Source organism: Cavia porcellus, unplaced genomic scaffold (genome assembly GCF_034190915.1).
Source record: "Cavia porcellus strain 051 isolate PalLab524CR breed Dunkin Hartley unplaced genomic scaffold, mCavPor4.1 scaffold_32, whole genome shotgun sequence".
Lineage (NCBI taxonomy): Eukaryota > Metazoa > Chordata > Mammalia > Rodentia > Caviidae > Cavia > Cavia porcellus.
The window spans coordinates 21,463,177-21,534,222 of NW_026947515.1; the positions used below are offsets into that span (position 1 = coordinate 21,463,177).

General features: G+C 47.5%; 1 protein-coding gene across 1 annotated transcript; it reads left to right on the forward strand.

Moving 5' to 3' along the window:
- Nucleotides 1-813: 813 nt before the first annotated feature.
- Map2k3 (mitogen-activated protein kinase kinase 3) lies at nucleotides 814-27,203 on the forward strand. Its single transcript, XM_003465955.5, has 12 exons — nucleotides 814-1,050; nucleotides 15,100-15,166; nucleotides 15,508-15,556; nucleotides 16,402-16,515; nucleotides 16,757-16,876; nucleotides 18,054-18,170; nucleotides 18,947-18,998; nucleotides 20,377-20,504; nucleotides 20,851-20,928; nucleotides 24,590-24,729; nucleotides 25,562-25,607; nucleotides 26,138-27,203. The coding sequence occupies exons 1-12, from the start codon at nucleotides 1,002-1,004 to the stop codon at nucleotides 26,219-26,221; spliced, it is 1,044 nt and encodes a 347-aa protein (XP_003466003.2). The 5' UTR covers nucleotides 814-1,001; the 3' UTR covers nucleotides 26,222-27,203.
- Nucleotides 27,204-71,046: the final 43,843 nt, after the last annotated feature.

The window sequence follows — 71,046 nt, forward strand, 5'->3', positions numbered from 1 at the left end:
ATGCATTGACTTATCACTAGACACCAGCGGGTTCACCCTTGCGTTCCCGCCCTGGCACGGTGCCCGGCACGCGCTGGCGCTCTCGCAGATGCTTGCTGATATAAGACATAGATGTGTGTACACTGGGCAAGGTGCTAAATTCTTTACAGCAGTCGATCAACAAGCATTTATCCACCTCCCGCCATCGCCTGGCTCCTGTTCTCATCAGCTGTGCGGGGTGGGGTGGGGCAGAGCTGTTATCGCCGCTCACACACAGGCGGAAACGGAGGCTCAGGGAGTCACCGACTTGCCCAAGGTCACCGGGACTACAATGTTGCCAAGTCAGACCTGAACCCGGGTCTCAGGAGTGCACTTTTAACCCTGCCGCAGCATCCGTCCAGTGGGGTACCCTCGGGATCTCAGGGTTTTCCCAGATGACGCACAGACTAGTCCACGCGGGGCGCCTGCAGGGGACCGCGGCGGGGGCGATCCAGTGGGGCCAACGGAGGCATACGAGGGCCCAGGCCGGTGCTTGACAGGCGGGAGGCGGGCGAGGTGACTTCTAGGGAGGGGGTGGAGCTTGCGTTTGGACGGGCAGGCGAAGGGAAGTGGTTCTGGTTGAGGAGGGGCAGAACCTGACTGGGTTTGGGTTTTCTGAGTGGCCGGCGGGCTTGATAGACGGTGGGCGGGGCTGGACCTGAGTTCCTGGGCGGCAAGGCTTGTGCTTGACAGGCAGGCCCTGGCCGGCGTCTGATAGGCGGGGGACGGGCCCTGGAGACGGGAAGGCCAATTAGCGCGCTTGGGCGGAGCCTGCGTCGGCGCCGACGGTCCGGGCCCCCGCGGCGCTGCACAGTCTAGGTCTGGCACCGCCTGTTGCGGGCGCGTTCCTGTCTCCGCCGCTGCCGCCTCTGCTCTTTTTCCGCGTCTGGGCTGTCCGCCCGCAGCCATGAGCACGCTCGGCCCCGGTGGAGCCTGCTGCCCTCTAGATTAGCCGCCGCCGCCTCCTGAGATCCGCCTGCAGCATGGAGTCGCCTGCTTCGAGCCAGCCCTCCAGCATGCCCCAGTCCAAAGGTAGGCGCGCAGCTGGCACCGCGGCCTGACCCCTGCGCCCAGCCGAATCGGGTCAGGCTGTGAACACCGACCTCCGTGTGGTCCCATTCTATCTTTTGTCAGGACTAGAAAGCAGTACTCCAGCTCAGAACCCATTCGTTTGGGCCCCGGCCCGGCCCCAGACGTGATCTTTACCTAAACCTCCTACTTAGTTAGGCCTTGGAACTGTACCCGTGCCGTGACTCCCAGACTGGAACCTCGTTCTGCTCTCCTCACCCTGGGTCCCCAGGTCCCCAGGTTCTCAGGTTAGGAATCTCACCTTGCTCCCCTCATTGAGGCCTTGTGGTGGTAGTCTGGGCAGAAACTCAGTTGGTCCCAGGTGTGCTCGTTCTTACTCTGCTCTTATTCTTGCGTGGGTCATTGGGCTGCACCAGCACCTCCGCCAGCCCAACGGGGCTGTATCCAGCTGGGATTTAACTCTTAGTCTCCATTTGGGCCACACAGATGTTACTGTTGTTGGGAATTTCCCCGTGTCGATAGTGCGGGTGCCCTGACTACACCTCAATTCAGAACTCCCTCTTCTCCCCTCTCACAGTTCTTTGTATTTCTACACTAGACTTACCCGGCTGGCCTGCACTCCGTCCTGCAGCCCTGTCTGTATGGCCACTGGGCTTCTCATCCTTCCCCAGCGCAACCCCCTCCTTTGGGCTCCTTGAGTTGCAAACTGCTCTCTGCACTTAGGGAGCTCATTCCCTGTTGTGCCACCGACTCTTCTGGGTGGACCCCCATTCGCAGCAGCCTGTCCCTGCTGCCCAAGGCCTGGGCTGGCTGCCAGACCAGGGTGCTGGCTGTGCAAGGGGGTTGCTCTAGTCTTCAAGTAATTGGCCTTCCTGGAAATTTTTGTGAGGTGGCAGTGGTGGCTGGGGCAGCCGCAGCAGCAGGATTTGTCACGCGGAAGGGGGAGGACGAGACTTGGAGGGCAAAAGGGGGATTTTTTCAGGAAGAGGAAAGGAGATTTTTTTGGCAAGTTGGAGTCTCAGTAAGCTAAGTTGTGAGAGTCCCAGACCGGACATAGCTGTAATGAATGGGCTGACTCGGCTCTCTCAACCTGCTGCTGTCTCACCCGGCCAAGCCTCTTGATGTCTCTTGAGTTCAGTTTCATTATCTATAAAGTGAACATCAGAAATGTGACGTAAGGTCATGACTGCAGAAATGCTTTAAGCAAGTGGGTGAGATTGTAAAGAACTCAGCACACACTTAGCACATAGTAGGTGCAGAGGAAGGAGCAGCCACTGCAAACCTTGTTATTGTTGCCACTTTCCTTGCTGGAAAGGCCTCAGCCAGGTGAGGTCAGGGCCTTATCTTTGGATTGCAGCAGAGAGGGCAGAAGGTACCAGCAGACACTCAGAGGGTTCATAAGGAAGGGGGCCCTCCTGGAGGAGCTCAGACCTGGAGAAACCCAGGGGTCCTGGGGAAGATGTGGGCCCTTCCTGGCCCCTGCTCCTGGCGGCTGTCGTGGCTGTGGGCTGAGGCGGGTGGGCAGAGTAATTATGTCTTACATAAGTGGGAGGCTGGATCCCTGACCATTGCCTAACCACTGTGAGTAACTTCGGAGGCACTCGCTGGGGAGGTGGCGGGGAGGGACTTGCCATCCTCAGACCTCGTGGGACTTGGGAACCGGGAAATCAGACGCTTTTGGAAATCAGACACTTTGCTTGGGAGAGCTAGGGAAGGGTTGGGAGCAGCATTTGTTTTTTGGAGGCATCTCTTCCAGGCAGGAGATGCCTCATCAGAACAAAAGTTGCAGTTGTGTTAGTGATGGGAGAGGGGGGTCATGGTGATAGGAAAAGGTGCTGTGGAATGGAGGGTAGTGCGACTGACCCCCATGTGCAGTATGACTTGAAGCCTGACATTGCTGTCCCTGGGCCTCTCTGCAGACAGTCATGATAGACTTCCCGCTTGTGGAGTCAGATAACAGATGATGCTGGGTGCATTGGCTGGAGGTCAGGGTCTTCCCTGACCCTGGGGGACCCTGTAGCCTTTTTAGGATCTGGAGAAGAATGTGAAGGGGAGCCACAATATCCTGTCACCAAAAATCTTAAGAGCTACCACATGTCAGGTTTTTTTCCATGTGCCGCTCACATCGGTTCCTGACAGGTAAGAAGGCCACCATATGCCTTGACAAGACCACATAACTGTGGAGGTAGGGCCTCATCATATTGGTCCCCACAGTATCCTCCCAGTGCTCTCTTGTCCCCTTCTTGCACAGGGTGCCTGAGCTGAGCTGTAGGATGCCCCATCCCTTCCCTGCATGACACCAGTGCCTGGTGGTGTCTCCTCAAGGCCAGCCAAACCTAGAGTGTGGACCAAGGCGGAAGTGCCACCTCTTGTGTGTACAGACTCTATAGCTGTCATATTGCACGGTCATAGCAATCCCATCCATTGGAAAGCTAAGGTCTCCTGGAGAGTGACTGAAATGAATCTACAGAGCAGGGTCCTCACCAGTGCCCTCCCTGTTCTGGGCACTGAGCCCCAGCTTAGAGTTCTTCTCCACCTTGTCAAAGGAATTTGAACAAAGCAGGGAGTGGCTGGCACAAGACCTTACTGAAGCTTTACCTTTGAGCTTCCTGCCTGGCAGCAGCTGTCTAACCTGTCCCCGTGTCACAGGCCTGGGGAGTTTTCCCTGAGTGCATGAGGTCTGCTTCCTTGCATCCGATGCCAAGGGCAACTGGTGTTGGGGACAATGTGCAGGGGCACACGTGGTCAGCAGGGTCTCATTCTGCAAGCTGCATTTGTCCTTGTGTCATGTTGCTGCCCCTGCTGTCTGGGAATGCCACTGCTGGGCACTGCATAGTTGATCTTAGCATGGCTGCTCTGGCTGTCCAGTAAAGCTGCAGGGAGCATTGTCTCAACCTGGGCCTCCTGCTGTAGTTGCAGGTCTCCTCCTGTGCCGGCTATTGGAAAGATTGGAGGGTGGCACCTCTGGGACTTCCCCCACCCCTGGTGTGACGCACAGGAAACTCTCTATCAGCCAGCCTGTGGCTCAGGCCCTGGAGGGAGCAAAGTTCTCAGCCGGCCATGTGGGGAGCTGGCTGGGGCAGCCAGGCTTCCGGTGGGTGAGTCAGCGGGCACTAGGTGCTGACTCACCCACCGTGCATGCCAGCCAGCTACAAACAGCTTAAAGGGGCAATGCCCATCGGCCTCATGGCTGAGAGGGGGCTTTAGTCCTGCTCCTGCAGGATGGCTACCGGAAGTAGCCCGTCTTCAACCCAGGCTGGGCTGGAACCCTGGGGCAGGCCTCCTGTGTCAGTCCAGGAACTTCCTCTATTAGGCAGAGGGCCCTGTTTGTTCTTCCTCATCAAACAGGAGCAGTGGTAGTGGTTGTTTACTGCCCTTGTGCCAGGGGATTCCTTAGGCTCAGATGTGCAGCTGGGGGCTCCGAGGTGGCCAGAAGCAGAGGCAGTACAGGGTCAGCCAGGTCAGCCCAGGAGGGACTTGGGCCCCAGTGTCTGGTGGCCAGTGATGTGAAGAGGTTAAGAACTCAGGCTCTGAAGTCTCACTGCTTGGGGTCAGATCTCAGCTGTACTGCTTTTGCAGTACCAGACAAGTTGCACCCGGTATATCTCTGTATTCTGTTTCAGTCTCCTGAGTATGGCCCAGCTTTTAGAGAAGAAGCCTCAGTTTCCTCATCTGCAGAATGGGAAGGGAACACAGTGCAGGAATCCCTCCTCAGGGCAGGAAGTGGGGGTGCAGCCTTGGCTCTGGTGCTATAGGTCTGGGTTTGAATCCTGGCTCCTCTGCTTCTTCCTTACCTGGCCAAGTATAATGTGCCCTCTCTGACAGTCAGTCTTCTTTTCTGGGCAGTAGGAGTAAACAGCCCTCCAGAGTGGTGGTGAGATCAGAGATAGTGCTTGTCAAGTGAATGGCATCTATCATTATTTTGTTATTGTTTTGGTTGTGGCTGCTGTTCATGGGTAGGGGATGAATAAACAGGACTGGGCTTCTGAAGATGTGTTTGTTGGCTTCATGACATAAGGCTTTTCTGGCCATAGGATCCTTTAATGCTGGCTAGAGTTTATCAGGCTTTAGGATTGCTTACCCTTCTGGTCTTAAAGAGCTTTGCACCTCTCACCTCCCCCACCTCTTACTTTGATATCCAGCATTAAAGAGATGAGTGAGGGCAGATCTGGGAGGTGTAGGGCAGGAATCGGACACAGCCTCCTGGACCAGCCGCTCAGCTGGTGGAACTTCTTCAGTGCCACGTATGGTGCTGACCCGTGGGAGGAGTAATGTGTGTCCTGGACATTCTTGCGCCTTCTCGCCATGTCCCTGCTGTCCCTCATTGCAGTCACCACTTGTTCAGTGGTTCCTGTAATGTTTCTTCCCTGCCAATGGCCTGGAAAAGATGCAGCTCAAGACAGGGCCAGGCAGAGGGAGTCGCAAGCTGCTGACCCCTGTGTGTGAGCCCATGACCAAGCCTGTGTCCTGCCCTGTGATCCCTCCTTGTCCTGTGCCATTCCTACAGGTGAGCCTGCCGTCCTCTCTCGTCTTAAAATTGTAATGGTATTTGTGATTGTATATTTAAATTGCAAATTTACTCTCAAACATGAGAAAGACACCTAGAATGTACCTCTGTATTTTTTTTTTTTAAGGTTAAATGAATTCAGTGTGCACAGTCCTCAGCTCAGCTATGAAAATCCACCATGACCGTGGCTCTCAGACTCTGGGTCTGCCTCTCCCGTCCTCTTCCTCCTCCTTCACAGTCATCCTAATAGTTGTCTTTATTATTTTAAAAATTGAACTTCATTGTGTATGTGCCTGTTTAGTTCATTGTCCTATAGAATTCCTAAGCTGGTGTCCATGCTGAGGTCCACAGTGCAGCTGTGTCTTCCAGTCAAGCTGTGTGGCCTCAATTTCTTCGTCTGCACAGTGGGGATGGTACTGGAACCTAAATTGCAGGGCTGTCATGAGGGTTCAGTGTGTCGATCACTGGAGTGCTGAGTGGCGGTCAGCCGAGGGTGAGTGTGGTTGTGGCTGCTATTGGATTAAGTGAATTTTTCCCACCTGGCCTTCAAGTAGGGCAATGCTCAGTCTGTGAGATGGTGTTAGTGGGCCTGACTTCCCTCACCTGCATCAGTGTGCTAATGTCACCACACTGGAGTCTTGTCCTGAGGATGACATGAGCCAGAAGGTGCAAAGTGACAGGCCAGGCTTCTTGGGTCAGGGCTGTGTAGGGCCTTGAATGTTCCGTGAAAAGGTTTGGGCATAATCAGAAAGTGAATGGGGCCCAAGGACCATCATCAGCACCCAGTAAGTGGGTGCTTTGTGGTGACTGGTGCTGCTCAGTGTGGCTGGAGACGTGTCCCAGACTGCTCTGGTGTGAGGCTGGAGAGACCCTGTCTTGCCTTTTCCCTGTCTGACTTGGCTTGGCCTTCTAGTGGACCTGATAGTCACTTGCTGGCATTGCCCATCCCACCCAGGTGACTTTCAGGTAACAGGGCTGGCTGTGGATCCAGTTTTCCCTTGACCTCTTACTGACTTCCCCAGCCTCAGTGTCCTCCTCTGAATGAGAGGGAATAAGCAGCAGCCACCTTGGGCTGGGGATATAACTCAGCAACATAGTGCCGGCCTGGCACCTGCAAGATCGTGAGTTCGATATCTTGTACCGAAAAGAAAAGAAAAGAAGCCACCTCTTGGGGCTGCTGCTAAGGATGAGAAACAATGATATCTGTCAAGTCCAGGGACACTTTAGATGCCTCTCAGTGCCGAGTGTCATAGTTTTGTCACTGAGACAAAATACCCAACACAAAGGAGTAGTTTATTTTGGCTCATGGTTTTCAGGCCATCGTCCCCTGGCTCTAAGACGGATGGCATGGCAGAGGGACATAGTGGAGGAAATACGATTTACATCATGGCAGCCAGGAAGCAGACTGTGAAGGAAGGAGCTGGGAAGGGAGAAACCCTTCCAGGTCACTCCTCCAAAGATCTGCCTCTTCTGGACCAGCGTCACCCAGAGTTAAACACAGAAAGTGCAGGAAATCTGTCCACCACCACCTAACAGCAATCAGCTATGAGCACTTAGGATTCAGTCACCTCCCTAAAGCCCTGCCTATGAGTGCCCGAGACTTTTGGGGGAACATCTAGGTTTGAACCATAATACCAAGCTTGAAGTCATGTTTTGGTGTTTTTATCACCAAGAATATCTTTTTAGGTCTCTTTCCCTATCCTATGATTTGTAAGACTTTGCTAAGTAGTAATGAGAATGAAAGTAGGGGCTGGGATGTACAGCTCAGTGGTAGAGTGCTTGCCGAGCATTGCAAGTTCCTGGGTTGCATTCCCAACACTGCAGTAAAATAAAATAAAATAAAGTAAAATAAAATAAAATAAAAGCACAGAGGGCACTAGATGTGGATTCATATACTCATCTGCCCAAACAGCAGCTCAGCTGGCCTGGATGGCCTGGCTGCTTTCCTTGTGCCAGGTGGAGTCCTCCAGGAGCCTCACCTGTAACTTGAGCACAGAGCCTTCAGAAGTCCTGGAAAGGGTCCATGCCAGTCTTGGTCTCTTGAAACCTGGCGCACTGGGACCTGTCCCATAGTCAGGGCCAGGGTCAAGGAGGTCATCGACCAGGACCATTGTTTTTCAAAGTAGCAAGGTTTTATACTTCTTTTTCTTTTCTTTTTTGCTTGGTACATTTTAGATATACATAATGATAGCATGCATCATGGGGAATTTGTACCTGTGCACGATATAGCTTGCTTCTTTTTTATTTTCCTATTTCCCTCTCCTTCTTCAACCCCTCTTTTCCCCCTTATTTACAGAAGCTTTGTTTCTATTTTTTCCTTCTGTTCTTTTTTCTTCTCTTTCTTCCTTTCTGCCTCCTTATTGTTGTAGTCAGGGGTTGTAGTCATAGAACAATTGGAATCAGGACACAGAATTTATAATATTTATTTTATGATAGTCACCCGGAGTTAAACACAAAATGTGTAGGAAATCTGTCCACAACACTGAACACTCAGAATATTCAGCGTTGGGCCTGGATCCCACAGCAGGGTCCCACATGAGTCCAAATGAAGACCTAAAGCCCATGACAATGCCTCCCGTGAGTCCAACTGGAGGTCTAGAGCCCAGGAGAAGGACTCATGCCCGTTTGTTTTGTGGATCTGTGCTGGGAAGGCCCAAAGGTCAGCAGTGGAAGCCAGAAAGTCTATGCCAGCAAGGTGAAGGAGCTGTGCTGGTAGGTTGAGGGTTCTACGCTGGAACTGAGAGGTCACGCTCAAAATAAGAACCAGGGCTGCCCTGAAAAGTAGCACAGCCATCCTCAGCGACATGGAGGTCTGGAGCTCCTCTGACAATGAGAACAGTTGAGTACATGCCAGCAAGCCAGCATGATGAGTTTGTCCTGGAGATTAAGCGGCACACGTCTTCCCCATCCTCCCCTCCGGAGCCAGGAAGTGATGCTCAATGTAAGGACCAGAGCTCCCCCAAAACGAACCACAGCCACTCTCATCAAGGTCCCGAGCTTCTCCGATGACACTTCTCCGGTCGAACTCACACTGGGGAAGCTAGTCATGATGAGCTCTTCCAGGAGAATCAACAGCTCAAAACAGCAACATGTAGAAAAACCCGCAATGCCTAGTCTCTTCTTCTCCATGTCTCTATCGAGGCTGACAACTGTCCTCAGGTGGGCCATCTATGCTCAGCACCATGCTGTTTAATTCAGCTGCTGTTAAATTGACCACCATTTTTTAATCCATAACACTTCTCACTTGTTCCCTTCTCATTGAACATTTCCCTCCTATTTTCCAATATCTATTTGACCAGAACCATTTGTTCAAATGTTTTATACACACAATTCATTTATTACGTAGCAGGGTGGTGTGCTCGTCATCCTGTTGTATGAATGAGCAAACTGACGCTCAGAGTCGGGGGATGACTTGGCCTCCATCAGGAATGTGTGCCCTGGGAATTGCTTGTCTTCTCCTGCAGACCACTGCATCTGTACCTATGCATAGAACACCAAAGGAGGAAACTGAGGCTTTGGGGAAGTGTGTCCTGCTCCTGGTTACACAGCAGCCCAGGACTCCTGGCACTGTTCCTTATCAGTTGGTCTCTGCCAGAGTGGCTTGGAGCAGATGTTGTGGTGGTTCTGCTGCAGGTTGGGCAAGGCAGAGGTGTGGGCCTGGTCCGCTGCTACCCTATGTGTCAAGTCATGAGAGTTCTGGGGCTCTAGCCTCAGCATCTGTGCTGGACTCCTGACATCACTGCGTTTCTAAGCAGCCTGCTGCTGGGTGCCTTATCACAAGGACCTGGCTGCCTCTTGTAAACAAGGACATAGGTTCAGACCCTGAGTGGTGCCAGGACCTGGGGCTTAAACTGTTCTCTTTCTTATTTATTTTGTTTAAATAGCACACATTTAAGTTGCTGATGTTACATACAGTCAGAAATCTCAAAGGGACAAAAGGATAATTTCTTACTTCTCTGTGGAATGTTTTGCATAGAGACAAGGATTTTCTTTTATCACAAATAACATTTGGCACTTGCTGCCTGGGAGATAGCTCCTGGCATCTGCCAAGGGTCCCAAATCACCTGTGCCAGGCTTTAGATTTTATAAACCCTGCACCTCGGTTTCCTCATCTTTACGATGGTGATCATGCTAGTTTCTGCCTTATATGGTTGCTGAGAGAGCTAAATGAGACAGCCTGCAGGTTGTACAGTGCCTAGCCCATGTGACTGTGTCTGGACACCTGCATCACTGTGTTCATGCCACCAGCTTTTCCTGAGGAAATGACAGGCCAGTGGGCACGAAGTAATAGGTCAGGCTTCCTGGAGTGGAGCTGTGAGGGGCCTTGGATGTCACTGGAGAGATTTGGGCATAATCAAAAGTAGCTGAGTAGCTGAGGAACACTGCTGTCAGCCAGTGCATGGCCCAGATCAGGCGTGGAGCAGCTGCTCATGGAACGGTAGCAAGAGCTGTGGTGAAGGGGAATGGGCATGTCGATGGCCCCTGGGGATGAAGGGCCCAGCCCAGGAGGTCTGCTCTTGGGGAAGGAGTGGTGATTGACCTGTGAATCCTTAGCGTCCAGGCCCCTGTGCTGGGTCTGCCTGCTGCTTACCCACCCAGCTCCTGCCCTTCTTTGCCCCTGCTGTTCTGTCTCTTCCCCACATCTCTCTCTCGCCTCTGCATCCTGGGTATTGTTGGTGCTCCTGCCCTCGATGTGGTCATTCTGGCTGAAGGACCACTGCTCTGCTTGTGTGTGCTGGAACTTGTTGAACAGCACCCTGGCCTCTGCCTGCCAGATACCTGTCCCTTACTCCGCCCAAGATGTGACAGTCAGAAGTGTCTCAGACACCACCGCAGCACCTGGCTTAGGACTGACCCCAGAGGCTAGCCACATTGCCTGCTGGCTGTGGAGAAGGAGCATGGGCCTGAGGGGGGATAATGTGGAAGCCCTAGCAGGGAAGCAAGCCCCTCGACATTGCAAGATCCAGAGGTACCCAGGGCTCAGAGGCAGACCTGGCCAGGCGGCCATATGCTAGGCGGGGAGGACATGGCCAGGTTCAGAAGCTTCATGCCATTCTCCTTTGGCCTTGGCTTGTCGCTCACCTGTGGAGAGGAAGGACAGGTGGTGCTGGTGCAGGGGGTCCCCATGAGGCTGGATGGGGTAGGGCCCATGTGGTGGATAGTAACTGCTAGATGAAGGAACCCTTTCTCCTTCCTGTGGCCTAGGTGTCCTTTCCAAAGCCCCAGGACAGGGCCCTTTCCAGGTCTCTGCTTGATTCTTGTGTATGCTTGGATCTTTGGGAATCTCTCTGAAGGCACCTGAGAGAGAGAGCATGTGTGTGTGTCAAAGGCATGGATGTTTCTCCCAGAATCAGAACCTGTGAGAAAGACCCAAAATATCTACAGGTTGGTGAGCAGGTGTTGCTTTGGTCATATGAACCTTGAGATGGGCTGTGTGGGATTGGCGTGCGGCTCCTCTAAGAGCATCTTGCTCCATGGCTGTCTCTGCTGACAGTGGGATGTCAGATCAGCCTTCATATCCATAATCCACTGCACACCCACCTTGTGACTGCCACCATGTGTCTCTCCTCGAACCCACTCAACACTGCAGACCATTGCAAACCTTTCCCTCATGGAGCTGCAGAGGCCTCCTGGGGCAGAGGTTAGTGCAGTCTCAGCTGTGGGCTTCTGGGCATCTCTTATCTAATCTTCTCAAGTCAGGCATTGCTGAGGCACAGGCACTGACAACCCTGAAGGTCCATCTGTATCACTATATCAAACCCTGATGCCCAGAGAGGTTCACACACTAGGCAGTGGCAGAGTCATAGTTGAACCCAGGCTGCTTGGCTCCTGAGCAGCTTCTCTGAGATACAGCTACAGAATGGTGACTGGTGAGAAGTGGCAGGAGAGAGGCCAGTAGGATTCAGGGAGAGTTAGTAGCAGGGGAACTTTGCTGCAGTGGTCAGGGAGCCTCTCTGAATAGGTGGCTGGCAAGGTTATGGCCCACTTGGTATAGAGTTTCTGGGCAGGGCATTCTGGGCAGAGGGAATGGCATGTGCGAAGGCATTGAGGTGGCTCATTTAAGCCATGCTGCATGCTTGTAATTCCAGCTACTTGGAGGCTGAAGTAGGAGGATTGCAAGTCCGAGCCAGCCTGGGTAACTTAGTGAGATCCTATCTCGAAATAAAAGTGAAAGAAAGGGTTAGGGATGTGGCTCATGGTGACCCCTGCATGTGCCTGGCACGTGCAAGGCAAGTTTGGTGCTGAAGAAGAAGACTCATTTGAGGAGTGGTGAGGGCAACAGTGGAGCAGGCTCGAATGAGGGTCTGGAGAGAGGAGATAAAGATGGAGCTTGATCTGAGGCTGGGTGTGGCCTCAGGTCAGCTGCGAGTTCTTCTCGGCCTGTTTCCTCACTCCGTGTTGGGAGGTGCTGTGGGACCCGCGTGGCCTGAGGATACAGACCTGGCACTGGGCTCGTGTGCACAGGGACTCCGTGAGATGACGCTGGCAGGCCTGTAGGGCTTTGCCAGTGGTGGCCCGAGAGCCTGTGTTTGTTGTGACTACGGTCACCACCTCAGGCTGCACCTGGGTAGCCCCAGGCTGTCTGGCCATCTGGGCCCAGCCCTGACGTTGATAATCATGGTAGTGGTGGCCTGAGGCTTGTTTCTGGGCAGTCTCCGTGGTGACCTCACCCACTGCCTATGACAGCTGGTGTGGATGTCCCACAGAGCCCAGGTCACTCCTGACGCAGGCTGGTGTCCCTGCGGAACAGGTGGCAAGGCCAGGCTGTATGCTGCCCAGCCTTGGAGGAGGGGTGGCCTTAGCACCCAGCCTTGCTGTAGACAGGGTCATGCCCTTGACAGGTGGGGAAACTGAGTCCTGGCAAGGGGACATCTTGCAGCCTCCCTGACTCTGCAGTGTAAGGTGGGTGGCAGGCTAGAGCCAGAGGCAGCCTGAGATGGGGGTTCAGCTGGAAACTCCTCAGAGGAGGCCAGGTCTGTAAGTGTCAAGGGCATGGGTCTGAGGCTCCAGAAGAGTTTCACTTTTTATCACAGGGTATTTTATAGTTTGGGTAAATAAAGTTAATAAAAACTACCTATATTCTCGCTAGGGTGGACTTTCTTCCAGTGGTAATCATGGTGATCCTTCACGGACCATTAATAGGGTCACCTCTTGTGCACTTGCCCAGTCTTCTGGCCTTCAGGTGGGGCGGGTGGGTGCATTTCTGCCTAGCTCTTCTTGCAGATAGGGATCCCAGTGCCAGGGGCAGCCCCGCCTGGTTTCAGAGCTGGGTACAGAGATTCCCTGTGGCTGCCTTACTCCAATTGCAGTGCGACTCTTGACCAAAGTCCCTGACATGATCTCCTGGAGCACTGGTGACTGTGACCCAGAGGCAAGCAGATGGGCCTCAGGAGCTGACAGCTCTGCACATTATGGCTTTTCTCTTATCTCAGCTCTGTAGAATGTCTCAGCCCTGGGGAGTCCTGAGAGCTGCTGGGTCCTCAGGCTAGCTTCCTGCCTTCCTGTTCAGCGTGAGGTCCCAGGCCTGTCCCTCCACCACACAAGTGCTCTCTGCAGGAGGGTATTGTGGGCCCCACCTGGCCCGTCTGTTAGGCCTCCAGGTCTGCATGCTCAGTAGCCCAGTGAACTGCCTGCCTGCCTGGCTCATGAACACAGCTCTGAGGCTGTTGTAACAGGGTTGAGGGTGGGTCCCATTCTGGTTCACAGGTGGCTCCAGAGATAGGGACCCTGTCAGGTGGTCCCTAGGCTCTGAGTGGCCGGCAGCTGGAGTGGCTGGCATCAGTGATATGGTGATGGTGGTGCACAGGGTGAGCTGTGTAGGTGGCAGGAGTCCTTTGCAAACGGCATGTGTGGGGCTGGCATATTACAGCCTTGAGTGGCTTCATGGAGCTGTGTTTGAGTCTTAGCTTTGTGGCCCGGTAGTGCTTGGTGCCTTGGGCAGATGCCTCAGGAGAGTTAATCTGGGGACATGTAACAGGCTCTTGCCTTCTTTCATCCTGCCTTTTCCATTCTTGATGGCACTGTGCCTTTGTCAGAGAGTGCCAGCCCAGCTGTGCTCTGCACTTGTTAGGTACACATTCTCTTGAGCGCCAGTCAGTACTGGGCACCTGACCTCCCCCTCAGAAGCCTGAAGTATGGATATGAGACCTAGGCCTGTTGGTACCATGCAGAAGGCAGCAGAGGTGACAGTTTGATGGTGTTGGGAGTGAGGGGGGCGCTGGCTTTTGCCTCTGGGGCAATCAGGTCCTATTGGAGCTCGCTCTGGAGGGCAGCCTGGCAAGATCTGGCCCTGACCACAGGGAGTTGCTGGGTTGGAGTTCACTTTGTCTTATCTCCTCACTTCATGGATACCAGGCATGTGGGTATCCTAGAAGGCATGTGGGCTGGGGACAGTGGCTTGCTCCTCACATGTGTGTGACCATTGCCATGGTTTCCAGTGGTGTCAGTGCCCCTACTACATAGACGGGAAGCTGAGGCTGAGAAAGGTGGGGACTCCCAGGCCCATGTGTGGGTGCTGGCCCCAGGTGTGGCCTTGGCCAGAGGCTCCTGGCCTGCAGCTACCCCAAGTCTCCAGCCACATGAGGCAGGCCTCTGTGTTCTGGAGTGACACACTGGGAGACTGAGACTTACAAGGGATGGGCAGTGTACCTCAAGCCTGAATGGAACTGGGTCTGTCTCAGACACCGTCCAAAAGGGGCCATTGAGGGACAGTCTGGGCTCTGGTATGTGGCTGTGGGCTCCTTGTGAGTCTGAGGCCTGCCGTAGTGAAGCCTGCAGACTCTGTGGCTTCCCGCAGTCTAGAGGCTAGAAGTCTGAGGTGAGATGTGGGCCGAGCCCATCCAGGCCTGTCTTTGGCTTGTAGGTGGCCATCTCTGCCTGTGGCTCTTCACTTTGTCCTCCCTCTCTGCCTGTCTCTGTCCCAATTTCCTGTTTTATAAGGACACCAGTCATACTGGATTAGGGCCTACCCTAGTGACCTCATTTAATTTAATTACCTCTGTAAAGACCTCATCTCCAAATAAGGTCACATTTTGAGGTCCTGGGGATTAAGAAAGAATTTCTGAGACACACAGACCTTCTGCAGGGTCAGGAGTGCTGGCAAACCCCAGCACTTGGAGCTGGCCCTGCTCTGTGCAAGCATGTGGCCTGTGGGTGCCCGATTTCCATGTCCATCCTCATGTCTGCTGCAGAATGGCCTGGTCACCCCTACTTAGTCCAGCCCCGGGGCAAGGCATACCATGGCAATAGGTGCACTAGTAATGATGACTCAGTTGTAGCATGGCCTCTGGGAGGCAGGTAGGTGTGCCCTCTCTTTCCTCGCTGGCCACCGGGACCGTAGGTGTCCAGCCCTTGGCCCTCCTTGCCCTGATGCCCCAGCCAGGAGGGCTTACTTGCTGGACATCTGAACTCCTCTCTTTGTACTCATCATCAGGGGCCCACGTGACAGAGAGGCCTGAGTGATCTCTGTCCTCTGTTTTATCCCATCCAGGCGACATAGATGAACGGAGGGATTGATTGGACATCTTCCCTTTTTTCCATTTTAGGAAAACCCAAGAGGAAGAGGGATTTACGGATAACCTGTGTGTACAAGACCCCTGCGCTCAACCCCACGTGAGTCTGCCTCGGTTTCTTACTCCAGCTCAGACAGAAGAGGCTTTCTGAAGGGTCTTAGTGGAGAGAGCAACCATTTGGGTGGGGGCTGGCTCCTTGCCCCTTGCCCTGTGCTGAGTAGTGTTGGACTAGGTGGGTGGCCATGGATACTAGCAGTTATTACCTGTTTGCTCTCTCCCCTAAATCCTCACCTTGGAGACTCTATTTAAGGCCACACTGGTGGCAACTGATGAAATGAGGTGGCCCCAGGACAGCTCCCAAGACTCTTCTTGCCCCCTAGTCCTTCCGTCGGTTAGAGTAGCAGTTCTCTCTGAGGCTCATGGGGTATGCTTTCTCCACAGACCGCCCCGGAACCTGGACTCCCGGACTTTCATCACCATTGGAGACCGAGTAGGTACCAGCGGCACTGGGTGGGGCCTCCCACTTCATCTGACAAGGGACCATTGGGAGGTGGCTGTGGTGGTGGACAGTCTGAGCTCTAGAAAAGAGCTTGCCCTCACCTTGGAGGCTATGGCCCTAGAGGGGGGTAACAAACCTGCTTCCAGGGGCCTTGGGTATCTCAGAGTCTCTGACACCTGTGTCATCTGAATAGTGTGTTGATCATGCAGGCTTGTGGGCTACTAGAGCTGTGGAATCAGACCTAGCCTATGCCTGAAGTCTGCATTGTGCATGATGCTTGGGAGGGTACTAGGTGCAGAGAGCCTGACTCAGGGACCCTATGACCCTGAGGGCATGCTGGGGCTTCCTGGTGCATCCCTGAGGCCTCTCCTTGGCTAGTCACACCTCACTGACACTTCTGTGCCCAATGTACTGTTCATCTATTTGCTTGTTGCCCATATGTAGCTCTTCCAGTGGAAGGAAGCCCTTATGGGGCCAGACCTTTGTTTTCTTTCTGAGTCCCTAGTGCCTGAGATGGGCTTACATACAGTAAGTGCTCAGTAGATAGTAATCAAACAGATGATTCCTTCCACCAGGGTGGGATGCTTCTTATGGGCCCCTTGGGGATTGGTGCTGCATCTTATTTTTTTATTGAATTTTTTTCTTTGCATCTTTTTTATAGAGGACAGTATGAACTTTAGAGTGTAACTTTCCCAAGGTTGTACAGTAGGGAGAGGCTGGTACAGGGTTCAAATTCAGACCTGATTAACTTGTTCTCTGTTCTATCCACTGGATGAGGGATAAGGGCCAACTCTTGACTCAGAGCCTTCTAAGTTCTCTCTTTTTTGCCCCCTAAGAACTTCGAGGTGGAGGCTGATGACCTAGTGACCATCTCAGAGCTGGGCCGTGGAGCTTATGGGGTAGTAGAGAAGGTTCGACATGCCCAGAGTGGCACAATCATGGCTGTGAAGGTAAGCTTTGCCCAGCCTGCTCCAGCCCTTCCCTGCCAGGAGGTAACTAGAAAGGCTGCCCGGAGGAGGCCCAGGGTTGAGCCTACAAGGCAACCTCTTGCAATGTGGCTTTGTCCCTTTCTGTGAAGAGAGATGGGGAAGAGCCTTTCAAGGAAGGCTGGGCCATGTTTCCCCCAGCTTCCACATCAGGGTGAGGGTGCTTTGCCTGCCCACCCCCGCTGAGCTTCACCCTTCCCTGCAGCGGATCCGGGCCACTGTGAACTCCCAGGAACAGAAGCGTCTACTCATGGACCTGGACGTCAACATGCGCACAGTCGACTGCTTCTACACTGTCACCTTCTACGGGGCCCTCTTTAGAGAGGTTTGAGGAATAAGAGGGGCTCCTGTCACCTTCTTGGAGGGTTCTCTACAGTGGAGTGTGGGGCAGGCAGGGACCAGCAGCCCCTGTTATTCTGTCCCTCCTGTGTGCCGGATGCTGAAGACTTGCATGTCGTAGAGGCACCAAACATAGCACCTCCCTGCTTACTTGCAGAGAGCACAGGTCCGGGGCCAGGCTGTCTGGCACCTCTGCTTCCAAGCTCTTCCTACCCTGCCTTGCCCTGCCACATGCCTCATTTTCTTTGTCTGTAAAATGAGGCTGTGATTGTGTATGCTTTCTTCATGTCACATGGAGGTGAAATGACGTATTGTGGGCCTGGTATTCAGTGACTGCTGCAGTTTGTGTGACCATCTGCCTCCTGGCAGCAGCACCCAGGAGGGCTGGGGATGGGCCCCAGACAGGGAGCAACCATGAAGGTTCTGAGTTGGATGCTAGGGTTCCAGGAAGGACTGGGCATTAAGGGGACAGAGGAGTTGAAGGTGAGGCTGGGTGCAGTACCTGGGGAGTGGAAGGATGGGGCTGTCACCCTGGAGCTGTGGCAGGTGATGTGACATGCTGGCCTGGGGTGAGGAGGGGACAAGTCAGGATGGCCAGCATGGCTTGCAGTTGAGACTTAACCATCTTCACAGAGCTGTTGGGTGGTCCCCGGTTGGCATCCACCCTCCCTCATTCTCTGAGACCTGAAGAGTCCAAGCCTCCTCTCACCTGGTAGGCTGAGCACCCTTGTGAACCAGGCCCAAGCTGGTGGGGAGGCCAGGTCTGGGTGCTGCCAACCTTCGATGTCCTGGATGTGTGGGGGTGTACCAGGAAGAGAGCAGGTTACTGCAGGAGGGGGAACCATCTGCCAGGGCAGAGCTGGCCCGGGGGACAGCCTGGCTGGCTGTGCCGTGGAATTAAGGGAAACGAAGGTGGTAGAGCCCGGAGGCCAGTACAGGAGCTGGCAGAGTAGTGACAAGGACCAGGTGGGGCAGAGCAGGTTAAGTGGGCCGGGCAGGTTGGGTGTGCCAGGTAGTGAGGGCCATGCAGATGGGAGAAGGCAGGAGGCCGGGTAGGAAATGCTGGGTGGGTGGGCACTGTCTTGTTCTAACGGTGGCAGTGGGGCTGTCCTGTAGTAACACTGGGCCTGCAAGCCTGGCTGAGGGCTGGGTATCGTCTGCAGGGGGATGTATGGATCTGCATGGAGCTCATGGACACATCCCTAGACAAGTTCTACCGGAAGGTGCTGGAGAAAAACATGACAATTCCAGAGGACATTCTGGGGGAAATCGCTGTGTCTGTAAGTGGCTGGGCCGGTAGGTGGGCATTTCCAGGGCACAGCCAGAGGCCCAGACTCGCCTGGGAGGATTGACTTAAGCAAAGCAGCTACTCCTAGAGGACCATCTCCTCCCCATAAGACAAATGCCTCCTTAATAAGGAGACCCAGGGCCCAGTGCTCCTAGAGTACACAGATTTGACAAGTCCCTGCCTCTAGGCCTTCCAGTGCATCTCTCATTTGGAACCGTTCTTTGAAAAAAGATTTAGTATTTTCAGTGCCTCATACTAAGGGTGCTGTGAGGCAGTCCACAGAGATGCCACCTGAGATGGGAAAAAAATTTGCTTTTTGAGTCTAAAGGTTTCTAGATGAAGACAGCAACTCCAGGCTTGCACAGACATCCTTGCATCCAAACGGAAAGGGAAATGCAATTGTGGCTACCCGTGGTTCTCAATTCTAACTACCTCTGAAAACCTTAAAACATCCCATGCCACAGGCTTTCACTGCCAGGGCCTCAAGGAGATTGCTCTGCTGAAGCAGGCAGAGGATCAGGGAGCCCAGTGGGCCATGGTGATGCCTTCTGGCAGGGTAGCCTGGGATGTGTAGGAGTCATCTGCAAGTCCTGTGAGACTTGGGAGTGAAAGGAGAGGCAAGAGGCCAGTGAGTATGCCCAAGATGACCGAGATGCCAGGGACACATGCTGGGGTGTGTGGAGGGGTGGGCTGCAAAGCTTTGTCACTGTTGATGCCATCTACAGTAATATCAGCCCCATCTTTCCTCTCTTTCCTATCCCTATGCAGATCGTGCGTGCCCTGGAGCACCTGCACAGCAAGCTGTCTGTGATCCACAGAGGTCAGTACTCCTACTCTGCCGGCCGCATGGGGCTGGGCAGACCAAGGCTGAGGGAGGAGTACACCAGGTGCCTAATGTGCTCCAGCCTGGCTCTTTGCCCAGATCTGCTCTGATTTGTTGGTGCGTGGAGTGCATACTGGATGCACCTGTGTCCTGGACATGGCTGACTATTCTTTCCTTTCTTTTTGTCTTTCTGAGACAGAGTCTCTCTATGCAGTTCAGGCTGGCTTTGAGCTCGCTTTGTACCCAGGCTGGTCTCGAACTGACAACCCTCCTGCTTTAGCCTCCTGGAATTATAGGCTGTGCACCACCATACCCAGCTCGTTCTTGCCTTGATAGACAGTTGACATATGTGAAAGCCCAGTACCATGCATGCCACCCTGAGTCCAATTTTTGTTCATAGCTGTGGATCCATCTCTGCCAAGATGCATGTGCGCCTAGCCCTTTCTGGGTCCCCCTTCTATCTGCTGTCCTGTGCCCATGGGACTTGGTTTGTGCTGATCTTGGACTCTCATGGACTTCATGGTGTTGGACTCAAACGGGTTCTTTTAGTTGATTCTGCTGCTGAGCTCCAGGCAAACAGACTTTTTTTTTTTTTTTCAGTAATACTGGGGATTGAACCCAGGGCTTTCCACTCTGTGCTACATCCCCCAGTCTTTTCTGATTTTTTTAATTTTTAATTTTGAGACAGAGTCTCAGTAAGTTGCCTCGGTTGGACTTGAACTTGCAGTCTTCCTGCCTCAGCTGTGCAGAGTGCTGTGATCATGGGCATGTGCCACCATGCCTCGCTTAATTTACTACTTTTTTAAAAATGAAGGCTGAGCTGCCATTAATGTGTTGATGTCCATCCAAGTCCCTGTCCCTAGGTCACAGTGGTCTGCACTTTGGCATGGAAACTTCTTCTTTTTTTTTGCACAATTTCTGCACGTAGGTCTTCACAGAGACATATGGAATGCCTGTGTCGTGTGTGCATTTGCCTGTTGGTTCCCTTCTGTATTGGTCACCTATTCTGTTGTGCATTGACCCTGTCCCCATGCAATAGCTGACTCTGCTGCATACCTGTCACCTTGTGCTGCCTGAATCTTGTGTCCAGAATGGGAAGCATGGGCATAGGTGACTCCCTAAGTGATGCGTTCACAGCCACGTTTTCCTCTCTGTGGTAGAGGCTGGGGAGGCATGTCCTGGCTTTGTCTCCCAGCTGTGTGGCCAGGGTCTGGCGTGGCACGCCTTACTACCTCAGTTGCCTTTTGGGATCTTTGAGCCCTGGTAGTATCACTCCATGGGGTCTTGGGCCTGGGAAGGGCTGCAACAGCTGGAATGTGACGCTGCTCTAGGCAGGCTACAGAACTCGGCTGAGAAAGGCTGTTCTACCCTATAGATGTGAAGCCATCCAACGTGCTGATCAACAGGGAGGGCCACGTGAAGATGTGCGACTTTGGCATCAGCGGCTACCTGGTGGACTCTGTGGCTAAGACGATGGATGCTGGCTGCAAGCCCTACATGGCTGTGAGTGGTGCATGTCTGGCTGTGCTGGGAGAACTCTACCACTGGGGTTGGGACAGGGCCTCTGCCACTATGTTCTCTGCACAGAGGAGCCCTGCATCACTGTTACTTGTGCCTCAGAACACCCCATTTGGATATAGGGTTCCTTAGGCACTGAGAGGCCAGGTGTTGGCCATAGGGAAGAGTTGGGCCCTGGCCTTCACTGGCCTCAGTTTCTTCTTCTATTTCATGGGCAGATACAACAGGTAGGTAGAACATGGTAGGTAGATACATGGGCAGGCAGAACATGGTGTGCACTCAGTTTTGGTGTGGAAGAAGCTTATGCCCTACTGATCTGTCTGTCTTGCAGCCAGAAAGAATCAACCCAGAGCTGAACCAGAAGGGCTACAACGTCAAGTCTGATGTCTGGAGTCTCGGCATCACCATGGTACTCCCTGGGGCTAGGTCCTTGCTGGTTAGGTGGGGCTGGGTGGTGCTGTGCCTAGGTCATGGCCTTATGGAGACTGGAAAATATTTTAGGTTTTAGAAAAATTGTTGGCTTCAAAAATCTAAGGTGAAAATGTGCTGTCAGAAATTTCTTTGTGTGTCAGGGAATGTCTGCGAGCATATGGTGATGCCTTGGTTTAGGTATCATGAGAGGTCTGTGACATCAGCCTCTGGCTTGTTGGTGCATGTTGAGAAATCACAGCCAAAATTGAGCTGTTCCTATGCAAATAATTCCTGAAGCAAGATAGAAAATCTTGACAGGTATTTTTCCCAGAAGAAATTGTGTTTCTTGTGAGCATCTGATTCATTTCCTTGGGCAGGTGAGGCTTTTCACCCCTGGGCCTGTGACGCTAAGGGGGACCCTGAAATGGGTGGCTGTGACACCTCTGAGCTCCAGGTGGAGGAGTGGCCCTTGCTTTTCTAGAGCTGCCTGGTAGAATCCCAGCCTTCACTTGGGTAAAGTCACGTTCTCACTTGACACTGTGACAGCTATGTGGAGGACAGATTGCAGGGACAGGAGAGCGATTAGGATGTTTCCTCACCAGTCTCAGTGTACCTGAGGAAAGGCTGTGGGGAACCATGTTGCAGCAGCATGGCTGCCTGCCTTCGAGGTTAGTCCAGTTGACTCAGCTGACTGCAGTGGTCTTTAGTTCCCCTTCCCCATCCCAGCTTCTGGAACTAACGCACCTTCCCTGGCCCAGAGAGCCTGGCCTAGGGTCTCCCCTGCCTCAGTCCCCTTGCCTGTTGGTGTTGAGGGCAGGAGTTATCAGGCAGAATCAGATTTGTGGTAAGAAGGGATTGGCGTACTTTTGGGTTCTCTGGGCCCCTAGCAGGGTACCCCCCAGCCCAACTCTGGCCCTGTCCTCCAACAGTTGCGTTAGGACCCTTAGCCGAGGGTTCAGCCTGGCCAGATACCCTACTTCACTTCCAGCCCTGCACCTCAGAGCAGCTGTATTGCTGACTCACTGCTTATAAATTGGGGATTCTTAGATGTGATCGCTTGCCAGAACAACTCACAGAAATCAGGGACAATCTCACTGCTTACTCCTGTGCTCTAAAGGATGCAGTTCATGAGTAGTCGGGGAAGAGTGGTGGTAGTTGGAGGTACCTAGTCAGTGCTTCTGTCTGTTCGCCAGCCTACAGGCTCCTGGAGGCTTTTTATGATGCTTCCAGTTTCCAGGCCTCTAGGAAGGTGCCAGTTTGGATGGGAGGTGTCAGCTCTGGTTGCTGATCTTCCTGCTGCATCTGGTGTTGCTGGACTGGAAGCTCCTCCAAAGGCCTTATAAGCGTGGGCTCCTCTGAGCAGCCTCCCCGTGGCTTCCTCACATCGGCCCCCTTGTTAGGAGGCCATGTTAGCGTGGCTCAAATGCTTTCATGGCAGCCTGCTCCCAGCTGGGAACTCTATTCAGAGGTCGGCTTGGCATGGGCTGAGTTTTGCTTCTGCTTCCTTGCATTGGCCCAGCACTGAAGCTTACCCAGGTTCAAGGGGAGAAGGCTCTCCACGTCTGGAGAACCAGCAGCTCTCGAGGAGACCAGCCACCCAGTATAGGAAAGGTTCTCTCCAGAAGTTGCAAGTGGAGTAGAACCTCAGTGTAAAACAAGGGAAGTGAATCAGAGCCCGAGTATAAAGCACAGAGCAAATGCAATGGGATCCTGGTATAAAAGAGAGGAAGTGGAATAGAACCCTAATATAGAACAGAAGCTAGACCCTATTTTAAAACGGGAAAAGTAGGGGCAAGTTTTCTTTAGAGACTCTCTTTCTCCCTTTTGCTAACTGCCGATAGTGTGAGTTTCCTGCTGTTGCTTCTTTGTAAAAGAAGTTTGTTTTTTCCACTTAGTGTTATGCATGGTTCGGATTCCTCTAAGCTATAAACCTTGTCAGCATCTCCTTAAAAGACTTTACAGCCATTTACTTGACTGTACTGAGGGTTGCTTTACTTTTCCTGGGGTGACTGACAAGGCAGAGTGGCATGTTCTTGCAGGTGGGCACTGGTCCTGGGAGCTTGCACATATTGCAGGACATCAGGGGATTCCCTAGCAGTCAGGTCACACTTGGGAAGGCTGTTGGCCTATAACATGCAGTGGCCGAGCACTGGCCAGGTTGGTGTCACTAGAGGCCTCATGGGTCTGACTGCTGCCACCTTCCCTGAGCCTGCTGCTTGTGGGGAGCCTGGCCCTTGGTGTTGGACACTGAGGCTGCTTCTAAATGTTTCTTCTGAAAGGTGACACTGTACCCTGCATCTTTGTGCCCAGAAGCAATTTTAAAGTTTTTCTCATTTGAAAAAAATTACCAAAAAAGGAATTATAAGATCAAGACTTTTCTGGTTTTCTGATTATAAATTCTACCTGATCTTTCCCTGGCCACTCATAGAGGGGCCTCATGTTTGCACATTGGAATCAGTGGACATTATAAGGGACAGTGCCCTGAGTCTGCAGGACTTCATCCTCTGCACACCGGCATGCACACAGGGTGACATTCACTGCCAGTGGCTTGTGTGGGTCACTTGCTGCCAAGGGCATGTTTATGCCTTGGCTGGAAAAGGGCCCATAGCCAGATGGGCAGGCCCTTTCCAGCGCACTAATCAGTGCTTATTTGGGCACCAGTTGCTAACAGACACATTTATCTGAGCCGAGGTCTCTTCTGTTCCACACAGTGATTACAGCCTGTCACTGAGGGGCCTTGTGTTCTACCAGACAGGGGCCTGGGCTATCCTGACCTGTGTTTTCATCCCAGTAGCCAGGCTGGGAACCAGATTTGCTGTAGCCTGGCCAGTCTATTCCACAGTGATGTGGCCCACTTCAGATAATGATAGGGCCAGAACTGAGTGGGTATAGAGACCAGTTGACTTGACATGGCCTGTGAAGGGTGGGATGGGGGGGGCCCTGTCTCAGCAGGAGGGTGAGACCATGCCAGCCACTTATCCAGGAGGAGGTCAAAGCAAGAGTGTGGAGCTGAGAAGGAGGAAGATGCACTGTGAGGTGTGGGGAGGGGGCTACAGAGAAGGAGGCACAGACTCCCATGCTGGTGGGTCCAGGGCAGAACAGAGGGAGCCAGTCAGATGCAGGCCTCATAATGTCACGCTTCTTCACCACTGCCTGACAAGAGACTTGAATGACAGTCATTTCAAGTAGACTGAATAAAGGACAGTAGACAGTCAAGTCTGTAATGGGAGGACATTAGGGAAGGCAGTGGCTTTTGGGAACCACAGATCTGAGACTTGTCTGATCCTTAACAGCAAGGTGACCAGAGCTGTCAGCTCCCTAAAGTTTTCAGATCAGTTTTCAGGCATGGAGGTAGAATCTGGCTTATTAGGTAAAATGTTACACATTCAAACGATCTGAAAGACTGATGGTTGGGTGTGCCCTATGAGTGGGTTCTTCCAGTTGGGTCAGGGGTGACAAATCCAGGGTGAAAGCCCCTGGCTTTCATGCCTGGTCTGCTGTGATGTGCAAGGGAGGTTATGATGTGCTCCGTGGGCTGCATTATTGTCTGACTCTGGGTGCTGGGCCGGGATAGGCCAGTACTTCCAGCCCCTGTTTCTGGTTCATAGTGTGATTTCATCTTGGGCCTGAGCCTGCTGTCCCCACTCTCCCCATTACAGATTGAGATGGCTATTCTACGGTTTCCTTACGAGTCCTGGGGGACCCCGTTCCAGCAGCTGAAGCAGGTGGTGGAGGAACCATCCCCTCAGCTCCCAGCAGACCGTTTCTCCCCCGAGTTTGTGGACTTCACTGCCCAGTGGTGAGTTGCTGGCTCTTCCTGGACCACAACATTTTTCTTGTAGCAAATAGCCTGCCTCACAACAACCCCGGTATCCAAGTGTGGAAGGCAGAAATATAGCATAAGGAAAATCTGACCAAACTATGGTCCTTAGGGGAGGTTTTAGTGCAGTCCTTTTAGAAAACAGTGGATCCAATAGATAGGAAAAGAAACGAAAGCATATGGAAGATACCAAGTGCATAAACAATTTTGCTTTTATTGATATCTAGAATTTTGTATTACATTAGGGAACACATCCATAGAAGTTGTATAAATACCATGTTTAGGATACAAAGGAAATAAGATGTGCAGAGCAACATTATGTGTTGTTTTTAAACATGTATGTTTTGTGTTGTGGGCAAAGAGATACTTGGAGGAAAATTCATAGCTTTTATTTCTTCTACTAGAAAACAGAAAAAGCTGAAAACATTTTGAGCCCAGCAGACAAAAGTCATTGGTCTGGTTGACCTCTTTTAGTTGGGGACTTTGCTGTCCCAAGACCAGTGACTAGGTGTCTCCTCTCTGATTAAGGATACCAAATATGTGATAGTTAGGCAGAGCATGGGTTCTTGTCAGGGAAATTCTTTGTATCACTGTGTGAGCAGGAAAACACTAAGACCCTTAAAGGTGGGAGGAACTTGCCATAAGTTTGCATGTGTGGATCCCCATTCTATCTAGAGAGGTCCCCAGGTGGTCCAACCCCTCATTTCCTGAGCCCCAGGAGCACACAGGCCCTACTGCTGGATGGAGAGTCCAGGTTGCTGGGCTTACCTGCTCCATGCCAGTGTCATCAGCCTGTCCTGTTTTCTCCTAGCCTAAGAAAGAACCCTGCAGAGCGCATGAATTACCTGGAGCTGATGGTGAGTGTGCGTGAGAAGGTGTGGACTCTGCAATTCTTTGGGGCTGGGCAGCTGCTGGTGGTATTCACTGTGCACAGGGGTCAGCCCTTTCCTGGTCCTGTGCTCATGCATGTCAGTTCTTGGTCACTTACCACCCTTGTGAAGGTGCACAGGTGATGTGGCAGGGCAGAGGGACCATGGTGGCGTCAGGGAAGGCTTCCTGGAGGAAGGGCCTTTTGAGCCGAGTCTGGAAGAATGAATAGCAGTCTTTGCCCATAGAGAGAAGGGTGTAGAGAGTGTTCAAGCACAGGGCCCAGTGAGGGCAGAGGCCTGGCCATGTGAGGAAAGCAAGTTTAGTGTAGTGTGGCTGGAGAGCAGCCACAGGAGTCCAAGGAGGAACCACAGTGCCCTGACAGTCATGGGATGCTGGGATTCTAGGAAGGTAAGGAGGAGTTTGCCACGCAGCAGGAGCATGTAAGAGCTGGGGTGGCTTGGGGGAGGGGTGTCTCCCCCTTGTCTCACACAGTGACTGTGCCTTCTGTCCCTGCCAGGAGCACCCTTTCTTTACTTTGCACAAAACCAAGAAGACGGACATTGCTGCCTTTGTGAAGGAGATCCTGGGAGAGGACTCATAGGGGGCTGGTTTGGAACCCTACTTTGGCCCTCCAGAACCCCAAAGCTCTCTCTGTTGGGGCAGTGCATGCCCACAGTCATAAGCTACTGCCATCCTGGCCCTGGGTGTTCCGGGAGGAATTGAGGGGGCTCCTCTCACTTGGCTCTGCAACTAGCCATTTGCCCCAAGTGCCAAAGAACCAGACCTTCAGGAGCTCCTGGCTGGGCCCGTGTGGGACTCATTAGTGCCTCTGACCCCACTGCTCCAAGGACCTTCAGTCTCTACCCCAGACCCTGGATTTGGAGAGACCTGGATGCTTCTGCCGGATGCTGCTTCCTCTTGCAGAGAAGCAGCCAGTGCCCAAGTGGTCAAGGTCGCTGCCTCAGCCCAGCTCGGATGTCACCAAGTTGTATATTTTTTATATCTCAACTCAATGGACTTTGCACATTCTGGACTAGGGTGGCCACACCTTTATCCTGGCCTCAGTGTGGAGGACACAGTAAGGGGATGAGCAGTGTGAATCCCTGCAAGACTCCCACAAGGGAGATGCCTTGAGCCTCTGAGGCCTTCATCTTAGCACGGCAGACAGGACCTCCAAGGGGTGCACCAGTCACCTCTAAGGGTGTCTGCTCACCTTTTTTTTTTTTTTTTAATTTATCCTCTGTTGACTTTTTCTTTTGCTTTCTAGGGTTGGCTGTTTTTTTCTTGCATGGTTTGGAGCCCATCACTTTTCTTCCACTTCCTGGGATACCAGCAGGGGGAGACCTATCCCTCTGCCCAAACTGGCTTCCAGAGGCCGACCTCAGGTCTCTGCTCAGAGTGTGACTGGGAGCTGTTCCCTCACTCTTTTGAGAGTGACCAGCTTCATGGGGGATGTGGATTTGCTTTGGTGTTATTTTTTAAAAAAAATTGTTTGTAGACAGGCCTGCCAATCTTGGTCTTTTTCCCAGTGGGACAGATACCTTGTTGCTGTTTTAATTAAAAAAAAAAAAAAGTGGGACAAAGGTTGCATGAGACTGTGTGACAGTAGTGAATCCCACTCCTCAGAAAAGTGGGCTTCCGGGACAGCTGGAGGGTGGTGTGACTGAGGAGCTGGTCAGCTGGTCCCCCAGGGCCTGCACATGACAGGCCCTTCTCCATGAGGACACAGAGGCTCCTGGAGGGCTGTGAGTAGGCATCTTGCTAGACACTGGACGGAGCAGTAAACACACACAGGCCCAGTCCCCTGGTGGGGCCCCCATCTCACCATCATCACAGAGTGATTGATGGCAGCCAGCAACATAGAGTGATGGGCACACCACAAGAGCTGTGCCCAGGATGCACGTGCACCCCATTGATGGTGCTGTAGTCTTCCTCATGACGGACATGACCAGAGAGCCAAAGTAACTTGCCAAAGCCACATGGCCACAAAATGGAGAAACTGAGGCTCAAGGACAGGGAGCAGCGCCCTGGAGAAGCTGTGAGGGCAGCTCATTGAAGGCCCCCTTGTTAGGGTCCGGCCCGGCTCTGTGATCCTACAGTGTGGGCTGGACCACAAACCCTTCTCCATCAGACTTAAGCAGAAGGGAACTTGCTTGTGTAAGCAGGAATGCAGAGCTTGGTTGCCATCCTGAGGACTTAACATCATTCAGTGTTGGTTTTACCCTGGGGACAAGACAAGAGACACCCACCCCTCTCCTCAGATCAGATTCAGACCTCTACCCAAGTTCCAGGGATGGTTCCTGTTGAGGTGGTTGCATGCTCACCCCAAGCAAGTCAGGCTAGGAGAGGTACTTACAGGGTGGGAAAGTCTGCCTGCCATATCTCAAGCTGTGAGAGCTCTGTTCCACATGGCCCCAGGACTCCAGGGGGCTGTCGTCTGCCTCCATCCACCACTGTCCCATTGCTAGTTCTTAGTCTGAGACAGCCTCTACCCATTCACCCCTCCTGGGTATGGCACATAGGGGTTTCAAAGAGCTTTTGTTTGTCTCCCTCTGTGGGCTGTGGAGGCTGGTTTTCACTGTGGGACCTTTGTACTCCCTGAACCTCTCCATTTTTCCTTGGCTAGCTCCATGTCACCTCAGACCTTCTACGACCTCCCTAACTAGGGGTGCCCACCTGGCTCCGTTCATCCTGGACAGATTTGACCTGTCCCATGTGTCCCTAGCGAAAAGACTGCCAGCCCCTAATGCAGGCTCCACCTTTACCGAATGAATAATGAATACATGAATGAGGAAGAACTCCCACAACCTTGTGTGTGAGATTAGGGCAGACTGGTCCATGAGCAGGTGCAAGTGAGTGAGTGTGCCTGTGCTCATGCGCGCATCCCTCTGCCCTCTTTCAGGACTTCCGTGGACTGACTCTAGGGGCGTGGCCGCAGTTGCCTTACCCAAAGCCACCAGGAGGCGGCAGAGCCCTGACTTTGACCTCGTGCCTCAGAGCCCCGCCCAGCTTCTGAGCACCTTGGTTCTGGAGTGGTGGGGACTTTGAGTGGACCTGAATCCTCCTGGGCTGAGCCCCCTGAGCAGATTAGCACCTGACCTGTCTGCACTCCACACCACCACCCTGCACAGAGCTCGGCTCAGGTGCTGATGGAAGGTGGTAGGACTGCAGGCCTGGCGCACAGGCTCTCCACAGCCGTCAGGTCACTACAGCTTCCAGAGAAATCTACAGTTTACAAAGCGCTTGGCAGCCTACCAAATGGGGCTTGCAAAGTAATTTACAGTTTACAGACACCCTGCAAATGGGGCTTCAAAGCACTTTCAAGTTTACAAAGTAGTTAACAGTTTGCTAAGTCCTGGCCAAATTAGGCATCACTTCATAGTTTATATTCCTCTATGTCTTACTGTGGACATCAGCTGTTTTTGGTTTACCACTTATGGGATGCTTCAGGTTTTACAAAAGGCATCTGGGAATGGCCATGGGAAAGCTGGTGTGCAGATCACAGTGACATTTATAAAGCACAGGTGTGGGTCCTTGACAGTTTATACAACCCATGACCTTGGCGAGGGTTTGTTTCCCTCTCTGTGCTCCTAGCCTGAAGAGACAGGCTTTCAGGCCCTGGGGTGGGAGGCTTTGGCCCAGGAATCTGTTTCTCATCAGGCATCGGGGCCTGGACAGGAGTCCCTCCCAGCCCAAATGTGTTTCTGGGCTGCCATGACAGAAGCATGTGGATTTTTCTGTTTCGAAGACAGTCATAGAACCTGTACATGAAGCAGTAGACAGGGCTAGTCAGGAGGGGGCTGCCTCTGAGAGAGACTTTGCGAATTCCTTTCTGGAAGCCCGGGCAGGTAGCCTCCTCTGTGAATGTCAGCTTCTTCTCAGAGCTTCTTCCCTCAGTCAAACTCTCCCAGTGCCTTATAGTGTCCCACAACATAGCCCTCCCCCCAGTCTTCAGTCATATAGGCTTAAATACCCCAAGCATTGGTGTGCTCCAGGACCTTTGCACTAGCTGCCCTCTCTTCCCAGAGCACTCTCTGGAGAAGTGCTTCTTCCCAGGTGCCGTCCTCAGAGAAGCCTCTCTGCCTTTATCTTTGCCCCAATTTCTTCTTACATCTGCATTTTTGTCCATTCTCTGCTTCTGAGAGGGGACTGCACTGGGAGGGGGCCATCTTGCTCAGGACAGTGACGGAGGAAACAGAACAGGCATCAAGAAGTTATACCCCAGGGCCCAGTCTGAACCCAGGAGCCAGGGGGTAGCTTCCTTCCACAGACGCTGCCAGAACTGTGCCAGGGTTTGGGCTAGGCAGAGCCAGGCAGGCTGGCCAAGAGCCAGGCAGCCCTCAGGGCACTGGGTGGGGCTCTGCATTCCAGGGAGGGGGAGTATGGGGGCGGCAGGGCAGCGGGGAGATGAATGTCTGCACTGGCATCCTCTGCACACTGGCTCCCCAGCTCTGCTCCTGAGGGTAAGGTCTCAAAGAGGTCTTGCTGTTCACCTGGCTGTTGAGGAATTAAGCACTGCAGTCCCAAAACAACATTCCTCTGCCCTCGACTTTTAAACCCATGTGGGTTACTGGCCCAGCGGAGGGCCAGGAAGAGCTGCCTCAACCATTTTACCTCAAGCTGCTTCCCTGGCTCCCTGGTGGGCAAGGTTCCCTTACCTCTCAGCAAGGATCTGAGAGCATCTGGCAAAGCTCCCTCGGATGGACGCATCCCTCCCAGCCATGCCCCCACTAAGACCTGGTTGCCACTCCATGGAGAATTCACTCCCACCAGAGCTTCCAGGAGGGACCTGAGATTCATGTTCTTGGTCCCTCTTATCTTGTTTCCCAAGGCCTACGATGCAAGCCCTCATGTGTAAACTCTGGCATGCTAAATGTTCATTTTGCCACCTCTTGTGAAAGTTGCTTTGAATTCTTCGCGAGCCAGGTGGGAGGGTCTATATATATATATACACCGGCTGTACCGAGTTTAGCGGAGCTCAAGTGTCTCCTGCCCAATGCAGCTGGGTTCTCCTGTGGTTACAAAGGTTTAGTAGGGTTCTTGCCTTGCCCCAGGCCAACCAAGGGTGACCGGGTCCAGCAAAAACCCCGAAACCAGGTATCCTGTCTCTGGATGAAGTTCTGCTCCATTCCAAGTGGGCCACCTGCCACTGCAGCCACCTCCTCTGGCATTGCAGAAGCCGTGGGCAGCTCTCTCTCTCCTATTTCTGTTCTGCCAGCCTTGTGGGGGATATGGGCTTGGGGGAGGCTTTGGGGAGGTTTCAGCAGCTGCAGTGTCTGGTTGGGAATAGAACTGTTCTGTGTACCTAAGAAGTTCTTCCTTTCTCCAGCTCCCCAGTTGTCTATGGCTCCCTATTGCCCATGGCACGATGGGCAAAGACCAGACAAGAGCTCAGTGTTTCAGTCTTGTCTAGTTTGTTCTATGCAATGCCCACTATGTACCAGGCAGCACTCTAGTCCTGAGCATACGCTCAGCAGCCTCAGTGATGGTCTTAGACTTGGCAGGTGCAGACTTACATATGCTCAAAACAGTATTTCTCACCTTTGATTCATTATCATTCCCTGCGGAGAAACATCAAATTAAATTAGAATTAATTAATTTAAACTAAGCTTAGTTGTGATTAAGCGACTCAGGTTGGTGGATTAATTAAATTATTTAACTCTGAATTGGGAAGCTCCTGAGGTGGAGGGGATTGGTGGCCCTAAAGAGGAAGAGTCTGAGGATGGGTCACACAGGCTGGTTGAAGGCCGGGAGGCTGGTTGATCTCCAGATGTAAGGGAGCCTTCCAGGGACTGAGCAGAGGACAGGTGTCCTCTGATTTACATTAGGAGAAACATAGCTGAGCATGTTGGTCACACCTATAGTCCCAGTAGTCAGGAGGCTGAAGCAGGAGAATCATAAATTCAAGCCCAGTGTGCAGAATTTAATGACTTAGGGAGACCCTGTCTCAAAAAATGACAAGGGATGGGAATGTAGCACATTCTGAAAGCCCTGGATTCAATACCTAGTGCTGAAAACCAAAAAGAAATGTAAAGAGAAAAATAAAAATGAGAACACCGAGGCCATTTCACTCAGATATGCCTGGCTTTTGCTTCGTGGCCATGTGAAAGTCTGGCCCAGCCACCACCCAGCTCAGACGGCCCTGTGGGTTCTCTCATCTCAACCTGTGTGACCTTCAAGATGTCTCATTTCCCCTCTCTGCAAACTGGGGAGCTAGTGGTGTCCCTACTAGAAACTGCTAAGATGGTCAAGGGGGGCCACACTCTTGCTGCTCAGTTCATACTCCTGTCTTGCAGGCCTCTGTTCCCCCTTGTCCCCTTGGGGCCAGGCCCCTGTTTGCTCTCCCCCAATAACTGCCTTCAGCACTAAATGTCCTCCATGACACACACCCGCGACTGAGCTTGGCTTGCCCTAAAATATTGGTCTCAGTAACTAAAGGCAGCAGTCCTGGGACTCTACTTCTCCCAGGCTATTTAGGCCGGGGAAGACCGACCCAAATCTGGAGCACAGCAAGGGCTGAGTCAGGCCAGGCACTAGGCAGAGCTCACTTGGTGCTCCCTGTGGGCACCCTTTGGCCAGTTGTCCTGATCCCCAGGCTCTGCTTGGCTGGATGTGAGGCAGAAAACAGAAAATAAGTCTATCCAACCTAGGGGAAGGGGGTTTCCTTGGCTTAACTGTGGGGCTTGCAGAATGGATAGGAGAATTTTTAGGCACCCATGGGACTTCAGGGATCTGGGCATCCAAGAAAATCTGGTCAAGACTGTGGTAGTGTTGGCCCCAGGCATGAAGCTTTAGGGACCCAAACCACAGCCTGCTCCTCTCTGCCCATGCAGTGGGAAATGGGTCACTTCCAATCTGGGGCTCAACACAGGGGCTCCTTTCCAACTAGGAAGGGTTTTAGGTGCCAAATAGCTAATTCAACCAGCATGCATTCACTTCTTTTCTAACAGCAAGCTCCTACTTATCTCTCAAAACTTACTCTCATTGGCCCTTTCTTTCTGACACCTTTCCTGGCCTCAATCTGGCCCCACCATAGAAGCGACTTACCTGTAGCAGGTGCCTCGATGTCTGGTTTATCTGGGGCCCTCACTCCTTAAAGATGTAGCTGCTTGACTCTCCAATCAGGGCAAATCTGCCCCATGGTTCTCTGGGGCTAAGGCTGCTGGCTTGGAAACCAGGTCCTGGGGGCCAGGGCTCTAGGAATATCTGCCAACCAGGGTCCCTGCTGTCTCTGAAGCCTTTCAACCCAGATGAATCCCAGCTGTCCCAAGGCAGTACGGTGATCACATACTTTGGTTGGCTCTTTCCTCTCATATCCCTCTTCTCTACTTCCCTTTGTTTTTTTCCTGGGATTTTCCTGAGCCAGCACCCTCCTCACGTCTGAGAGTTTAGCAGGAGAACCTGGCCAGACATTGCCTCTGAGAAATACAGTGTGGGTCTGCTGAGCTAAGCAGGAAGTTCTTAGTAAATGACACCTGAAAGGATTGCTGGGATCCCCCTCCCTCCCTGGGCTACCCACTTCCATACCAGCTCTCCTGATTCCTTTCCAAGTTTGGGATCTGTTTCCCCAAGTTCTCTAGCAGCTTCAGATTCAAAAATTAACACAAGATCAAGGCAAGATTACACCTGTAATCCTAACACTTTGGGAGGCTGAGGCAGGAGGACGGCAAATTCAAGCCCACTCTAGGCAATTTAGCAACTTCAGCAACTTAGAATTCATCTAAAAAAAAAAAGGAAAGGGGCTGAGAATGTAGCTCAGTGTAAAGGTCGCTGGTTTAACTCCCATTAGAGCAATCAGTCAGTCATTCAACATTTTAAAAATTAACAAGAATGTTTTGAGTCAGGATCTAGAAAAGGCCCTACGATCATAATTCTGCTGATGTAGATCTTGGGTGCTTTTCATCTTCTGTTGTCTCTGTGTGTTTTCATCCTCATAATTTATTTGTTGAAGAAACTGGGTTACTAGATTGTAGTTTTGCACACTCTGTGTTTCCTGTAAATCAATAAGCAGGTCTAGAAATTTCATTCAGATTCAGGTTGAACTTTTTTTCTTAATATTATATTGATTTTCCTTTGCTATATTAAAACAAGATAAAAATGTGAAGAAAAGATCACTATTTATATTTCTTGGAGTATAATGATATAATTATTTTTATCATTAAACAAACTACCAATAGTTAATATATTAGTTTGCATTACTTGCACATATTTATTGGGGTGCAATATTATAACTGGATACATGTGTATGCCTCTTCTCTGTGTTGTAATTATCAAATCAGGGTATTTAGCATTTTCATCTCTTTAAATATCATTTCTTTGTGTTGAGCACTTCAATTTTTTCAACCATTCACCTGTTGATGAATATTTCATTTAATTCCATATGTTGGCTGCTGGGAACAATGCAGCAGTAAATACAGGTGTGCAGATATTTCTTCATATAATGATTTGATTCATTTTGACTATATACCCATACTGCATTGCTGGATCATATGGTTTCTACTTAGGAAACTTGCGAAAGTTTTTTTGAGAAACTTTCCCAATAGTTATGTTAACTCACATTTCACCAACAGTGTATAAGAGTTCCCCTTTCTCTGCATTTTTTACTTATTTGTTGGCCATTTGTGTATCTTCTTTTGAGAAATGTCTATTTACTATACTTTAATTGGATTATATGAGAGTTTTTTTCCTGTTGAGTTGAATTCCTTATTCTGGCTATGAATTCCTTGTCAGAGTGTTTGCAAATATCTTTTCCTATTCACTCTGCTGATTGTTTCCTTTGTTATTCATAAGTTTTTTAGTTTGACATAATTACATTAATTTATTTATTTTTAATTTTTTGTCCTTTTGAGATGGGGTCTCCCTATGGAGTACAAGCTGGCCTTGAGCTCACTAAGTAGCCCAGGTTGGCCTCGAACTCAAAGCAATCCTCTTGCCTCAGCCTCCCAAGATGGGATTACAGACATGTGCCACCCCATCTACTTTAGTTTTAAGCCAGGTCTTTTTCTAGAAGTTTGAGGTTCAACATTAAGTTGTTTATATGTGCTTGCTCTGTTTTCTTGATGTGAGTGTTCATTACTATAAATTTCCCTCTTAAGACTGTTTTCATTGTGTTCCATAAGTTCTGGTATGTTGGACTGTCATTATCATTCAACTGTAAAAGCTGTCTAATTTCTTCTTTAATTTCATCTGTGACTCATTGGTTGTTTGGTAGGAGACTATTTAATTTCCATGTGTTTATGACGTTCTTGTGGTTTCCTCTGGCATAGATTTCCAATTTCATTGCACTGTGGTCTGATAGTATGCATGGGATAATTTTAATTCCTTTGTATTTACTTAAGCATGTTCTATGAGCCAAGATATGGTCTATTTTGGAGAATGTCCCATGTGTAGTTAAGAAGAATGTGTATTCTAATGTTGTGGGATGGAACACTCTATAGACATCTACCAGGTCCATTTGTTCAAAAGTTTGATTTAGTTCTACTATTTCATTATTGATTTTTTGTCTGTTGATCTGTCTTTTTGTGACAGTGAGGTACTGATGTCTCCCAATACAATTCTATTAGGGCTTATTTGATTTTTCATGTCCAATAGTAATTGTTTTATATAGTTGGGTGCACTGATGTTTATTGCATATATATTTATGATTGTTATCTCTTCCTCTTGGATTTTTCTCTGTACAAGGATGTAGTGACTTTAAAAATCTCTCTTAATCAGTCTTGGCATGAAATTCACTTTGTCTGCAAATAGAATAGCTACCTCTGTTTTTTTCTGGATTCCTGTCATGTGGAATATTGTTTTCCATTCATTGACTTTCAGTCTATGAATTTCTTTTTGAATTAAATGTATTTATTGTATGTAGTATATTATTGGACCTTGCTTCTTGATCCATTCTGCCAGATGGTGTCTTTGACTGGTGAATTGGGACCATTAACAGTGATGGTTATAACTGAAATGTATTGACTTATTCTTGTCATGTTAATTTCCTGTTGTTGGCTCTCCTGTATTGTTTCCTTTCCTCTATTTGTTTACCTTCCCTGGCAGATTCCTTCTGTTGGGGTTCATGGAGCTGTGGTCCTTATTATCTCTTTCTACAATTTCCCTCAGAACATTTTGGAATTCTGGTTTTGTGGGCATAAATTCCTCAAATGTGCTTTGTCATGAAAGTATCTTATTTCTCCATCAATTTTGAAAGATAGTTTTGTGGGATACATCACTCTGGGTTGAAAGTTGTTTTCCTTTAGAACTTTGAGTACTTCTTTCTAAGCCCTCCTTGACTGAGAGTTTGTGCTGAGAAGTCAGCTGTAGTTCTGATGGGTTTTCCTTTATAGGTGATTTGTTTCTTTTTCTCTAACAGCTTTTGGGATTCGAGTCTTGTGTTGAGTTTCTAGGATAGTGATTATGATATACCTGGCTATAGATTTTTTTGATCATTCCTAATTGGAGTTCTGTGTGCCTCTATCTGTATGTCAAATTCTTTTTCACTACCAGGCAAGTTTTCTGTCATGATATCTGTGAACATTTTTTAGTGTCATTTGTGGTATCTCTTGCTTGTTCATTGACTCCGATTAATCTTAATCTTCATCCGGGGCTAGGGATTTAGCTCAGCGGCATAAGCACCTGCCTTGCAAGCAGGCAGTCGTGAGTTCGATCCCCGGTGGTGGTGGTGGTGGTGGTGGTGGTGGTGGTGGTGGGGAACATTAGGCTGAATCTTAATCTTAATCCAATTAATCTCATCTAGTAGCTGCTGGATTGATTTCTCATGGTCCTTTGCTACTTTCTTTTTCTGGTCACTAATTGCAAGTCTGTTTAATATGTGAGATCCTGTCCTCACATTGGCTTCATCTGTTTTGAATACTTTCAGTGGAGTTCTTATTCTCCTGGATATCTACTTGAATCTCCTTATGGATTCCATTTGTTTCCTATGCTGAGCTCCATAATTTGCTTAAGATCATCTATTTTTTTCTATGTCTGATCTAATGTCACTAATCATGGTGTGTATTTTGGTAATCTCTGTAGTTATCTGAGAGATTATTTCTGATTTCCTTTTTCCCAGAGCCTCATTCAATTGCTTCCACCTCAGAGAGACCTGGTGAGGGGCTTTCAGATTGTCCTGCCTCATTGCCCCCTGGATTTGCTTTTGGTGAACTGCGTGTCTAGGGTTGCATTTTGCTTAAGTGTCTTCTCATTTGATTTTCTCTCTTTAGTTTAATTCGTGGGGTGATGCTTATAAGTTGCCTATGGTGGGTTGCTTTATTGGTAGTATTTAAGATCCTTAGGTAATGGTTACTTCTCTGACATATCTTCTGGCGTAGCTGGTTTTTGGGTTTTGAGTCTGTTGGAAGATCTTACTTCTTTAGTTTGTTGGAGATGAGAAGTTGTTGCTTGTTTGACTCAGTCCCTGGTTCTCTGGCACTGTGCCACAATATTTTCTGTGAACCTTAGTTAATCTCACTCATGGATTATCAGGACCAACAACTGTTTAGAACAATTATGTCACTTTGGCTATAGTGGTACCAATAACATCAAACACAGCCTAGAAAAGAACAAACAGATAACCCTTAATTTGTAACTTTTAACTTTATGAACTAGATTTGTGATTATGTAACAAAATATAAAACAAACCAGATAATTATATGCAGTAAATTATTCTGTAATGTGTCAATTTTGCCCTCAGGATTAAAATTTAAAATGGATTAAGGAGAAAATAGAGAAGTGGAAGAAGAGAAAGAGATTAGAAATAAGGTTGGAAGACAAAGAGGGATAATGCCAACTTGGGGAAACTGGTGCAGAAGATTGACAGAAAAGAGAGATGGTAGACAAAGATGTCTTCCACACCCACAAAGAGGAGCTGTGGGTTAGGAACCACTTTCACACTCATATATAAACAATGAAGGAGAAAGAGAAAAGAAATGAGACAAACAAAACAAGACAAAACAAAAAACCTCCAAACCAAAACAAAATAAAAAAATTAAAAAAGAAAAACAAGAAGTCTACTTCCAGGATTCTCTCTGGTTTCACTAGTAGACAGCTTGTGGAGACGGAGTCCCAAATTGTACTACTCTATTCCAGCAGGCCAGCAGTTGCTTCATGGTGGAGAAGTGGATAACTTTAGCAGGCCTGCTTGAGACCAGACTCCTTGGGCTCTCCTCAGTCTAAGCAATTTCCACAAGTCTGTACCCAGCTGGGAGCTGGTAGAGGAAGCCAGTAGTAGTTCTGAGTTCTGGGTTCTGGGCTTATTTGATCCATCTCCAAAATGGCTCCTGGCTAATCACTCTCTCCCTACAGGAGGACTAAGTCCTCTGCACTCAGTGCCAGCCATCACAGTCCTCCATGTCCATCACTGAAGCAAGCAAAAGTCATTTTATTTTGATTTGTGAATTGAGACCATTAACATTGACGGTTATAACTAATTTGTATTGACATTCCTATCATGTTGTTTTCCTATCATTGGTTCTCTTTATCTTCCCTTCTCTCACTTAATGGCTTGCCTTGTCATCATTCTGTTGGGGTTCATGGAGTTGTAGTCCTTGTTAACGCTTTCAACAATGTCCTTCACAACATTTTTGAGTGCTGGTTTGGGGTTCATGAGTTTCCTCCTGTGTTTTTGTGATGGAAGTATTTTATTTCTCCATCAATTTAGAAAGATAGTTTTGCAGCGTACATCAATCTGGGGTGGAGATTATTTTGTTTTAGGGTTTGAAATACTTCATTCCAAGCTCTCCTTGACCTGAGTGTTTGTGTTGAGAAGTCTTCTGTGATTCTGATGATCTTTCCTTTTAGGTGATTTGTTTCTTCAATATCCTGTTCTTTTGTTGAATTTCTGGCATCTTGACTATTACATGTCTTGGTGTAGGTTTTTTTTTATCATGCTAATTGTAGTTCTATATGCTTCATTTACCTCTTTCCTGGCTTAGAAAATTTTCTGCCATTACTTTCTGAACATTTTTTAATATTGTTTGACATAGCTTCTAATTTTTTTCATTGACTTTGATCAATCTTATGTTACTCTTGTTTGCATCATCTAACAGCTGTTATATTGATTTTTCATGATCCTTTGCTATCTTTAAGGAATCTTTCTTTTTATGTTTGCTAACTGCATTCCTGTCTTCCATATCTGATGTTGTGTCCTCACATTGATTCATTCTGCTGCATATACTTTCAGTGGACTATTAACCTAGTGTTATCTGTTTGGATCTGTTTTGTGGATTCTGTTTCTTTCTTACGTTGGATGTTCATGGTTTCCATCATTTTCCTAAACTCCTCTATTTTTTAAATCTGTATGTTCCCTAGAGTCATTAAGCATGTCTTTCATTATAGTCACTGTCTCTGTAGTTATCTAAGAAATTATTTTTGATTTGATTTTCTCTAGAGCCTCATTCATGCATTGTTACTTCCACTGTTACCAATTCAGAGAGTCCAGGTGGGTGCCTTTTGGATTATTCCACCTCATTGCCTCCTGAGTTTGCCTTTGGGGAACTGGAAGTCTGGAATTGCATCTTGTATAAGTGTCTTCTCATTTTGCATTTATTTATTTATTTTTGGTACTGGGGTTTGAACTCATGATCTCATGCTTACCATTCAAGTGCTTGAGTCACTGAACTGAATCCATGGCCCTATATTTTGATGTTTAATTCCTGGGTTGATGCTTATAAAGTTGCCTATGGTAAGTAGCTTTATTGCTAGTAGTTAGAACCCTTCAGAAATGATTACTTCTCAGATGTTTTCAGATGTAGCTGGCTTTTGGGTTTTGAGCTTGCTGTAAGATCCTTCAATTTATTGAGGATGAGAAGTTGCTGTCTACTTGGCCCAAGTCCTGGTTCTTTGGCACTGGCCTATAATATTGCTTATGACCACTAGGTAATCTCAGTCTTCATACACCAGAAAAAACAACTGATTAGAACAATTATGTTACCTTGGCTAAAGCAGTACAATCAACAAGAACAATTGCATTAAGCACAGCCTAGAAAATTACAGACTGAGTTAAGTATCAATTTGCCACCTTTAACCCTCTGAATTAGATTTATGGTTATACACCAAAATCTAAAACAAACCAGAAAATTGCATATAGTAAATAAGCCTTCAATATGGTCATTTTTCCCTCAGGGGAGAAGATTTTAAAGAGTTCAGGAGGAAAAGTAGAGAAAGAAGAAGAAAAAGAAGAGAAAGAAGAAGTAACTAGAGGCAAGACTGGAGGACAAAGGACCATTATGCAAATTTTGTGCAACTGGTGAAGAAGACAGGAGGGAAAGAGAGCAGGAAAAAATAAAAACAAGAACAGAACAGAACAACAGTGCTACAATAATTAGGAACCATGTTCATACATATAAAACCAGGAATAAGCAATCAGGAAAAATCAAAACAAAAACATAAAAGGAAAAAATGTCAACCTCAAGTAATATCTCTGCTATCACTGGTAGAAAACGGGCAGACGGAGTCCAGATCCAAGCTGATTAATCCCTGTAAGCTTCCACTTTCAGTTCCACTGAAGTTCAGGTTATTTTCAGACTCTGAGGCTGGAATGTGATTTCTTCCGCCTGTCACACTCCATGTGCCTCCTGCTGGCTTGAACTTGGCTGTTTGACTGCCTGCTGATTTGAACTCATCAGCCTCATCCTGACACTGGGAGCCACTGGATAGAGCTGCCCCACAGCTGTTTTGAGTTTGGAGCTCAATGGGCCCCTCCCCAAGTTGGCCATCCGCAATGGGGACGTCTGAACCAGGGGATGTCTGAACCTGCAGTCTGCTGCCTGCACTGCTCCATTCCACTGGTGCATTTCTCTGTGGAAGCTTCTAGAGTTGCCAGTAGTCATCATATGTCTGCAAGTTCAAGCAGCCCCTCGTATGCAGTGAGTCCAGGCGCAGGGAGAAAGTGCCCTTTACCACTTGCTTCTTCTTCATCTTCTTTTAAATCAGATTTTATGATTTTGATAGACATAATGATCACATTCAGAATAGACTTCCTTTTTATTGAAGTTTCTCTCTTTGCTCTCTCCATGGGCTTCAGTTCTTACTTCATTCAGATCCCTTCTGGGTCCTGGGGACCCACTTCCTTCACTCTTCTCTTCCTGTGTTGCTGTATTCTAGCATCTGGACACCAGTCTCAGAGAGGCTGTTTTCTTTGATCCATTTGGGTTGATTTTTGTATAAGATGAGAGGCAGGGATCATTCTTCTATTTGCCCAGCTTCATTTATTGAAAATATTGTCCTTTCTCTAATATGAATTCTTGGCTACTTTGCTGCAAGTTAGTTGGCTATAAATGGATGGATTAAATTCTAGATTTTATGTTTTGTTCTGTTGACCTGTTTATCTGTTTTGAGGCCAGTACCATATTGGTTTGGTTTCTATAGTTTTGAAATCAAGTATTGTGAGTCTCCAGCTTTTTTCTTTTTGCTCAAGATTGCTTTGGACATTCTGGATCTTTTGTGTTTCAATATAAGTTTTATTACCTTTTATATTTCTATAAAGAATTTCATTAATATTTTGATGGTGATTGCATTGAATCTGTAGACCATTTTGTATAGTATGGCCATTTAAACACTATCAATTATTTAGGACAGTGAACATGGAATATATTTTTGGCATGCTCTCCATATTTTCTTTCATCAGTGTTTTGTAATTTTTACTGTGGAGACCTTTACTTCCTTTGTTAAATTAACTCCTAAGTGTTCTGTGTGTATGTGTATTGCACCTGGAATTGCTTTATTTATTCTTCGGGCAGTTAAATATTGGTGTATGTAAATACTATTGCTTTTTGTATGTTTACTTTGTATCCTGCTACTTTATCAAAATTTTTTGGCTTTTTCCCCCTTTTTCCTTTTTTGGCACTAGTAATCAAACTTAGGGCCTTATGCTTGCCAGGAAGATGCTGCACTGCTGAGCTACAATCCTGGCTCTACTTTACCAATTTTTTTTTAATCAACTCCAACAGTTTTTGGTGGAGTCTTTGGTGTTTTATACATGTAAAATCATGTCAATCTGAAAATAGGGATAATTGGATAGTTTATCTTTTGGGGACCACTAATTCACAGTGGCTAAATTTGCATATTTCCCTAAGGGATGATAAAATATAAGCTTGAGATTATCAGTACTTCCCATTTGAGATTTCCCATTGACTCTTCTTAGCATAAGATCATCTACACCCTCTTGAGTCATCCAGGATTGCACTCCAGGACAAGAGCCTTCTTAACATGAGATCATCCACACCATTTTGAATGTGAATCTTCTGCTGAATTGGAATCTTTTGCTAGCCCCACCTATTACTGTATGCATCTAATAAATAGTGACTGCTTTGTGGCAGGAGGACCCAGTGGGAGACACTGATCTCTCAGCTGTTCAGATATTACTAAATTTGCCTTTGCCATTATTTTTCTCACCATACCCTTATTACAGACAATTGGGACTCTTTGCTGGGTCCCTGATATTCCTTTTTAATTTGGTGATCTTTCTCTTATATCAAATTGTCCTGGCTAAGACTTCCAGAACTATACTGAGTAGGAGTGCTATAAGTGGATATCCTTGTTTTGTTCCAGATCTTAGAGAGGAAACACTTTTGCCTGTAGGCTTGTCCTATATGTGTTGAAGTATGTTTTTTGTATGTATAATTGTTGAGGAATTTAATCATAAAGAGATATTGAATTTTATCAAATGCTTTTTCTTCATCTATTGAGATGATTATATGACTTTTTTATTCTGTTGATGTGATGTATTATGTCATGTATTGATTTGGATATCTTGAACCCTTTCAACCATGGAATAAATTCCACATGATTGTGATGGATGATCTTTTTGGTTGTTGGACTCAGTTTGCTGTTACTGTGGTGAGGATATTTATGTCCGTGTTCGTGAAAGATAGTGGTTTCTTGTTTTATTTTTGGTTTTGCTATGTCTTTGTCTGGTTTTGGTATCACAGTAATGCTTTTCAGTTTGTTGGGAAATAATTTTAGAATTGATATCAGTTCTTTAAATGTTTTGTAGAATTCAGCAGTAAAACCATCTGATCTTGGGTTTTCCTTTTTGGGAGACCTTTTATAGCTGATTCAGTCTCGTGGCTCATTATTAGTCAGCTCAGGTTTTCTGTGTCTTCATGGTTTAGTTTTGGCAGATTGTACATGTCCTGAAATTTATCCACCTCTTCCAGATTTTCCAAATTGTTGTGTAGTTGTTCAAGATAGTCTCTAAGAAACTTCCAAGTTTCTATGGTATTTGTTGCAAGTTTTATTCATTTGGTTCTTTTCTCTTTTTTTCTTGGCTAACCGGGCTAGACGTTTGTCAATTTTGTTTATCTTTTCAAAAAGTTAATTCCATTTCATTGATTTTTTTTGGACTTGTTAGCCTTCATTTTGTTTATTTTTGCCCTGATCTTTCCCCCGCTTTTACTAATTCTGGGTTTGGTTTGTTCCTGATTTTATAGTTTCTTGAGTTATATCACGTCATTTATTTGAAATCTTTCTCTTTTTTGACACAGATGCTTTTGCTAAAATCATCCCTTTTAATACTGCTTTTGCTGTCTTCTAGGTTTTGATATGTTGTATTTCCATTTTCATTTGAATAATACATTTTTTAACTTTAATTTTTATTTCTTAATTGACTTATTGATCATTCAAGAGTATGTTGCTTAGTTTCTAGGCATTTATATAATTTCTGAAGTACCTTTTGATAATTTCTAGTTTTATTGCCTTACTGTCAGAGAAGGTACATAATATAATGTGAATTTTTAAGAATTTGTTGAGATTTGTTTCAAATTCTGAAATTCTTCTGTTTGGTCTTGTCTATTGTTGAAATCTCTCAGCTGTATCTTTTATTCCACTGACTGAATTTCCAGTTCCAGGGTAACTATTTGGTCCTTATATCTATTTGTTGAGTTTTCATTTGGATCACGAATTGTTTTTCTTATTTTGTTGAAGTATCCACCTATACTCTTTTGCGTTTCATTGAGTTTCCTTAGGATTGTTATTAAAAGTTCCTTTTCAGACATTTTATAGATTTCCTTTATGTTGGGTTCTGTTTCTGGGGAATTTTTGTGTTCATTAGAATTTCCTTACTTCCTTGCCACTTATTTCCTTGTTTTGATGCCTGTGTGTCCCTGTATAACAGTCACGTCTAGTGATTTTACAAAGTAGTTTTTATAGGAAAGCACTTTTTCCTGAAAATGAACCATAGGCTTTGGTTGGATAGGTGTTTTGGCTTTGATTTGGAGTGAGAACACTGAATTATTCAGCAGTAGTAACATCAGTGGTGTTAGATGGTTTATACTACAGGTGTCTGTGGAGGCCATGGTGTGACTGCAGTGGAATTGTGCTGCCATATGACCTCAAGACTCAGAGGAGCAAGTGCCAACACTGATGATGACTGGCTGACAGTGCCAGGGCCCTGGACTATGTCTCCAGACCCTGTAGAAGCAAGTTCCCCTGGGTATCTCCAGCAGCGTGAGTGACAGTGCTGGATATGTGGGATGCCGTGAGCCAGTCCTTAGGCTCTGCTGGCAAGCTCCACAGTAAGTAGAGCCTCTAGCAGTGGAGTTCTACTGCATGGAGGCCCGCAGGAGAAAACATCACTGGTGGGGATTTCCAGCAACACCAATACCAATGGCGATACTGGCTGATGGTGATGCTGCAGGCAGGTGGTTGAGAGCAGAGTGTGGTCAGGTCCCAAGTCCCAGAGGGCAAGCACCTTCACTTTTCTTGTCTTGGATGTGACCCTGACTGTGCTGGACCCCTGTGCCTCACAGCACGGGACTCTGTGAGTCAGGATGCTGGGGTCATGGTTGCACAAATGGATCTAATTGTGACTGTGGTGGAAAAGTTGGCTTTATCATCTCTGGCACGAACAATTTGTGGTGTTCTGGGTCCCTCTGTCAGAAGGCAGAGTGTTCTGTAATGTCTTTGTGGAGTTAGCAGCTGCCAATGCTCAATGCCTGGTTTCATTAATCTATTAGTGGTTGCAAATAAATCCAATATAAATTAGTGGTTGCACAGTGGTGGCTTTAACTTATCATTCCTTCTTTATTTACAACTGAAACGTTGCTACAGGGAGCAACTTACCCTCAACCCTTGCTTAAGGGAGAAACTTACCCTCAACCAAACTTCCACTGGTAACTGGTGGTATGGTTTGTAAAAGAAAGGCAGAGTATATGCTTGCCCTGAAGCTGCTACTGGTTTTCTAAATAAAATTGTTCTTCCACTGGTGATCAAATAGGGATTTAAAAGTAACTATAAAGCCACGTGTTCAGAGATATTTTATGTATTTTAATTGGCCACTATATTTACCCTTATGCTGAGGCTCAAGTTCTCTCATCTTCAAGTTGGCTCCTGAGTCCTTTGACATGACCTTGGTGTTCTTTTTTTTTTTTTTTTTTTTTTTTTTTTGTATTTGGTTCCGGGGATCAAACTCAGGACTGCCTGTTTGCAAGGCAGGCGCTTATGCTGCTGAGCTAAATCCCCAGCCCGACCTTGGTGTTCTTTGAGAGAATGTTTGCTATCTCATTTGGAAAAATGTTACAGGCTCATCTCATGTATTTCCTGCTGATACTGGAGTCATTTCCCTGAGTCAGACTTAGGTCTTTTTAGAGAGCTGTGGTATTTAGAAATTACACTCTCAATGTGCAGAGTGCATAAGGCCTTTGCACTAGTCATTATTTATACATCATTAATTTACACCAACACTTGTTATTCAAATTCAGGGCTACTGAGATTTTACTTAACTTGTGTCAGCTACCTGTATCTCTTTTCTCTAGGCAAGAACATGGTTCTCAGTGACACCAGACCAATAGAGTAAAATGAGTATCTGCTTGAGCCCAGGGTATAGGCACAGCAAATCAGAGTCCTTGTCTTAGCTATTCTTTACTCATCACTGAGACAAAACACTTGATGCCCAAAGTTAGGGAAGGAAAGGTTTATTTCTTATAATTCTGCAAGGTTTCAGTCCATTCTCAGCTGGCTCCAAGGCAGGATGGCATTGTGGGCCGAAGTTCAAGCTGATGTTTTGCAAACAGCAAAAGCGAGAACTGTGAGAGAGACACCTTCTTTTCACCTTACATCGCATGCTGCCTCCACCCCCAGGCGGGTGTAGCACTCACACCATCAATCCAGCACTAGACAATGAATCAATCACAAACGATAGATTTCATCTAGTCCATAATTGCATGAGGCTTGGGAGCCACTGGCATAAACCATGGCAATACTACAAGTATCATTATGTACAACACAATGACTGAAAATAATGTAAGATGATTTTTCTACTTTTTTCTGACGTAAAGGCATACTGCCCTAGAGGTGTAAAGTCATATTTTACCGTGTTAAATTCTCTTGGAAGCTGGATGTCATTGTCTAAGCTTGTGGTAATCCCAGCACTCTGGGAGGCTGAGGCAGGAGGATCACAGACTGGGTAATTTAGCAACTTAATGATAGCCTGTCTCAAAGTAAGGACTAAAAAATGGGGGCTGGGATATAGCTGGCTTCAATCTCCAGAACTGAGGGAGTATCTATCTATCTATCTATCTACATATGAAAAACAAGAAAAGGAAGAAAGGTTTTAAGACATCCCTTGGGATAGTTTTCTGCTTGGTCGCAAAACCTGGATATTCAAGTTTATTTCTTTCCTTTTACTTTCAAGGTTTAGAGAGTTTGTAAAAATTATGTTCTATAAGTATATATTTACATGACCCTATAGTCAAATCTGTGCAATAAATTTATTTAGAGAAGTGTAGCTTCTATTTCTGTCTATTTCCACATGTCAACTCTTTCACACATATAGCCATACAAAACACATGGTTTATTTTCAGTTATAGATCACAGTCAAAACTTCTTTGATGTTCTCCTCACTGAGAGGTGTGGTCTCTGTCCCTTCCCTTGAATACAGGGACTTTGGATTGCTTTATCCCATAGAGCATGGCAAAAGTGATGCTCAGGGACCTCCCTACTGGGTAGTAAAATGTCACAGAGCCTTCACCCAGCTCACTGGATGTACATGCTTGGAGCTTCCCTGAGCCACCATGTAAAGAAATGCTATTGCTCAAGACCCTTTGGCTGGAGAGTCCTGAACCCACAAGATCATTTATTTAATAATGCGGTCACTCAGGTCAGCCAATGGAGTAGCTTGTTAGTCTACAAAAGGTAAAACATCCTTCTGTTTTCTTTCTTTCTTATTTATTTATTTGGTACCGGGAATCAAACTCAGGATCTTGTGCTTGCCAGGCAGTCACTGCAGTGCTGTGCTATATTCCAGGCTCTCTGTTTTCATTTTTAATGTAAACAGGTTCAGACATTTATTGTTCCTTCTTTGTTAGATAGTGGTAACATACAATAGTAACTTTTCTCTGGCTCTTGCTTTCAATAGATGGTATATTTTAGCCATCGCTCTACAGAGCCTGAGAGCACAGAGATGGTTTTTGCTTTGTTCATCAATCTAAAAATCTCTTTTTCTATTAATAGGTGACTTAAGATCTTATAATCCATGTTTGGCCTCAATTCTCTCATATTGCTTTGTTTTGTCATATTGTCATAGAATATGATTCTTCTTACAATTATACCTTTGTCAATCTCTTAAGTTGTCTTAGAAAGTATGGTGTTTATTTTTCTCCATCTCTCTTAAAGCATTTTCAAAACTCAGGAAGATTTATGTTTTTATTCTATTAATTGCCTTTATAGTAATAACTGCACAGGATACTTTGAGTCTGCTCTTTTTTGGTGCTAGGGATTAAACCCAGGGCCTCACACGTGCTAGGCAGGTGCTCAGCCACTGAGCTATATCTCCGCCTCTCACTTTTTGGTGTGTGTATTGATTTCCTCTGTTGTGAGCAATTTTGAACCTTCCCTTCCTTTTCTCTCCCACAGCATCTGAGTTGAATTAACATCCCTTTACTCCCAGGTATGAACTATAAGGTAATCAACAAGCTTAGTTTCATAGACTTTCCATCATATATTTGATAACTGTGCTGTATCATAATTGAACTTTATTCCTTACAACCAATAGTCATTCAACTCTACAAATTTCTCCCACACCACCCTTCTCTCCTTTTGTTCCTAGTTTCTAGTTGTTGGCGTTCATTGTCTCTCTTTTGCTGAATCTGGATATCATGCACTACAGATTCTCTACTTTTAAGATCATCAGCCTTTATATTGTCTTCTCTAGCCACTGAGATTGTCAGAAGCTTGATTTGGACTGGGTCCTCAGAAGGTGCTCAAAGAGTCAATGTTCCTGAGCTTTTTGCATGTGAGTAATTCTTCAAGGTCTTTGTATTTGAAAGCCAATTTGGCTGAAAATTCCCCTTTCTTGGGTCACACTTATCCCTTTGCTATTGTAGACCTTTTCCTTGCCTTCAGCCATAAGGTGTTGATGAGTGACTGGATTTTTCTTGGACTCTCAATGTTATCCTAACTATGTCATAGAATATGAGTATTTTGCTAGCTGTTCTGGATCACTTTTCCATTTAACAATATTGTTTAAAATTTGTATTTATTACCAGACAGTGATTGGGGAGGCCTTTTTGAGACAGTATTTCACTGTGCAGTTCAGGCTGGTCTTGCACTCACTTTGTAGCCCAGGCTGGCCTTGAACTTGCAGAAATCTTCCTACCTCAGCCCCCAAGTGCTGGAATTCCAGGTATGCACCACCATGCTTGGCTTCAAGACAGTGATTTTTGAGTTGTACTCTGGTTTTGATCTACTTCTTCCGTGACTGCTATTACATACCTTGGATCTTTTTTTTTTTTTTGTACTAGTAATGGAACTCATGCTGCGTTGTCACTTCCACAAGATTTCTTGATTTCTTCCTTTTTTTGGTTTTAAAAATTTCACCATGCCAGCTAAGAGGACTGCTGCAAGTTTGAGACTAGCCTGGGCTACAAAGTGAGTTTAAGGCCAGTTTGAACTGCACAGTGTCCTGGCCCCTAAACTTACCAACCACCTCATGCATTTGCCTACACATGGGGTGTGTGGTAGGTGCTCCCAAGGTCAGCAATGTGATTTATCCCTAGACTCAATCAGGTAATACCTAGTGTTCTTCCTCATATCTTCCTTTCACTGCTGAGGAGATCTTGGAAGAAGTATAGTAACTGCATCTGAAGTACAGAATCTTGGTTTCCACGTCTTGGATCCCATCAAGCCACAGTCAGCCATATGCAAGCAAAGGGAAAACTTTTGTAACAATGGGCCTTTGAACATTTGGGGTGTCTTTGTTAATGTAGCCTGTCCTATACTGATTCACACAAAGGAGTTGGGGTGCAATCCATTGCTTAACAGGTGTGAGGCCTTGGGTTCTGCCCTAGCTCTGAAAAATGCCAACAACAAAATTAATTTGCCTAAAGAGAGCAAAATGCTGTCATAGCAAGCTCCTAAAGTAGGTGACACTGATGCGGCAGCATGGTGGCTGACGGCCAGGGAATTTATTTTAGAGACTGGAAAGTCCAAGACTTGGATGATGCAGAAACAAAAACAATTCAGGAAAGCTGTCTCCTGTGGCAATTTGTAAAGAAAACCAAATGACTCTGCAATGTGTTGTTCTAGAAGAAGGGGTTGGAGAAGAGAATGTGAGTAGAGGGAATGTCTGCTGGGCTTGGCTGTGTGTGGTAAGGAATCTAAGAATGACACTAGCTCCGAAAAGAATTAAAAGAAATTTGAACAAGTCAGAAATCCTAGGCAAAGTTGTGCTGAAAACCTCTGTGTTTCCAATTGCTGCCCAGGCAGTAATGGTGCAATATTAACAAACACTTTGAGCTGTAGGCCCAGCAGAATGGCACAGCACTGGAGGAAGGTATCGCAGGCAAATATGAGCTCAATGCTGTGACCACCTGTATCAGTCATAGTTTACTAGAGAAACAGATGCAACACAAGATATTCAAATGTATAAGACATTACAAGTCTGGCGTGCAATGGCCAGTCACAAAGTCGGATGGGGGAGCATACAGAGGGTTCTGCATGCTGGAGGTTGAAGGGTTCAGGCAAGGGCTGGAGCTTACTGCAATGTTCCTCCTCGTACCAGGAGACTAATGGGTCTGTGATGGAAATTCCATCTACAATGGAAGGCTGAAGAGTGTATGATGAAGACTGAAGAGTGTCAGGCAGAAGCCAAACAGTCTGTGCCAGGAGCCAGGAGACGATGTCCAAAATGAAGGTGAAGACTGAAGCTTCTGTGAAGAACCAGCATTAAGTCTATCAACATTATATTACATTAGAAACATAATGCTTTGTCCTTGGTCCCCCAAAGACTTATGCACATCCCTTTATGTAAAAGGCATTTAGTCCATCTGCAAGAGTTACCAAAGTCTCAGCATTGCTGAAAAGTCCACGTCCCAAGTCTCTTCCAAGGTGTACGGTGAACTCTTTAACTGCAAACCCCTGTACAAATGAAAACAAAGTTAAACACTTCTAACATGCAATGGCACAAGATAACACTATTTCCATTCTAAAAGGTACAAATGGGGATACAAAGCATTGGGATCCAAGCAAGTCCAAAAGCCAGCAGGGCAAACATTAATTCCTGTAGTTGCACATCCACCATCTGAAACGATCTGTGACAATTGTGAGCTCCAAAGGGCTTGAGTGCCTCCACCCCTATGGCACTTCTGGTGGTTGTAGCTCCCACAGCTCTCTCTTAGGCCCACTTTGCTCCCTCCTTGCAGGTTTCCTTAGATGACCCATGTTTCTGGTTTTTCCAAACTTCTGGGGTCTCCCCTGCACCTTTGGCTTCACACTCACAGCTTGACACACTGCCATCTCACGGGCACACTACGTGGCCTCCCAGGCCTTCTGAAATTGGGGTGGAAACCTTTTTAACCTCAGAACTCTTACATTCTGTGTGTACCTAAAACCAGTGCCACATGAATGATGTCAAAGTCCACTGCCAGCTGGAACTGTAGCCAAGTGTTTCTGTCGGCTGTAGGGGTTGAGTGCCTGGATCACTAAGTACTCTAAGCTTGATTCGGAGGAACAAATTTTTATGCTGCTGCCATTCTGTAACCTGCTATGGCCACCACCACCATTTGGGACCTCATGTGGCCCCCACTGACATTCTGGAACATGGCATTCTGTGGCTTTCTCCTCAGAGCAAAGTCTTTCACTTTTGCAGTTTTGAGGCTACAAAGTGGAGATATGCAGTTTCCAGGGATGCCCTCAGGCCATCTTCTCTATTTTCCTGTTCCTTCTCAACAATCAAGATTTTCTCAGCTCTGTCTTTGCAGTCCACAACTTTATTGGACCTTCCTTTCTGGCTAAACTCACAACACTTTAAATCATCCTGTTGGGCTCTTTGCTCTTGGTTAACAGGATAGATCTGGCTAAAAGCCCCCAATAGTAGCCATGCCACAGCCTTGACATTCGACTGCCTTGAATTTTTTTCTACCAGATTAATTACTCCACCTCCTTTAATCTCAGTATTAGGTAAAGTCTTTTGACAAGAGCAAAATGCAGACAAACTTTCTGGCAAGCCATAACATACAACATCTGGTGTCCAGCACCCAATGCAGTCCTTCCAAGCAGAACCGTGGTGAGCCTGGTCTTTACCAGTAGGATTTCTTTCAGCCTTCTAGTCTTCTGAGCTCTGACCAGAATCTCCCATACTGAACAGCCTAGGGATTTCCAGCTGTGTGCCTTCAGAAGACATCTCCAAACTTTTCCAAACTCTTCCCACAAGCTATTCCCAAAGGCTCTTGAGCCACATGATCAGGTATAATCACAGCAATGACCTCACTCCTCTGGTTTCAAATTCTGTCTTGGTTACTTTTCTTTCATTGCTAAGACATACACACCTAACACCCAAAATTAAGGAAGGAAAGGTTTATTTAACTCACTGTTTATGGAAATTGTAGTCCATAATCACCTGGATCTAAGGCAGAGTGGTCTGGCTGAGGGGCAACACTGCAAGACAGACACCAGCAAAAGCAGAAGGAGAAAAAGGGAGGATTGTGGGGAGAACAATCTCTTTTCCTCCTTAATACTGTATGCAGGCCATCGCCCCTCCCTTCCTTCCATGTAGCACTCACAAACTCTCTGAGCCCTCCTTTTGCACAGGATGAGGATATTTACAAAGTAAGGATCCTGGCTCCCTGCTGAGTGTCTTAGTTAAACTTCTAACCTTCTCAAGTTGGCACAAGGTGTCAACCATAGCAACATCCCACCCTTTCTTCCAGACTCCACCATTAAGATGAAGGAAAGCAAAGACCTGTTAGTGATCAATGTTCCTGGCAAAGGAGTTGGGCATAGTAATTTCAGCATAGAACATGACTAGATCAGAATCCCACTGAACTTTTAAGGGGAATATGACTCTGCTGGAATCCTAAATCTGGCCCACCAAAGCCTTGGGAGTTAAAACCTAAAATGGGATTAAACAACATTAGGGCTGCCATTCTCATAGAGGACTGGAAGTGGGCTGGGAAAGTGGGAAATCACTTTCCAAGTGATAAAAACAAGGAGGAAAAAGGAATGAATAGGAAGACAGGAATGCTGCTAAAGGATTGAGAAGGTGGAGGACACTGAGCATTCTCACTCTCAGAACAGGGGCTACCCTAAGTGTGCCCGGTGGGTTCTCGAAATTTTGAAATCTGGAGACAGGTCCCACATGACAGTGATTCTTGGTATCTGGTTTCTGCTCCATCTTAATATGCCAGCATTGCAAGGAGCTGGGTAATGAGTTGGTATTTTGGTTTTGAAGGCTGTAGACAAAGAGAAATCTTACAGACTACTTACTGATCCCTGAGTCTGAGCTGGCAGCAATGGCTGAGTGAGAGCCATTTTAAAAGGGAGAGTGTTATGGTCTGTGTCTGGATGTCCCCCCAAAGCCTCATTCAGTCATGAGGAAGTGAGCTTTTCGAGGGTGACTGAGTCTAGAGTTTGTGATTTGTTCGTGGTCCAGTGCTGGGATTCAGAGTGTGAGTGCAATACCTGCCCTAGAACAGATAGCCTGCATATAATATAAGGGACAGAAGAGGTTTGTCCTTACTGTCCCTCTTGTTGCTTTGGCTACATTGTGGGTACCATCAACTGTTGCCCTCTGCCATGTGCCACTCTGTCTTGGAGCTAGCCAATTATGGACTGAAACAGCTATAAACTGTGAGCAAAATAAATCTTTCCCTCTTTGATTTTAGGTGTGGGGTATTTTGTCTCAGCAATAAGAGAAAAGTAAATAAGATGGAGGAATTGACCCTATGTATAGGAGAAAGAGCATAGGACTATTTGTTGACTCTAAGGGAAAATTATGATAGACCAGCTAGCATGGGTTAAGCATCCATGATCTCCTCCACTTCACAGCTTCCCTTGTGACTGGGGTGGGTTATGTGACTCCCGTGGCCAATGAACTGTGAGAGAAACAACGTGTGTTTATTGCAGGCTGCCACAGTTAAGAGGTGAGAGGCTTCTTCTATTCTCTTCTCCCTTGTTCATAGTCATTGAAGAAATCTTACGTTGAGGTGGAAGAGTCATAGGAGGGACACTGCCTGGATGTCAGTGCTAGCTTGTGGAGGAGAAATGTCTTGGACAGTCATTCAATTCATTTAAGCCTGGGACACAGCTAAGGAAAAAACCTCAGTTTGGTTAAACCATCAAGATGGTAGGGTTTGGTTATGCTGGCATCTCCTAGCTTGTCCTGACCAACATAAATGTATATTTCTTTTTACACAGAATTGAGACACTACTAACCATGTGTCTTGGTTACTTTTCTCTTGTTGCTGAGACAAAACACCCAAAGCCCAAAATTAGAGAAAGAAAGGTTTTTTTTTTTAAATCTTACAATGTTTGGGAGGTTTCAGTCCATACTCAGCTGGTTCTAAACCAGGGTGGCATGGTTGAGGAGCAGCCACTTATGGCAAGCACAAACAGTAAGAACAAACAGGGCAAAAGAGGGAAAAAGCACGCCTCCTTCCCTCCCTTGTATTATATGCTGGCTCCACTCCTGGGTGAGTGCAGCTCTTAGACTACCAATCCCAGTACTGGACAACAATCCAATCACAAATGCTAGATTCAGCCACCTCCACGACTGCATGAGGCTTGGGGACCACCTACACACAAACCATAAATCATGTTATTTTATAAACTACATAAAAATGTTAAAATTTAGCTTAACTGAGGTATAATTTGTGGAAAATAAAACTCACTGATTTCAGGTGACCATTGGGTAAATGTAGACAGTTGTGTAATCATAATCATTATGAAATTATAAAACACTTTCTTCATCCCAGATAGGTACCTCCTGCCCATTTGCAGTTGACCTCTCTTCCTACTTCACCTCCTGCTAAGCATAGAATTATTTTCTATCATTATATTTTTTCCTTTCCCAGAATACCATGCCCAATGGATGCCATAATGGAATCATGCTATATGAAGCCCTTGTGCTGAGCTTCATTCTGTCGATATAATTCTTTTGAGATTGATACAAAAACTGATTGCTTTTTATTGCTAAGTAATATTCCATAGTAATGATGTACCACAACTTGTTTATTACTCATTCAGCAATTGGTGGACACTTGCTTTGTTTTCAGTTTTTAATTACTGTGAATAAAGCTGCCTTGAACCTGTGTGTGGAGGTTGTGTGTGGTTACATGTTTTTCTTTCTCTTGGGTAAAGATCTAAAAATAGAATTTCTGGCTAGTGTAATAAATGTATATTTGACTTGAGAAGAAATAGAAGATTTTTCAAAGTGTTAATATCATTTTGTACTCCAATTAGCAATCTGTTATAGTATAACCTGCCTTGTAAGAGATGTTTGTGTGCGTGTGTGTGTGTGTGTGTATGGCACTGGGAACTGAACCCAGGGACTCACACTGAGCTACATTTCAGTTTTTTTTGTGTGTGTGTGTGCCGGGGATCAAACTCACAACCTCATGTTTGTCAAGCAGGCACTTATACCGTTGAGCTAAACTCCCGCTCCTCCCTGATTTTGACTATTCTTGAGGCAGCATCTCAATATGTAGTTCAGGCTGGCCTTGAAGTCACTGTGTAAGCTAGGCTGATTCTGAACTTGTGATAATCCTTCTGCCTCAGCCTTCCAAGTGCTGGGACTACAGGTGTGCACCATGATGCTTCACTCCTTTTTATATTTTAAAATTTTGGGACAGAGTTTCACAAGTTGCTAAATTGACCAGGCTGGGCTTAATTTTACAGTACTCCTGCATCAGATTCCTAGAGTACTACCACATCTGATAATCACCTGCTTTTTATTTATACTAGTATGTCATAACTATTTCCCTACTTAAGTAACATTTTTCAGGAATATGATTATTAGTGTTTTTAATAATTCAAATAAATCCTTGTTTTTCAACTTATGGGTCACTTCCATTTTTCTCAAATATAGATGGGGTTGAGAAGGACACCCTGTTCCATGTTCCCTGAATGTAGGTATGATTGGGAAGGGTGTCTTGCGTGTGAATTTTAGCTCACATATGTGGCTATTTTTTGAGGCAAAAGAGTGAGATTACTTGCTTAAAGAGGGATCCTTTATTTTACCTTTTGATATATTTGCCTTCTTAAATGGTTGAACCAATTTACAGTAAGGCCAGAATAATGGTGGGTTCATCCATTTCCTATTTGACTTTTAGGACTTTCCCATGTACAGAATGCTTATTCTGTTATGCTTAGAAAAGGGTTTCTTATCTGAACATTATTTATGAAGTCACTTAATTTTCTTTATTTTTAAGGTTTCAGTCTTTATATCATTTCTTTTTTTAAAATTTTATTTAAAAGGAAAAAGAGAAAAAACTAAACAAAACAAAGTGGTGTAAGGGTACAAGTAATACAGAACTACAAAAAAACAGTAAGAAATCACAGGTTAATAGATTACACAGTATCATCTTAGAGATAGTTGCTCAAGTCACAGTATCAAAGCATACAAAGTGGACATTCAAACAGTGAGACTGCAAACAGTTGTGTTCAATGATCCAACCAAAAACATTAATATGGTCAGCTATTTAACACCCCTAAACACTCTTGCTGTTGTATCTTTTAGAGCACTTTTTTTCCTTCTCTTTTTTACAACAAAATTTACACATTTTGGGTTTTATTACTCCTTAGTTCTTATTACTTTTTTTTGGGAGAGAATAAAGTCAAATATGTCAAAACAAAGCTGTCAGTCAAAACCAAGGATAGACATAGCACATGGTGTAAAAACAGAGTACAAGGTTATCAACAGCGGTTACCATAATGTCTCTTGTTTCCTTAAAAAGAATTGTCTATCTCATTAGGTATTATAAAGTTGAACAAAACAGTAGAGAACAAGACCAATAAAACTTAAGCATTGTAAACATTACAGGACTTCCAAAGGAGACAACAGTCAAACCAGAATGGGCATCTTAGTGAATCTTATTGCCTTCAAAGTAGTTGCCTATACCCTCAAACTTGATACTATCATACAGAATGGAACAGAGTCTAATCAGTCGAAACAAGACAGTGGGAGTATTACAGGATTTCAAAATAGTCTTTATATCATTTCTGCATCTTACTTTCACAGTGTTTGCTTTGCTTTTTTAACTCTAGTAGCTTCTTAATCCACAGACATTTTAAACTAGGTTATCAAACGTAATTACCTTGTGCTTTCTTGGCTTCTGTCCTGGTGTTATATTGGAAAGGGCTTTCCCATCTGAAGACTATAAAAACACTTACTTCGGTTTCTTTAATTTTTAAGTCTTCAATCTTTACATTTAGAACTTTGTGTATTTACTTTTAATTGTAAAGTATATGAGACATACTGTCTTAATTACTTTTCTCTCTCCTTGCTGAAGCAAAATACCTGACACCCAATGTAAAGCAAGGGAAGGTTTATTTCTTAAAAGTTGGAGCTTTCAGTCTATATTCAGTAGGCTCCGAGGCAAAATGATGTGGCTGAGAGTCCAGCGGTTCATGGCAGATGCAAACAGCAAGTTGTGAACAACAAAAGGAAAGAAACGTGCTTTCTTCCTGCCATTACACTGTAAATGGCTCCACCCCTGGGTAGGTGTAGCACTCACACCGCCAATCTGAGTGTTAGACAATGAACCAATCACAAATGCTAGATTCAGTTGCATCCATGATTGCATGAGACTTGGGGGGTGCATCTGACATAAACTGTGACACGTACCAAGGGAACACGACATGTGTGTTAGTTGGACTTCTGTTATGGTAGCAAATACCTGAGATAAAGAGAAAAGGTTTCTTTTGGCTCACAGTTTGGGGGTTTCAGTCCATGATTGACTGGCCCCATTGCTTTGAGACTGTGGTGTGGCAGTGTGTGGTAGGCTAAAAAAACTAGTGTCATCTCTGGGGTGGGGGAAGAGAGTGAAAAGGAGGAGGAGGGACGGAGAGAGGGCACGCAAAGCAGCAGGTGTTCCAGTCTCCTCTTCAAGGGCCTGTTCCAGTGGCTTTCCTTCCTCCCTCTAGGTCCCTCCTTCTGAAGATCTGACCCCCCTCCCAACAGTGCTGGAGGCTGGGACCAAGCCTCTAAAGCATCGGTCTTTGAGGGACATTCCAGATGCAATTGTAGTACTTTTAAATGTCATCAAACACGTCACCAACATGTGCTGTTGTGGCTTCTGAATTTGATGTTATGCTTAGAAAAGTGTTTCTTGTCTGAAGATTATTTATAAACAGTCACTTAGTTTTCTTTATTTTTAAGGTTTCAGTCTTTATACTTTATGTACTTCTAATCATAAAATGTATAAGAAGTACTAAAAAGAACATGACATGTATTTGATTTAACAGATAATACTATAATAAAAATGCTCATTCTTAAAGGTATTCGGGGGGGGGAAGGTGTCACGGAAGAGATACGATGTTTGCTTCATTTATTTCTTTTATGTAGAGAGGTGAAAGGAGATCGCAAGTGAAGTGGATAATGTTTAAGAGTAGACCTGTTGTCTGGGCATGATGATGCACACCTGTAATCCCAGCACTTGAGAGGATGAAGCAGGAGGATTACTGCAAGTTAGAGACCAGCCTGGACTACCTAGAGAGTTCAGGACCAGGCTGAACTGCAAAGTGAAACTCTGTCTCAACAAAGAATAGAATAGTAAAGGAAGGAAATAGTGCATACAGCATTCAAAGGGGGATTTATTTAGAGGGCAGAGTGGGATGGAGCTGAGGGCACATTTGAAGCTTCCAGGGGGTGTCTGTGGCGCTCTGTTCCTTCAGGCAGGGAGTGCCCACTGGAGCTCACTTTAGCACCTAGCTTAAATCATGCAGAGTAAGTTTTATACCCCTTTGGATAGGTATATTTTGTGTAGCATTTAAAAAATTTAATTGGGCAAAAATTACACATAGCAAAAAATTTATCATCTTAACTATTTTAAAATATACACCTCAGTGGTGCTGAATGTATTCAGGTTGTTGTGCAGTCTTCTCCACCATCCATTTCCAGAACTCGGCATCTTCTTTCCAAACTGAAATTCTGTACCCATTAAACAGAAATTCCTCATTCTTCCCTTCCCCAGCCCCTGGCACCCACTATTCTACTTTCTGTCTGTGAATTTGACTCCTGTGGACCTCATGGAGGTGGCATCACGCAGTATGTATTCTTCTGAGACTGGCTTATTTCATTCTGCAAAATGGCCTTAGGATGTGTCTGTATTAGAGTGTGAGTCATAATTTCCTTTCTTTCAAGACGGAGAAATATTTCCTTGTGTGTATAAGCCACATTTAATCTATTAATCTGTCAAAGGATCCCACTAATTTTTTTCCTCTTTAAAAAATAGGCTTTTTAAATAGAACACTTTTAGATACACATACAAAAAAATTAGCAGAAAGTAGAGATTTCCAGGAATCCTCAACCTGCACACATGTACAGCTCCACACGCACAGCAGCATGGTACACTTGTACCACAATTGCAGAACCCCTTGTGACCCAAGTCTATGTTATGGTCGATTCTTGGAGTTGGACATCTTATGAGCTTCTGTAATGTGTAATGATGTGTTCATGATATTGTAGCATCAAATGGAATAATTTAATCACTTAAAAATCCTCTGCATTCTACTTATTCATTCTCCCCACCCCCTCACCTCTAATCTTTTTACTGACTCCCTGGTTGGCCCGTTCTCTGTGCAACATATATAGTTGGAGTCATATGAAATGCGGCCTTTTCAATTTGGTTTCTTTAGTAGTGTACGTTGAAAGTTTCTCCATGTCTTTTCATGGTTGATGGCTCCTTTCTTTTTAAGCACTGAATCATGAAGCCTAGGCTATCAATTATTTTGGGGAGGGGAATACATGGTCTTGCTATGGACGCCAGGCTGGCCTGCCTCATCCTCCAAAGTGCTGGGATTACAGGTATGAGCCACCACACACGACTATTGGAGTTATCAATTTTTTCTCTCATGGATTGTGACTTTGGTGTTGTATTCAAAAAGCTGTAACATCTGGGGAAGGTAGCACATGATGCCACACTGCGCCACCCTGTAGCGTCCAGGGGTGGACAGCAAGCCACTGCTCTGCCGAGCGTATAGCTTCCAGTGATCCTAAACCCAATGTCAGTAAAAGAACTAAAGAAGTGTTTTAAAATAGATGAAGATAGTTTATCTGAAGATGGAGAAACAGGGAAGAGAAAGAGATAGAGATAGAGCTGATAGAAATGAGAGGGAATGGAGAGAACAGACACGATGGACAGCTACTCTGGAGGAGTAGGGAGTATTTGTTAAAAATTAGACCAGGTGTGGTAGTGCACGCCTGTAATTCCAACACTCAGGAGGCTGAGGCATGAGGATTGCTGTGAGTTTAATGCCAGCCTGGGATACCAAGTGAATTCAGGGCCAATTTGAACTGCGTAGCAAAACCCTGTCTCAAAAAGAAAAAATTAGTTCCCTGCTTCTCCATTTGACTCTATAATTTACTGTAATTGTATATGGGTGTATGGTGTGAGGTAAGAATAAGCAGTCTATTTTGAATTTTTCCATTTCTGAAAGGGTGAGAGATTCATTCCATTTCACAAGCTTTTGTGTAAACTTTGTTTGGGAATGCTAAAATAAAACATCTATTCTTTTATTTGCCAAATGTGAATCGATCAACATGTGTCCAGGGCCTGGGGTATGATTCCATAAAGACATATGTAGATCCTGCTCTCATCTTGCCAGAGACAAGTGCCAGGAGCTGGAAGACAGGGACCAATTCTGGATCAGAGGAGGGAGTGGTCCTGTCCACATTGTGAGAAGCATTTAGAGTTGGCCTCCTGATGAATGTGCTCTTTGACCTGGGTGCTAACAAATGGTCAGACTAGGCTAGAGACGAGGTGGGCATTTCACTAAGGGGCACCGTCTGCTGTGGTTTAGATGTGATTTTCCCCCAGGGGTTCCTGTGTTGGAGACTTGGTCCTCAGTGTGGTGACAGTGGGCGGCGGTGCTCTTAACATGTGGCCTCCTGGGCCATACTTGGGTTACTGAGGCTGATTCCCCGTGTGGAAGTGACATGGTTCTCACGGGACTCTGGCCAAATGAGTGAGACTGACCTTCCCCTCTCTCTGGCTTATCTCACCATGTGACTGTTATTGCATGTGTCCCACCGTTGTCCACCATCTGCCATGGTGACGGCACAGCCATGGTTCTTCACCAGAGCCGAGGAGACGTTGGTACCCTGCTCTTGAACCTCTAAGACTGAGTGAAATGCATTACTTAATTTCTTACACATTATTCACATATTTTTGTCACAGCAATGGAAAATGGAGTCATAAAATTACTCAAAAGACTGAGAGCTGAGCACCAGTATGGTTTCATATTTTATCCATCAGAAAACATTCAGAGGGATGTGATAGAATCCCTCAACTACAGTGCTTCCATAATAAAGGCAATTAGTTATCTCGTATAAAGGAAACTTCAGAGGCAGTTGGTTGCACAGCTGTTTGGAGCCTCAGGCTCGTTCCATCCTGTTGAGTACTGGTTTTAGCGGTTAGGCTTATTGCCGTAGGTTGCAAGAGGGCTGCCTTAGCTCCAGCCTTCATGTCCTTTCACAGTCTTCAAAGCCTGGAAGTAAAAAGGCAGAAGCCAGCCGATGTGTTCAGAGTCTGCCCCTCTCTCTCTTATGGGGAGCATAGTTAGTATAAATTTAAGTTTCTGCATACAGATGCTGGGATGGCTAGCAGGGTTTGAGGGTTGGGCTTTCTGAGTGAGGCCAGGCTTCTGCTAACTGGGGAGGAGACAGCTATGGAGGAGGTAACTGGGCACATGCTCCAGGCAGTACCTGACGATGAGCGAGGAACCGGGTATGTGGGCAAGGTAGGGAAGAGGTAGCATAGGGAACCAGAGACTGCAGCCTCCATGCTTTCTGCTTCTTCCCAGAAGGGGAAGGAAAGACACAGACCTTAGGAACTTCCAGTGATCATGGTTCTGGTGCCTTCAGCCTGCTCTGAGGCAGAGTACTCACTCAGCCCCCAGGGGGACTAGGACACTCACCTGGATTCTGGGGCATGTTCTGGCTTCTTCAGCCTTCTGGCTCAGGAACTGTTATGGAACAAACCTTCAATGTCCCCTCTGTTGGGCTGCAGAGGGTCACACCTGTGGGGTGCTTATGTCTGATGCACACCTAGGAGATACTCCCATGAGCTCTGGCATGGGGTGATGCCAGCCTACTTCTAGGGTAAGAAATACTAGGCTGTGCCCCTGGCTGGAAGGTAGGGTGTGCCCCAGTCTGGCTGCCTGAGCCTGCTGGCTGCTTTGGGAGTGAGCTGGAAGCAGCTGCCAAGCCTGGCCACACCACAGGGTGAGTCAATGGAAACCTGGTTTGGGTGTATTTTTAACCTCACTGGCTGCGAGCTGGGAGGATGGTGTATGTCTGTGGTTGGCTGAAGGCTCACGTGGTACTCAGGTGCTTGAGTCATGCTGACCCAACCCTACAACCACTATCACTGTTCTTGCCACTGTCCCCCTGTCTCACAGGGTCGGGGCAGTTTGTGAGAGAGTCAGAGCAGGACCACGAGCCATGGCTTGAGGATGGGAAACGGAGGCATGGGATGGTGGCATGCTCAATGTCATGCCCAAGGTCATGGCCAAGGTTGCATGGTGAACTGAGACTAACCAGCAGAGTTGGAGGCTCAGGGACTTTCTGCCTGGTGGCAGAAGTGCTTGGGCTATGGAGCTGGAGCAACCTCAGTTCAAACCCTGGCCTACCTCTTCTGAGCTGTGTCATGTGCCAGAGCGGATGTGTCAGTACTATTTTGTGGATTGGTGTGAACCTGGCATCTGCCAATAAGTCCCTCACAGAAGGTGGATTTCTACCTGGAATCAAAAGACTGAGTACAGAGATAAAGAAGACATGAATTTGGCTGGGTCTTTGAGGGCTGTGCACGAGTTGATCGTGGAGTAGGTGCAGAGAGCAAAGGGTGGGCCAGGATGAAGGAGCAGCTGTTGCAGGGGTGTGGTACACACCTAGAACACGGAGCAGCGGGGGCTGAAAGCGTGAGGGGAGCCCTAGAATGGCTCTGTGCTGTTCTCTCTACCACTCGGCTAGGGGAGCAGAAGCCTCTCTCCCTGTGGTCCGTGGTGGGGAGGCTGATGCTGGCTGCTCCTTCACTCGCTCTGGCAGGGGCCAGGCTGCAGCCTGATCAATGAGCAGCCAGTGTAAAATGTCAGGAGCAATTAGAAAGCACCCTTGGCATATTCTTTATCTGCGATAATACTCTTTATGAATGATACTTTTAAAAGATGCAACCCAAAGGGCTGGCCGTATGTCACAGGCTCCCTGCACTTGGTGTGCTCTCTTCATTTACTCCTGCCTCTCTCGATGAAGATGAGTTTGGCTCCAAGTGAAAGCCCAGTCTCTTCATCTGTGAAAAGGGCCTGTGCTGGGTGTCAATGAGATGCAGCACCGTCACTAACCTCTAAACTCACAGCAGCAGACTAGCCCTGGGGAGCCCGCACCGCAGCAGAAGAGGCCTCCGCATGAGGGCAGAAGGTGCAAGGGCTCTGGAGCCCAGCCTGTGTTAGGAGAGTCACAGCATCACCCCTGCATCCTCGCGGAACCTCGGGGCGTGACCAAGGGAGCAGAGCCCTGTCCTATGAAAGTCACTGCAAAGAACTTGCAGCCATATCGGCAGTTTTCACGGTGAAGCAATTCTCTGTGCCATCAATAAGCATTTCTGAGTTCCCCGGATGTGACAGCCCTTATGCTGGTGTTGCTGGGGTCACAGAGAGAAATCTGAATCAGTTTCTGCCCTCCAGAAGCCTTTGGTTTGTCAAATGGAGCCATTTATGATGCCAGAAGTCAATGGAAGGCATAGTCTAACACAGAAATGAAGTCATGGAGGTGGGATAGAGGAACAAACTTCTAAAGGGCTCCATAAAGTGGCTGCAGTCACAGGGGACAAGAGTTGCCATCTACCGTACACTAGTTGTTCTCCAGGAGTGATCACAACAGTCTCATCAGCTCTGTGTTACTACCTGAGCCTGAGATGATGAAATCACATAGCCTTAGGCTGATCTAGAACTGGGATCCAACTGTATCTGCTTCTTTGCATATATCCCAGGGCCAGCTGGCCTTGATGCCCCAATGGCCCAGATATTCCCAAGTGGGCCTGTGACCTCAGATTTCATCCACAGGGGGTTTGTGCAGTGCGTTTGGCAGGGCAGGTGACTGAGTGGGTGGGAGTGGGCTTTGGGCTGGACCTGTTCAGAACCTCCCACGTAGGCGGTGAGGGCATCTCCAGGAAGCATCCCCAGAACTCCTGCGAGACAGCCACTTAGCTCTCTGCCTTGCTTTGTCATTGGGCTCTTGGGCGGGGCTTGTAGCCATCCCTTCCTCGCTGTCATTTGTCCCATCAGTTACACGGGGGAGGCAGGAGCATCTTCAGCTGCTCGTGTCATCTGTATCTGCAGCTACGTATGAAGGGCTTTCCCGTGAGAAGAGCAGGTTTCCTAGGCTGATCCCCAGCCTAGCAGGGACAGTAGTGCAGGTGAGATAGTGACAGTGATGCTTGCTGAGGGTTTTCCCAGCTTTATTCCCTTCATTCTAGCAACAATGTTCCAGGCAGGTGTTATTAAAGCTGTTTGAAGATAAGATAAACTAAGACACAGAAAAGAGAAGTGACTTGCTCTAGGTCACGCAGTGAGTCCAGATATGGCCCCAGGAGTGTCTAATGCTGGGACTTCCACTAAGCTGACCAGCCTCGGGAGCCCAGACGTCATGTCCTACGGGCCCCAGGCCAAGTACTTTGTGACATGGCACTGAATTTCTGTTACCACCTCTGCTATCCCTACTGTCTTGGAGATGGGGCCCGAGGTACACAGAGGTAAGCCACTTGTACCTGTTTAAAGTCACACAGCTTGGAAGTGGCAGAGCCGGGAGCTGACTGCAAGTAGTCAGGTCTATGAAGAGTCCTGCTCTTCACAGCCATAGGAAAGAAGTAGAGCAGTGGACTGGACTGCCACGGGTCCAGGGTCCAGGCCTGTGAGTGGCCAGAGCAGTCCCCTCACCCCTTTGGGAGTTCCTTCCTTCCTCAGGGTCCCTCTGACCTGGCCAGAAGAAAGAGAAAGACACTGTGGGAGGCCGAGGGGAGAGAGAAGAGACCTGAGTGGGCTGCAGAGCTCCTGCAGCTCCCCTTGGCGCTGTCCCCAGGCCTCTGCAGTTCTGGCTGTTTGGAAACCCTGTCTTCCCATCTGGGACTGGGGACACCCTCACTTTATGGGAAGTGCAGCAGGAAGGACAGTATAGCTACTACTCCTGAGCACGTACCCGTGCCGGGCACTGCCCTGAGAGCCTGAGCATGGGAGGCTGAGCTGTCATGACAGAGGCCCATGTCCCCAGCCAGCAAGTAGACAGTCAGAGACTGGACTCCTGCTGGAGAAACCACGGCCCAGGGAAAGAAAAGGGTTCATCCCATTCTCCCAACACTTGAATCCAACACTTGAATCCACCAAAATGCTGAGAACCATCAACAGTGGGGAGATGATGATGAGGCCCTGTATTGTGTACAGTTTCCTTTGGCTCCCTCACCTTGCTTTACCCACCTGTAAAATGGAAATATTAATGGCACCTGCCTCATGGGATCAGCAAAAGAGTATATACATACATGTACATATAAATATTATTCAGCTGTAAAAAAAATAGATATAACTGAAGGACATCACATTAAGTAAAATAAGCCAGACTCAGAGAGACAAGCATTGCACATTTTCTCCATAGATGGAAATAGAAAGAAGAGGAGGAGGAAGAAGAAGGAGAAGAGGAGGAGGAAAAGGATATGGAAGTAGAAAGGAGACCACTGGAGACTAGAAATTGAGGGGTGAGGCGGGAGAGGGCAGCAGAAGGGAAGGTGGACAGCTCATGGTATGTGTGGAGGTGACACAGTGAAACTCGTGAATTTGTCTATGAATGTGTAGGTAACTAGAATACACTTTTAAAAGCATGAGGAACAGTGGTCGGCATGGGGTAGGTGCTTAGTAAGGCCAGCTATTGCAGTGCTGACAATAACTTGCAGGGTCCGGGGATGCAAATTTTCATGGTGATCCAGTTGGCTGGTACAGTTGCCGCTGCTTGTAGAAGAGCCCACTGAGCCTGGGGCTGGGGCTGGAGATGGCCTAAGGTCCCCAAGCTGGGGTCATAAGCAGCGGGTGCAGGTGGTGGCCTGTGAGGGAAAGGACAGTACCTTGGACACTTGGGGTGCCCTTTGGTGGGTAGAAGCCATCCGGCAGTGGCTTTCTGTGCTTATGGTTGAGGTCCCTGCCCAGTTCATGGACTGATAAGCCCACAGTGGCAGGCCAGGTGCTCTATGCCCCATGGCAATGCCAGGTGCATCCTTCCTGCCTTCTCCAACTCAACCCCTCCTGGATGTGGGGAACTGTGATGGGGCAAAGCTCCCAAAGAGAGAGATAGCAGTGAGGGCTGGCTGTCCCCAGTGATGGCACTGTCGTCACTGGGGGGCTGGGGCACAAAAGGTGATGAGTTGGGAAGAAGTAAGATGGAAACCCAGGACCCCAGCCCCAAAGCTAAGGAAGTTGCCACAGCACCATCAGTCTCACAGCGTCCCCTTGAGCCCTGCCTACCTTTGCTGGACTCCACTCCCACACCCCACCCTTCAGCTTGCCTGAGTCACCTCATGCATTCTACCATGTCCCTGCAGACATGGGTGACTTTGGATGGGTTGGTGACCGCCTCAGCCCTCAGGCTGCCCAGCCAAGTAATGGCCTTGAAGTCTGTCTAGGGAGGCCAGGGGCTCCATGTGAGCCCGGTGCTACCTGGTTCGCTGCCACTCCTCACCCTTCTGTGTCCTTTCAGGCCTGGTTTCAGAAGATTAATGGGGCACTGGGCTTCTCCTGGGGACCCTATGTGGCTCACCATGAATCTTGAAACATTGCTGGCCATGCGGTGTGTGGACAGGACACCCTTCTTGTCCCCTGCCGCCTGCCTCTGCCCAGGCCCCGGGGCTTCAGAACTGGAGTCAGCGATTTGGGGTGCGTCCCACTCCTCCCCCGCCTGCCTTGGGCCCTTCTCCTTCCTTTGAACTGTCTGTCTTGCTGCGGAGGAAACTATTCATAGCTAAGATGATGCAAAATTTATAAAGTATGGCTGGTAGGGCTGAATCCGCCCCCAAGCATGACCACACTGCCCCCACCCCTGCCTCAGGCTCTTCATAGGCGTGTGTATGTGTGTGTGTGTGTGCATGTGTGTGCATGTGCGTGTGTGGGGGGGGATATGAGAGTGAATGTGATGGGGCATGTGGGGTTAGGAACTATGTGAGCTTCCATGGTCCTGGTGAGTTTTCTTCTCTTTTTTTTTCCTTTTGAGGTAAGATTCATGTAATATAAAATCACCTACCTTTAAGTCTACCAGCTCAGTGGCTTTTGGAGTATTTGCCATGTGTGCCCCGGTCCCCGGATTCTCATCATCCTGAATGGAAATCCATCCCCGGGAACAGTCACTCCCATAGTCCTCCTCCAGCCCCTGGGAACCTACTGATGTCCCTATGGATTTGCCAATTCTGAACTCTTCCAAAAATGGAATTGCACAGGCTGTGGCCTTCTGTGCTTGGTTTTGTTCACTTAGCATCGTGTTTTCAGGGGTCATCCGTGTTGTAGCAAGATCAGTATTTCATTTCTTTTAAATAGAAATAGGATCATACTTTACACCAGCTGTTAAAGTGCTCGCTCATAGATTTTTAAAAACTTTATTATTATTGCTATATTCGTGAGACTGGATATTAAACCCAGGGCTGTGTGCATGGTAGACACACATTACCCTTGAGCTACACTCCCAGCACACTGTTTATTTTAACTGACAAATAAAAACTGCATAGATAGTGTTTATCTTGTGTGTGTTGTTTTGAAGCATGTATGCATTGCAGAATGGCTAAATCGAGTCAATTAACATAAGCATGACTCTACATACTTAGCGTCTTTGTGGGTGTCACGAGCGTGTGTCTCGTTCCTTTTCAAGGCTGAATGATACTCTGTGGGATGCATAGATCACATTTTATTTGTTCTTTCATCCGTGAATGGACATCGCTTGTTCCCACCTTTTGCTGCTGTGTGTGTTATAGTTAATGTGCATGTATATGCTTTCTTTGAATGTGAATTTCAGTCCCTTTGGGCAGAGACTTCCAAGTGGAATTGGGGCTGATGGTGTCTGGGGTTACAGGGATGTGTTTGCTTGTTGACTGAGTCCCTGACAATAGCTCCCTTGCCCTCTAGCACTGGAAGCCCCACTCCTCTAATTGATGCTGGGTGTGTTTCCCCCTCTCCCCTTACACACAGCTCCCTGTCTGTCCCCCAGCCTGGATTTTGATCTTTTTTCCATATTACTAGGCACCCAGTACTACTCAAGACAGGTTCCAGGTGGGAAAATCGGCGTCTACAGGGAAAAGAGTCTGGTTTGATGAGTTGAAGCCACGCTGGGACTGAACCCCAGACTCACTGCACCTCAAATCCTGGCGCTTTGCAACTTAACTATGTGTCACTGACGAGGACTTTCACCCTGAGGAGAGGCCACAGCCCATCTTCCCAGGACATTGACTTTCGTGGGGGGTCCAGGCAGGCTGTGTGTAAATGATGCCCAGGGACTCTGCAGGTGAGTGCTGACCTCACACTGACTACAGCCCTCAGTGTGACACGTCCTAGAAATCACAGGGCTTGGAGGGACAAAGCTGTGTTCCCTCCCAAGCTCCAGCTGCTGGATGCTCAATGACAGATGTGGCCACAACTCTCAGCAGCCTTCAAGAGTAGGGTGTGAGTTCCTAAGGGCTCTTTACCACCCAACTTTTTCCAGCTGCCTAGCTCCCTTAAGCACCCTCCCCCCCAATCCCACAAAGCCACAGGAAAGAAACCAGCTCATCTACTAAGGCCTGGGAAGCCTGAGTGGGGTGTTCTGCTGCAAGCTCTGGGCATCCACTAGGCTGTGGTCTTTGTTTTTCCATTCTCTGGGATTTCTGGTTCCTCAGTTTGCAGCCTCTTTGGTCCCTTTGAGAGCAGCTATGAACATTCAATAAATATTGAATTGGGCTGATGGGATCAGGTCAGGATCAATCTGTCTCTGTGACTCTTGGGAGTCACTGTGCAGGTAGGGAAATGGAGGCCTCCATTGGGTCAGACTTCCCAGGGTTCTCCTCTCGGGCTTTGGGCTGGGGATTGATCCAATCCAGCTCACCTGACTCCTGCTGGACATCCACTCCACTTCCTTGAAGCAGCCCCCAGGCCCAGTGCCACTGTACTTTGTAGTCCTGGATCCTGGCTATCTCCAGAGCCAATTCCCAGGGTCCTGAGGTGCTTAGCCACCTGGCCCACAGATGTCCACCCAGTGTCTAATCCAGGTTCAGCAGGAATGCTCAGGAAAGGAGCCCTGCTCTTGTGGCATGCTGATGTTCTCATCAGGGCAACAGATAATGTGAACAGCATGGAGGTGGAAGGTGAGCATTCCAAGGAAGTACACAACAGTGATGGCAAGGGGGAGGTTAGGGGAAGTCTCTTGAAGGAGAACACATTTGGCCAGATGCCTAGAGAAACTGAGAATCCTAGAGGTAGAGCTTCCCTGGCAGAGAGGAGCAAGCACAAAGGCTCTGGGGTCAGCAAAGCTCTGTTCTTCAAATGAATTGCTTAAGAACTGGCAGAGACCGTAGGCCTGATCCAACCTGCAGGTACACTGTTTGCCTTTGGTGAATTAACTCTTGGGAGAGTTTTAAAATTTTGAATTAGTGGTCAAACTTTTAAAATCCAAGATTTTTTTTTTTTTATACTCAAAAGTCCACATTTCCTAGTTCTCACGAGAAGTGGAAATACCAGGAAACCTGTTCCTCCTTGGAGATCTCCTTCGCAGAGATGGAGAGGTGCACTCTCTTCCTGACCTCCAAGCTCAGAGGTCAAAGAGCAAGGGATGCTGGGAAAGGAAGCAGAGTGCAGTGGGGCTGATGGGATCAGATCAGGGACTGCACAGTGAGATGGGACAGGAAGACCTAATGCTTTCCTAATGAACTTAGATCCTGCTCCTCAGCCTTCCAAGTAGCCGGGGTTATAGGCATGTGGCAGTGTACCCCATTAGAGGATTTGTTTTTTTGTCTTTGACTCTGTACCTTACACCCATGGTTGAGCATCCCCCTGCCAGGGCCTTGCACTGGCAACTCCAGGAATCCTGGGGGGTCACAGCCTATGCACTCATAGGATTCTGCTGTCTACACTTGGGAAAGACGGCCCGGAGAGGCTGAGCTGCTTGCCCAAAGTCACCCAGCATCTGCCCCTGGCTACGCTTGTCCCCCAGCCCCTGCCAGGTTCTCACTCCTCCTGCTTACCCTTCTTTACCAAAAGCTTGGTATGCAGGGGCCTGTTCTGCCAGCGGAGAAAGCAAGAGCCTGCAGAGGGAATGTGGGAGGGTGGTGGGGCAGGGATTCAAGCTGGAGCGATCGGCTGCTTCTTCCGACCAAGCCCTAGGTGGGTGGGGAGAGCATGAGAGGGCTGACCATGAAAGGAAGGTCTGTATGTGGGAGTGGGGTGACTTGTCCATGGTCCTGTCTGTCTGTCTCCATTACTTGCTTCCCTTTGTGGGGTGCAACCATGTGGCTTAGCCAGCATATACTTCTGAGGGTCAGGGGGTGGGAGGCAGGGGTCCCTCTGTCTCTGATCCTGGTGGGCAGTTAATACAAGTTGTGATACTTGCCTGGCACTGCTGAGGAGCATTTCTCCTGGAGCCAAGGCCTATGCCACAGACAGCCAGGACTAGCCACGGCCTTGCCTGGAGGAGGCAGGACCCAGCCAGATTCTTATGTACACACACATATGCACGCATGCACGCACACACACATAGACACATAAACAGATATATAGAGATACACATATATGTCCGCATCTGCATAGGTGCACACACAACCATACAAACCTGGATATACTTGTGATCTTCCTTCTTGTGGTTCATCCTTCAGAGAACAAGGTCCAAGGATGCTCAAGTCCCTTATATAAATGGCATAACAATTGCATATGATCCATGCACATCCTCCCATGCCCTCTAAATCATCTCTAGATTACTCCTAATGCCTTCTACAATGTAAGTGCCCTGTAAATAGTTGTTATGCTGCATTGTTTAGGGGATAATGACAAGGAAAAAAAAGCCTGTGTGTGGAGCACAGACGCAACCGTCAGAGGCCTAATTACACGGTATACAAGTGAGAGGCGGGGCCGACACGCTCAGCAGTGTGCGAGAGAGAGGAGGTCTGCGGGATGCTGGAGGCCTCCACGGGGAGTGTCCTCATGTCACTTGGAGTATGTGGGTGGAATCAGCATGGTTGCTCTGTATCCCGGCAAATTCAAGTTTCACTATCTTTCTGGACTTTTTTTTTCAAATATCTTTGATCTGTTTGTGGAATATGTAGATCTGGAGGGCCGACTGTATTTACACACACACACACACACGCACGCACGCACGCACGCACGCAGCTACCTATACCTCATGCGGCCAGGCCATGTGGAGAGGCAGGTGTCACGGGGTTCCTGACTCTGCCTAACAGGAGTCCCTTTGTCCTATCAGCAATACACATGTGAAAAACCCCAGAGCAGCAGCAGGGAGAGATCAGAACCCACTACGCTCTGCTTTGTTGACACCTGGACATTTCCCTGCATCCCCTCTCTGCATGCTGAGCCCATGCTGCCAGGCCCTCCAGGGTGCCTTCCGGGGGGAGAGCTGGGTGGCTGCTGCAGGCCAAACTGGCTTGCAGTGGGAGCACTGTCATGGCGCAGCCACCAGGACAAAGCTGCCATCGCATTCCCAAAGTGATGACCCCCATGTCTCCTAATGGTTTTCGCAGGCTCCTAATGGTTTCTTCATCAAAGCCTGGCTCAGTAGAGCAGTGGGTTTGGTCTTTATCTTAATGGACACTGTATGCACAATGTCCAGACTCAGGTGAGTCAGGGCGTGGAGCACCTTTTCCTCTTCTGTGGTCATCCCCATCTCTGTTTCTCTTCAGACAGCTGCTGGCTTTCCAAGGTCCTCTCGGGTGTTCCACACACAGCAGAGATGTAAAACCTTTCCTGCAGCTCGTGTTTTAGGCAGAGGCAGTGTGTGGACCTGGCTCCTCTTCTTTC

Bases quoted from the DNA above. Each gene is read 5' to 3' on its own strand.
- Map2k3 (XM_003465955.5), top strand. From the start codon at position 1,002: ATGGAGTCGCCTGCTTCGAGCCAGCCCTCCAGCATGCCCCAGTCCAAA. The intron at 20,505-20,850 runs GTGAGTGGTGCA...TCTGTCTTGCAG, and splicing joins GCTGCAAGCCCTACATGGCT to CCAGAAAGAATCAACCCAGA. The intron at 25,608-26,137 runs GTGAGTGTGCGT...TGTCCCTGCCAG, and splicing joins TGAATTACCTGGAGCTGATG to GAGCACCCTTTCTTTACTTT.